Source organism: Apodemus sylvaticus, chromosome 7, assembly GCF_947179515.1.
Source record: "Apodemus sylvaticus chromosome 7, mApoSyl1.1, whole genome shotgun sequence".
NCBI classification, from domain to species: Eukaryota; Metazoa; Chordata; class Mammalia; order Rodentia; family Muridae; genus Apodemus; species Apodemus sylvaticus.
The window spans coordinates 63,361,438-63,414,192 of record NC_067478.1 but is presented as its reverse complement, the minus strand read 5'-3'; the positions used below and the strand labels follow the sequence as shown (position 1 = coordinate 63,414,192).

The 52,755-nt window shown below is 47.1% G+C and overlaps 1 protein-coding gene and 1 pseudogene across 3 annotated transcripts; both read left to right on the top strand.

Moving 5' to 3' along the window:
• Nucleotides 1–14,963: 14,963 nt before the first annotated feature.
• LOC127690032 (single-stranded DNA-binding protein, mitochondrial-like) lies at nucleotides 14,964–15,411 on the top strand (annotated as a pseudogene).
• Nucleotides 15,412–18,798: 3,387 nt separating this feature from the next.
• Rbpms2 (RNA binding protein, mRNA processing factor 2) lies at nucleotides 18,799–46,133 on the top strand. 3 transcript variants are annotated; one of them, XM_052188000.1, is made up of 8 exons: nucleotides 18,799–19,147; nucleotides 33,506–33,583; nucleotides 34,131–34,169; nucleotides 34,964–35,026; nucleotides 35,268–35,418; nucleotides 35,878–36,029; nucleotides 44,799–44,869; nucleotides 45,220–46,133. In XM_052188000.1, the coding sequence occupies exons 1-7, from the start codon at nucleotides 19,067–19,069 to the stop codon at nucleotides 44,820–44,822; spliced, it is 588 nt and encodes a 195-aa protein (XP_052043960.1). In that variant the 5' UTR covers nucleotides 18,799–19,066; the 3' UTR covers nucleotides 44,823–44,869; nucleotides 45,220–46,133. The 3 variants fall into 3 exon arrangements, with proteins under 3 accessions (XP_052043960.1, XP_052043959.1, XP_052043961.1); XM_052187999.1 differs by having other exon boundaries at nucleotides 45,068–46,133; XM_052188001.1 differs by lacking the exon at nucleotides 34,131–34,169 and having other exon boundaries at nucleotides 45,068–46,133.
• The last annotated feature ends 6,622 nt before the right edge of the window (nucleotides 46,134–52,755 follow it).

The following is a 52,755-nucleotide window of genomic DNA, read 5'->3' as shown; positions in this document are numbered from 1 at the left end:
GTTCCAGGACAGCCAGGGCTACACAGAGAAACCCTGTCTCGAAAAACAAAACAAAACAAAACAACAAAAAAAGAGAAGAGAGGCCCTGAGAGCCTTGGCCGTGGAAAGTAACGCTATCCTGACGTCCACCATGTAAATAAACACGGGAATATAAGTCACCTAGGCTTCCGGCACACATGCGCCTTCCCACCGTGTAAATAAAGAATTTCATCATAAATAAGCAGAAATTAGTAGCCAGAGCTCTTGGGGTGTTTTGCAATGTTACGGAGTGAACCCAGGGTATTAGCCCATGGTAGGCAAACACCCTACTACTGCTCTGGACAACTGCTGGAGTGGAGGAGTGTTGGGAAGTCAGACTAACAGGCGGTTAGCTAGGGGGGGTCAGAAGATAAGGATAACAACACAAAATCTCAAGCACAGCGCTGAAACACTCTAACATGTGCTATCTTATAGAGAGCTGCTTCTTCCTCTGTCAAAAGTTAGGAGTTTGAGACATATATTTCCTGGGTCCTCTCTAATTTACTGAGAATTGTTTTTAAAAAAAAAGCTTAAAGTAATACTTTTCCCTTTATCAAAGGACTTCTACCTTGTTCTGTGTATATTCTAATAGTTGTTTTGTTTTTGGTCCTGAAGACTGAACTCTGGCCTGGTCTATTCTAACAGTTGTTAACAGTCACACATGGATTTGGATCTAGAACATGGAAAGATGCTGCATCTTTCTTTGTTTCATTTGTTTTGTGATGGTCTCACTTCACAACAGAACCTAGCTGGCTTGAGCTCACTAGATAGAATAAGCTGGCATGAATTTTTCAGTGATGCTCCTGCTCTGCCTCTCCAGTGCTGGGATTAGAGGCCTGTACCACCATGTCTGGCTGCTAAGACTCCCTTGAATGCCAGGCAACACTGAGAAGGGGGGGAGGATGTGCCTCTTGAAGGCAGTGACATCATGGAAGCTTAGCTCTGGCTTCAGCCCAGCATCCGGTTCTGTGGAACTATGAGGCCCAAGGCTTGGGTCTGGAACTTGTCAGCCTCACCTGTCAGACCTCCTCAGGCCAGTATGCGCCAGTATGCAGGGGTCTGCTGTTATCCATCACTAGAAGACAGCAGGGCTGAAGGAGAGTCAGATGTGGTGAGAGTCTAGAGGCGTGCTTCTATAAGCCAAGCATCCCCAGTTTGTCCCCTATGTGACAAGCACTGGGAAGAATTCAGACTCATTCTTTCATTCACGTATGCATTCATCTTAATATTATAAATATTCAGCAGCTGGGCACGATGGTGCACATTTGTAATCCCAGTATTCAGAGAAGGTGGAGGCAGGACAATTAGGGGTCCAAAGTTTACATAGTAAGTTCCAGGCTCAGGCAGTTTGCAAGTTTGAGGCTACCCTGGGCTTTAAAAAAACAAAACAAAACCAGTAGCAATAACAGTAAAAAGAAAGCAGAAGGTCTGGAGAGATGGCTCAGTGGCTAAGCACTGACTGCTCTTCCAGAGGTCCTGAGTTCAATTTCCAGCAACCACATGCTGGCTTACAACCATCTATAGTGGGTACTTGTATAAATAAAATAAATATTTATTTATTATTTTTTAAAGATTTATTTATTTATTATATGTAAGTACACTGTAGCTGTCTTCAGACACTCCAGAAGAGGGTGTCAGATCTCATTAACGATGGTTGTGAGCCACCATGTGGTTGCTGAGATTTGAATTCAGGACCTTTGGAAGAGCAGTCAGTGCTCTTAACCGCTGAGCCATCTCTCCAGCCCTATTTATCTATTATTATATGTAAGTACACTGTAACTGTCTTCATACATCCCAGAATCGGGCAACAGATGTCATTACAGATGGTTGTGAGCCACCATGTGTGGCTCTGTGAACTGTGAAACTGTTCAGGAACTGTGAAAAAGCAGTCATGATGCTTAGTCAGATGAACTAAGCCATCTCTCCAGCCCAGGAAAGGGTTTATATAAAGCTCTGATAGGAAAGCTTTGGATGTCTGCAGATTCTTAAGACCAGTGTGAAATGGTCACATGGCAAACTCCCTCCTAATAAGCAATGCCAGTTGAGAAAAAAAAAACAAAGCAACGATCATAGCTGAGCATGGTGGCACAACATCTATAATCAATCACAGCGCTCAGAGACTGAGGCAGGAAAGTCCCAAGTTCAAGGCTAGCCTGAACATACAGCGAGACAATTTCTGTAAACAACCAAAACAGCAAATAAAAATGACAAGCCTACAAACACCTATTTCTGTCTAGATACCTTATATTTCTACATAAGACACACAAAGTACTGTTTCTACCTAGAATATTTAAGAAACAAGGATTCTCTAGACACTGAAAGCCAGACAAGGAAAAACAGCAACTGCTCAGTAGGAAACAAGACATTCTATGAATGTCCCACCATGTTGCCTAAACAGTTTCCAGAGCTCAGCCTAGGGGAGGCACTCTGGGGCAGTCTAGCAAGCCCTGTTCATCAAGAGATAAATAAAAAGGAAGAATATGTACACAGCTGTACATATTCTATATTTTTAAAAAATGGAGCGTAGGGGTAGAGCACTGTATAATACACAAAGCCTCATTTTTGACCGCAGCACAGAAAAATAACACAAATCACTTAAATGGAAACTACAGACATAAAGCACAGCATCCAAATAAAGATCCTACTGGGTGGCCTCACACATGGAGACTGTGGCATGCACCCAGTACCACAGCACGAGGCAGGTAGAGGCAGGAGGATCAAGAGTTCCAGGTCATCTTAACTTCTTAGTCAGTTCAAGACCAGCCTGGGCTATATGAGATTGTATTTTAAAAAGGTGTGTGTGTGTGTGCATGTGAGCCAGGCAGTGGTGACACACCTTTAATCCCAGAATTTGGGAGGCAGAGGCAGGCGGATTTCTGAGTTCTGAGTTCGAGGCCAGCTTGGTCTACAAAGTGAGTTCCAGGACAGCCAGGGCTACACAGAGAAACCCTGTCTTGAAAAACAAAAAACAAAACAAAACAAAAGGTGTTTGTGTGTGTGTGTGTGTGTCTGTGTGTACACAGTGGCACATGCCTGTAATCTCATCTCTTAAGAGGATGAGGTCATAGGATTGTTATAAATCCAAGGCTAGCCTGATCTCTCTCTATATATATATAGAACTCCATTTTAGCCAGGGTTAAAAAATAAAAAAGAAAGAAAACTATGGTATAATAAGATATCTCTAAATAACATAGATACAAACATTAAAAACAATTTCCCCCTTCATATTTTATGTGTTTAGGGTTTTGTTTTTGCTTGCATGTGTCTGTGTACAACATGCATGTAGTGCCTGCTGAGGCTAGGAGAGGGCATTGACCCCCCTGGGGTTAGAGTTACAGATGTTTATGAGCCACTATGTTGGTGTTGGAAATTAAACAAGTGGACTTCCCTGCAGGGCCATGTCTCTAGTCCCTAGTCTTCAGGCTGTCACACTTGTTTTCTAGCTGGTGCGATGGTACAAACCTTTGATCTCAGCACTCAGGAGGCCTACAGATTTCGGTGAGTACAAAACCAGCTTGATCTATATAATGAGTTCCAGGATAGCCAGGGCTACATAGAAAGGCCCCGTTTCTTGCCTCAAAGACAACAAAAACAAACAAGAAAATGCTCCATTCTCCAGATGAACCCCATGTCTGTTTGTGGAGGGTTCTGGAGAAGGCGTGATAAAATACCACCTAACTCTCTCTTTTTAAAAAATTATTAGTAGTATTTATTTTATGTATGAGAATACACTGTAGCTGTCTTCAGATGCACCAGAAGAGGGCTTTGGATTCCATTACAGATGGTTGTGAGCCACCATGTGGTTGCTGGGAATTGAACTCTGGAGCTCTGGAAGAGCTTTTAACTGTTGAGCCATCTCTCCATCCCTACACTGAACACTCTCGTGTCACCAGCGCATGTTGACCAGCGGCCTGGTGGTAAGCTTTACTGGGACATGGCCATGACCACTTGTTTTCTGATTACACATGGTTGCTTCCAACTCTAGTTACAAGGCTGACTGTAGTAGCTGTAACATATATGTAGACATAGTTTTGTGGCCCACAGAGTCCTGTGAAATGAGCTCTCCATGGCAATAATTATACCCAAGTGTCCTAGCTGGTTCTTGTCAAGTTGACACAAACCCAGACATATCTGGGAACAGGGAATCTTAGAGAAGGTGCTTCCTTAAGACTGGCCTGTCAGCTGGGCAGTGCTGGCACACACCTTTAATCCCAGCACTTGGGAGGCAGAGGCAGGCAGAGTTCTGAGTTCGAGGCCAACCTGGTCTACAGAGTGAGTTCTAGGACTGCCAGGGCTATACAGAGAAACCCTGACTCAAAAAACAAAACAAAACAAAAGCAAACAAAAAACAAACAAAAGATTGGCCTGTCTTCAAACCTGTGGGGCATTCTCTTGATTGGTGGTTGCTGTGAGAGGGTCCAGCCCCCTGTGGGTAGTGCCACCCCCAGGCAGGTGGTCCTGGTTGAACAAGAAGGCTGAACAAGCCAGTAAGCAGTGCTCCACCATGACCTCCGCTTCCGTCCCTGCCCCTAGGTTCCTGTCTCAGGGATGAGCCACCTGTTCCTGGGAGTGTAAGATGAAATAAACGCTTCCCTCCCCAAGCTGTTTTTGACCATCCTGTTCTTTCACAGCAAGAAAAATCCAAAATAAAACAAGATGCATTCAAGCCCAGCATGGTGGTACATTAGTTCTAGCTCTTGGGAAGTAGGGGCAGGTGGATCTCTGAGTTCAAGGTCAACCTGGTAAAAGGGGTAAGTTCCAGGATAGCAAGGGCCACACAGAGAAACCCTGTCTTGAAAAAAATCAAATGAAAATAAACATGCAAACACCACCCCCAAAAGAAAAAAATGTGATGAGAGATGCCTAAATTTTTCACTGTGATATTCTGTTTGATTTAACTTTTCTTATTTTTTTTCCCCTGGGTGTAGTAATGCACTTTTAATCCCACTCTCAGGAAGTAGAGGCAGGCAGATCTTGGTAAGTTTGAGGCCAGCCTAGTGTTCCACACAGTAAGTTCCAGGACAACCAGTGCTACATAAACAAACAAACAAACGAAACCAAATAAACAGATGAGACATGCCTTTGGTGTACCACAGAACACACAGGGAGGTCTGAGACAACTATGAAAGCTGACCAGTCAGGGCTACATGCAGGCCATGTCTCAAAATAAATAAATAAAATAGGATGGCCATTCAATATGCCACAGCACGTATATGGGAGGGTAAGGACAAATTGTGGGAGCTAGTCCTCACTTCCATCATGAGAGTATGGAAATCCAACTGTGTCCCCCCAGGCGGCTTGCTACAAGTACTATTATCTACTGAGTCATCTTGTAGACCCAAGAGTTGTTTTGAAAATACTTGCTAGAACCAGCTGTTGCTGGGTCTGGTTGTAGGGTCATTATGTGCATGTATACACATGCATACAAATATCATGTGTGGTTTTTTGCAGTTGCTATGTTTTTTTGAAGATAGGGTCTCACTATATAGCAGGAACCAGGCTCCAACTTGCAATCCTCCTGCCTCACACCCTGTCATATGTGACTATAAACTTCAGTCCCCGCTCTGGTCCTGGGAACAAACAGAAGACTGGGGGAAAGCCCTTTTGTTTCTTTGAGTCAGGGTTTCTCTGTGTACCCTTGGCTATTGAGACTGGCCTCAAATTCCTTTTGGTGTTTTCTTCTCTCTCTCTCTCTCTCTCTCTCCCTCTCTCTCTCTTTCTCTCTCTCCTTTCCCAACCCTTTGCTGAGGATTGACCTCAGTGTCACACACACACACACACACACACACACACACACACACACACACACACACACTGCCAGCGCTCTGCTGCTCTTTACTAAGGCAAGGGCTCTGCCAGTGAGCTACATACCCTCCAACCCCCTCCAGTTCTGCCTCAGGGTCTGTGTAGCTGCAAAGTTAGCGGCTGTTTGTTGTACACATTTCAAAGAACTCTGAAGTTCGTAGGCAAAAAGCAAGACAATCATACTGCAGTCCCATTCCTCAGAGTTGGATGCTTCCTCCTGACCTGTAACACAGACACTTCCCAAAGCCTTTCCTGTCAGCACAACAACCCTATTCCTGATTCCTGGTGTTCTTTCCTCCTGTCTCACCCCATCCCCATTCTTTCCCTCTTCTTTTTTTCTTTCTGGTTTTTCGAGACAGGGTTTCTCTGTATAGCCCTGGCTGTCCTGGAACTCATTCTGTAGACCAGGCTGGCCTGGAACTCAGAAATCTGCCTGCCTCTGCCTGCCAAGTGCTGGGATTACAGTCCTTTCCCTCTTCTTTTAGAGACTTCTTCACTGGGCAGTGGTGGTGCATGCCTTTAATCCCAGCACTTGGCAGGCACAGGTAGGCAGATGCCCGAGAACATGGCCAGCCTGGTCTATACACCAAGTTCCATGCCAGCTAGGCTACAAAAACAAAAACCTATGGGGTTAGTGAGATGGCACAGTGGTTAAGGACACTTGCTGCCCCTCTAGCAGCCACATGGTGCCTCACAACCACCCAGTTTCAGGAGACCTATGACCTTTGTCTGACCTCCTTGGGTATCAGACACACACACAGACCAAGACACACATAAAACAAAAATAAAAAATAATTTAAAAAAATAGCAAATTGGGGGAAACAACTAAATGTCAACAGGACAAACTAGATGATAAAACAGAAAACTTCCATTGAATGGAAGTTGAATGAATATAGCATTATGGCCAGTGCAAATTCCAGATGCCAATGCACCTCCAATGTCTGCTGAGGAAAAGAAACAAGATACAATGTATGCAAGCCACTACCATTTCCATCAAAACTATACATACACATGTCTGTACATGTTTCCAGAGTCCCAGAAACCTGTAAGTACTACTAGAGGACAAGACTAGGGACTGGAAGATTTAATGTTTAGTGGATTCCATTTTTGGGGTCAGACCAAGTAAAATTCAATTGGCAGATAATTAATCTTTTTTCTTCTTAAAATTTCATTTTATTATTATTATATGTATGGCTACAGGTATGCACATGCCATGCAGTGCCTGTAGAGGAAACTCAAATGAGTGTGTTATCTCCTTCCATCTTGTGGGTCCAGGAGAGTGAACGTGGGTCATCAGGCTAAACAGCAAGTGCCTTTACACACTGGTCATCCTGATGGCCCTAGGTTAATTACGTTAAACTGTAGAGTCTCAGGATGAGCACTGGTGTTTATCTTTGGTCTTCCTGCAGCCGACTGTCATTACACGAGAATAAACCCTACACCAATCGCTCCTAGCTCCCATGTCCTTAGCTCTCAATAAATCCTAACATGCATCTTGCCTTTCTGGATATTCTTTAAAAAAAAAAAAAAAAGGTTTATTGTTTATTTATTTACTATACGTGAGTACACTGTAGCTGTCTTTGGACACACCAGAAGAGGGCATTAGATCTCATTACAGATGGTTGTGAGCCACCATGTGGTTGCTGGGATTTGAACTCAACGACCTTCGGAAGAGCAGTCAGTGTTCTTAACCACTGAGCCATCTCTCCAGCCACCTGGATATTCTTTTTTTTCTTTTTTCTTTTCAAGACAGGGTTTCTCTGTGTAGTCCTGGCTGTCCTGGAACTCACTCTGTAGACCAGGCTAGCCTCAAACTCAGAAATCTGCCTGCCAAGTGTTGGGATTAAAGGTTTAAGGCGTGTGCCACCACCGCCTGGCTCTGGATATTCTTTACAAATAAAATCATACAATGTGACCTTTTGACTCTGGCTTTTTTCACTTTCCATATTTTTTCAGAGTGTTCACATTGATCATTTTGTTGACAAGTTTGCTAAGTGGCAAACATTGGGTTGTTTCACTAATATGAATACTCACATATGGGATTTTTGTTTGAAGAGAAACTGTTTATCAATTATTTGAAACATATGCTAGCATTGGAATTATTGGATCATATATAGTTTATTTTGCTTTGTTGGCATTGGGAATTAAGTCCAGGGTCTTGCACATGTTAGGCAAGTGCTCTTATCACTGAACTACTATGTCATCAGTATATGGTTACACGTAAGCATATATTTAAGTCTTTGTGATGGTCTTATACATATATTCTGGCTAGCCTCAAACTTGTAATCCTCCTACCTTAGCTTTGGGCTACTGGCATTAGAGGAGTATGCCATTGTAGTCAGCTCAAATGGTTTTCAAAGTTTTTTCTGTGCAGTTTTCACTTGTTGGAACTGGTTTGGTATTTTGTTTTTGAGACCAGTTTCGTGTAGCCCAAGCAGGCCATCCCTAAACTACACATAGGTGTTATTAAAATGGAAACACTGGCTTTTCATGATAGAAAAAAGAAGGCATATATTCACAGAAGGCAATTATAAAGAAGAAGATTGTTGTCCTAAGACAAGAAATTAACAAGTCTTTCTCTGGATGACTCCTGGGGGAAGACTACAAGTTGGACTCCAGACTCCTCAGTTCAGATTAAGTTCCCTCTGTGCACTTTGGCTTCAGGGCTGTGTACATGATATCCTGGGTTCAAGACCCAGTTCTGACAGTGGTAGCTGTGCATCCTTGTATAGGTTGTGGGACCTCTCTGTACCTCAAATGCAAAATAAAAACATCATCTCACAGAGCAGCAACAAGGAGTAGGTGGGCTCAGAGATGAGAGCCCAGCTCCCAGCTGGATGCCCGTGTTGGTGGCCCTCTACCAGCAGGGCATAGGAGCCGTCTTTTCTCCGGAAAGCATCGTTGTCTGCAAGCTATTACAGCTCCTCTGATGCCTACACTCTCAACTACACTCTCAAGGAACAGGCAGAATCCTCCTCCTAAAATATTTCTCCCCTTTATTATGAATTCAAAAGAGTAAACAGTTATGCTTTAGGGTGACAGAGATCATGGTTAGATGTTTGGAAATTGGCTTGAGGCCCATTTCACAAATAAAGAAACTGAGGCTGAGCTGCTAAGTCTTTTGCCTAAAGTCCCAGAAACAAATATTAAGTATGAGAAGTACAGGTCCATCTCTGTGTTGAACTCAGAAGTGTAACTACTACGTTAAGTATTTCATGGTCAGGTGGTAATGGCACATGCCTTAAATCCCAGCACTCGAGGCAGTGGCAGATTAGATCTTTTAAGATCTTTTAAGCGGCAGACAGCCTGGTCTACAGAACAAGTTTTAGGACAGCCAGGGCCATACAAAGAACCCCTGTCTCAAACAAAACAAAACAAAGTAAAACAAAAAACATCAATGGGGGGCTGGAGAGATGGCTCAGTGGGTAAGAGCACCGACTGCTCTTCCGAAGGTCATGAGTTCAAATCCCAGCACCCACATGGTGGCTCACAACCATCTGTAAAGAGATCTGACACCCTCTTCTGGTGTCTGAAGACAGCTACAGTGTACTTACATATAATAAATAAATAAATCTAAAAAAAAAAAAAACAAAAAAAAAACATCAATGGACAGCTGGGCATAGTGGCTCCTTTAATCCTAGCACACTGGGGAGGCAGGAGGGTCTCCGTAAGTTCCGGTCTACAAATCTGATTCCAGGACAGCCAGGGCTGTTAAATATCCCTCACCCCCACACCAAAGCAAAGTCAACGGAGAAGTATGCTAGTATCTCTAAGTGTCATCTGGAAAGTTTGCTGTAATCGTGGCTGAAGGTATAGCAGTGTGAGAGACTTGGTGAGCAAACTGTGAACTCCCAATTTCTAACTGACACTTGGTAGGAATTTAAGCATTTGGTACAAATAGATCTAGGTAGGTCCTGGGGTTCTGGTTGTTGGGGTACTAGGTGTTGGTACCGAGACCTGCAAGGCCTGTGAAGTCATATAGGCAACAATTAGAACTATAGGCCTGTTGCCAAGGCAACAGCTGCCATATACCTAGAATTCAATGGCCCACCTTTACCTGTAATTTACGTCATCACCCGTATATAACTGGGCAGCATTTCTCTCTCTTTTTCTTTCTTTCCTTCCTTCTTCCCGCCTGCTACCCCTTTCCCCATCTTAAATAAAGTCCCACGTGGAACTGTTTGGCCTGGTGTATCTCACTGTGGCCCACATCTCCACCGAATCTCCGCGGCCCACGCAGTGGGCAGACAGGTGACCTGTGCTGCAGAGTAGGCAGGTGGACCTGCATAGAAAAACCAACAAGTGTATTCTTGGATGTGTCCCAGGAATTGGCCCATTTTCAAAAGCTAATTCTGGGGGTTGGAGATATGGGCTCAGTGGTTAAGAGGGCTTGCTGCTTTTCCAGTGGACCCCAGTTCAGTTTACAGCACCCGTATCAGGTGGTTGATAACCACCTGTAACTCCAGCTCCAGGGGAGACATATACACATACTTTTTTTTTCTGATCTGAGGGTAAAAATGGGGTCAGCTGGCCCTAGATTTTATCTATGGTCCCTCTGACACAGATTCTATGATCTGTACTTCTCTGTAACCACCACTGAGGAGATGTCTAGGTTAGAGTACAGGTCTCTCCCCAGTTGCCTTTAAGTCCTTAAGAGAGAATGAGTGTACCTTCCCTTCCCTTCATGGGCAGTAAAGGTGAAAGGCATAGGAACCACGTTCAGAGGTAAGGGAGGTGTGCTCCCTTGTCCTTGCCTTGGGACCCAAAAGACTTGCCACTTGGCACACTGGACACTGGTCTAGTCCTTTGGCCTTTCTTGGAAACTTGGGCCAGTAGGCCAGCCTACCATACCTGGTGAACAATCTATGATTTGTCTGGCTGAGAGGGTGCCCTCTCCCAGGCTCTGGGAGGCAGGAAGGAAGGCAGGCCAGAGAGGTGCTCTCAGTGACCTTTGGTTCCCTGGGAAGTATTCAACGGCCAGTAAAAGTTTACCAAGTGCTGCTTAATGGATGCCAGAACTTAAAACCCATTTCAAACAAAAACAAAACCAGAGAGTTTTTGAACAAACATTTTCATAGGAAAAGATCTTTGATTAATTTTTATTTTTTCCTAGAAAGAAAGTTTTTCTTTTCTTTTTGTTGTTTTTTAAGACAGGGCTTCTAGCCGGGCGGTGGTAGCACATGCCTGTAATCCCAGCACTCTGGGTGGCAGAGGCAGACAGATTTCTGAGTTTGGGGCCAGCCTGGTCTACAGAGTGAGTTCCAGAACAGCCAGGGCTATACAGAGAAACCCTGTCTTGAAAAAAACCAAATCCAAAAAACAAAAAAAAACAACCAACCAACCAACCAACCAACCAACCAACAAGACAGGGTTTCTCTGTGTTATAGCCCTGGCTATCTTGGAACCCCACTTTGTAGATCAGGCTAGCTTCAAACTCACAGAGATCCACCTGCCTTTGTCTCCTAAGTGCTGGGACTTAAGTTGTGCACCACTACACCCAGTTGGAAATTTCTTTTTTAGCCCAAACTCAAGATCCTTCTGTTTCACCTATTGAGGAAAAAAAAATCTATCACTTTCATTGTTTTTCCAGTTACCCTTTTAGTCCACTGTGTGTTGCTGTAATGAAATACCCTAGGCTGGACAATTTACAAAGAATGGAGGTTTACTTTGCTCATGGATCTAGAGACCAGAAGTCCAGGAACTTGGCATCAATATCTGTTCAGCATCTGGGGAATGCCTAGGGCTGCATTACCTACAAGTAACATGAATTTGTAGAGTACGTTTCCAATGTATGAATTTGGGAATGGGGCACTTTAAAATCATAGTACTTACTATCCACTCTTGACATTAGATAGAAAGGAAACAGAGACAAGGAGATGGATGCGCCAACCTGGGCTACACAGGAAGATCCTGACAAAAAACTCTAGATGTCCCATCCTAAAACCCACGTAAAAAGCCATGTGTGTTGTCACATGCTTATAGTCTCATGGCTGGGAGGCTGACGGGAGTCCCCTGGCCAGACAGCCTAGGCCAACAACAACAAAAGCAACCAAGATAAACAGCTCATGAGGGGTAACATCAGAATTGACTTTTGAAAAAAAAAAATTGTTGCTGCTGTTTTTGTTTCTGTTGAGGTAACAGAAACATAAAATGGTAGTCATAGCTTGTATGCAAACCAAAACTACTGATGTCAACCATGAACCTCTCTCTCTATTTGCCTATCTACAAGACCACTGTGGTTATACAGGATTCAGCGAATGATGTGGGGAGGGAGGGAGGGAAAGTAAAAGTAAAAACATCTTTTGGTGTGTAGCAGGGAGGAGACAATGAGACAATATTGTCTTTCTAGGAGTCTGGGGTGAGTTTCCTAGTACCCTCTTCCTACCTCATAATCATACCTATTGCCATGACTCTGTGACCATCAAAGAACTGTCAGGGTTCCATTTGTAGGAAGGGCAGAGTGATTCTCTTGATAGCCTGAAAGGTAGCTCTAGCTTTACTTTAGGAAAGCAAAGTCCTGCCAGAGGCACATAGTTGTTGTCAGGTCACCCGGCTGCAGACCCAGGCCTGTGATAAGGCTACTCTGGTAGTAGATTTGTTTCTGATTAGAACCTGACATCTAGGTTCACAAAGTAGCTCAGAAAAAAAGATGAAGAGAAAAAAAAAAAAAAGAAGAAGACATCTCAGAGATTCTGAGACAAATGACCTGGGTCTAATTTGACCTACAAATACTGCAAGCTCTTACTGGCATTCTTATAAGTGAGCACTATTGCTTCAATTTTATAGCTTATTTATTGATACTTGGCTAGTGACTTGCTCAACATTCTGAAACCAGAACCCTCACAACCTCTCTGGTGTTTTGAGACTCATTCTTACCATGTACATATCCTTGGCTGACTTAGAGCTTGCTATGTAGACCATACTGGCCTTGAAGTCACTAAGATCTACCTGCTTCTGCTGGGACTAAAGTGTGCACGAACATTTCCTTAAATAGTGCACCTTGTTTTTAGAGTGGCTCCCTGGGACTTGAGCTGGCTGATAAAGTTAGGCTGGCCAGTGGGCCCCAGGAATCCTCCTATCTCTTCCTCTTCCTATTGGGATTACCAAGGAGCTCTTTATGTGCCGAAGAATGAAACTCAAGTCCTTTTCCTGACATCTAATGATATTTACTAAGGGATAGGAGAGCCCCTCCAATTGTTCTAAGCTGCCGTTTTCTAATATGTAACTAGAGATTGCAGGAACAACGGGGGGAGGGGGGATATTAACAGTCAGAGCGGTATCATGTCCTCCCCTCCCCTCCCCCATCCCCTGACCTCCTGCACCTGAAAGTCTGGAACTTAAACCTTGCTGGCAACCAAGAAAATAAGCCTCAGAAACACCCATCCTCTGAGTTTCAAGATCCTCGACCTATGCTATTATTACCCAGGATATCTTGTGGTGAGGTTGAAGTCAGAATTCCTAAGATCTGCTTGGGAGTGCCCAAACACACCAGGGGGGCGTGTTTCCCAGGAGTGAGGTTATCTGATTTTTTTTTTTCTACTTCTTAAGAATGAACTGGTGTGGTGGCCCATGTCTTTAGAGGCAGAAGACAGATTCCTATAGGTTCAAAGCCAGAGTGATCTACAAAGCTACTTCCTTTATAGCCAAGGCTTCTCAGAGAAACCCTTCCTTGAAAAACAAAACATAGGGCTGGAGAGATGGCTCAGCAGTTAAGAGTATTGACTGCTCTTCCACAGGTCCTGAGTTCAAATCCTAGCAACCACATGGTGGCTCACAACCATCTGTAAAAAAGATCTGACGCCCTCATCTGGTGTGTTTAAAGACAGCTACAGTGTACTCAAATATAATAATAAATAAATCTTAAAAAAAAAAAAAAAGAAGGAAGGAAAGAAAGAAAAACAAAACACGCAGGGCAGTGGTAGCCTTTAATCCCAGCACTTGGGAGGCAGGCGGATTTCTGAGTTCCAGGCCAGCCTGGCCTACAGAGTGAGTTCCAGGACAACCAGAAAAGAAAGAAAAACAAAACACAAAAAGAAAGAGATATTGTGGCTAGGAGTGGAGTTACACAACTTTAATCCCAGCACTTGTGGGGAGAGGCAAGAGGATCTCTGAGTTTGAGGACAGCTTGGTCTATATAGCAGGCTCCAGGTGAGTGTGACCCTGTCTTAAACTAAACTGAGTACATAGATAAACAAGAAATATATGTACAGAAAAGCAAAGAAAGGGGCTCAGGCACCAGACAACCCTGAAGCCTCCTACAGAAGCAGCCCAATATTATTCAATGAAAGTTTGCTGAAGATATTTTTTTTTTTTTTTGGTTTTTTGGATTTGGTGTTTTGGAGACAGGGTTTCTCTGTATAGCCCTGGCTGTCCTGGAACTCACTCTGTAGACCAGGCTGGCCTCGAACTCAGAAATTGCCTGCCTCTGCCTTGCAGAGTGCTGGGATTACAGGCGTGCACCAACACTGCCGGGCTACTGAAGATCTCTTAATGAAAAAAATCACTGCTCAAGCTCTTTACTGAAGGCACAAGTATCCTCTGTAGGATACTTGTTAGAATTAGGGAAGATTCCAAAACAAGGTATTCCCAGGCTTAAAAGAAAGAAGGCAGCACTGTGAGCATATGAAAAGGAGAGTGGAAACTGAGGAAGGCAAGCTGGAGTAGGAGAGACTGCAGGGACAGAAGTGTGAGCTCAGAGGTGACACTGGAGGAGAGACTGCATAGAGAGAAAGCTCCCATTCTCTAGGCAGGAAGCCAACCCTGTGCTACCACAAGTCCTCTTTCTAGCCATCTGAGGACTGATCCTATAGGCAGTATCAAAAAACCTAATGACACACAGGGAAAAGTGGACTGGGCAGAGCCTTCAGATCTCCTGGACCTCCAAATCTCTTCAGGGTTGGAGATACACTGTCAGGGGTTGTGGGGCACAGGAAAAAAATCAGACAGTTGCCTCTGAAGTACTTAGGAGGTGTCAGACATGCAGGAAGCTTTTCTGACACATTAACGATCTTTATGGTTGGCATGTCAGGTGAAGGGGGAGAGAAAGCTGAGACAAAGTTGTATGTCTAGAGTGCACCAGCGTGTGCGGCCCTTTGGAGGAGGAAAAGCCTAAAGATTAGGTTGAAAGAAAAACAGAAGCCATGTTTTGAAGACCTGTGTTACAGGTATTTCATTGGTTTATAAGACATGAGTCTGAAGTAGCCAGCAGTTTGGTTCTTGAGCGATCTCTGAATCCTGTTCAGTTACTTGGGCGAGTAGGTCAGGACCCTGTCACGAGACAGGTGGAAGGAAAAACCCAGTCACGATATTTTCTCTAACAACAAACGAGATGTGGCGATTGGGGGACAGTGAAGTATACCAAATGGGCGCTGTCAGTCAAAAAGACGACACGGCACAGAATATCAATGTTTTGACCAGGCAGGCCTCAGAGATGTGGCGTGTCAGTATGTGAAAAAGGGGGCTCTGTATTTGTGGAGGGGAAAGTGGACTATGATGAATACATGGATAAAAACAATGTGTGGCAGCAAGTAACAATAATCATAGCTGATAACATTATATCAGAGTGACCAGACAAAGGAAAAGGCATAAAATGGATGATTATTCTTTGACCATTGTTTGGTACAGTCTCCTTTGCAAATCATGTACAGTCTATAGTTTAAAGAAATATATATATATATATAATCTTTATGGTTCTGGGGAAGTGGCTCAGTGGCTCAGAGCCTTGCTCTATAAGTTCAAATCCTCAGCATGTATGTAAAACAGGCAATGGCTAGCTTTCGGAACAGACAGGCAGATTCTGGTCCATTAGCCTAGCAGAAACAGCAGAGCTTCCCTCTGAAACATGGCAACAGGAGGCTAAGTGGGAAAGACTGGATGTGTTGCTCTGGCCTCCACATGTACACAGGCAGGCACGTCACCTACTCCCTCCCTCCACATGCATATGAATCCTCATAAAACTGTTACTTATTTATGGGTCTAAGAGAGATGGCTCAGCAGTTAAGAACAGCTGTTGTTCTCCCAAAGACTCTTGATGTCTTACCACCTCTGTGAGGACATACATGCAGGTGGTACACTATACACACTCACACACATATACTACATAAAATAAAAGGAGAGGTTTGTTTTTTAGTTGAGACCAGGTTACTCTATGAAGCTCAGGCTGTCCTAGAGTTCCCTCTGTAGATCGGGCTGGCCTTGAACTCACAGACATCTGCTTGCCTCTGCCTTCAGAGCATTGGGATTAAAAATGTACACCACCACTGCCTAGGTTAAAGTGTTTCTTATGAAAGCAAATAAACAAGAAAAATGAAAATAACATCTAACAAGAAACAGTAATATTAAAGGCAATACAATAACAGCAGCTAAGCAATTATCCCCTCCCCCCAGTGGGAGAGATTGTACCTAGGACTTCGTGCATGCCAGGCTGGTACTGTTTTTCCAGCTCTGTTCTGTAGCAACTGAGGGAAGAGGGACCAACCTCTGCAGGTAAAGGTACCTACCACCAAGGCTGAAGTCTGATTCCTGGGACTCACCTGGAGGAAAGATAGAACCAACTTCTTTTAAGTTGTCCTCTGACCTGTGTGCCTCAACCCCACAAGTAATTTCAGGGAAGTGAGTGGCTCACTGTAGGCTTGCATACAATCCTAGATCTTGAGAGTTGGAGGTAGGAGGATTAAGAGTTTAAACTGTTCAGCAAACAGACCCTGTATTAAAAAAACAAAACAAAACAAAAAAAAAAAAAAAAAAACCGGGGAGGTGGACACCAAAAACTGAGTGAAGAACTTGTTATAAGAAAAGTTAAAGTATATGTTCAGAACTAATTTTGGTTTTTAAAGTATGCATAGAAAAAGGACTAGAAGGATTTAATAATCTTGTGCATCAGACAACTGTACTGTTCTCCATTTTAGTATTTTTCAGTATTTACAAAGTATTAGCATTAGAAAAGAAGCATTACTTTTTAAAAGTATCACCAGTTTCCTAAGTGAGAAATGCAGCGATGGGAGCCCAAGGAGGCCCCTCCCTCATCTGTCACTCACTTCTTTGGGCCTCAGCTTCCTCATCTGTAAGATGGAGCCGTTAACTACAAGATGCCTCTCTGTATTAGAAAAGCTCAAACCAGCCCTATAGGGGATACCTAAGTTTACTGACTGGGTTTCTCCTCTGGAAAAATCCTGAGCTGTTACAGCAGAATTCTATAGAGGATCCTGAAGGGAGGGAGGGAGAAAGGGGAATTCCTCTTCGCAAAGGAAGGAGGTTCAAGAGACTTATAGAAAGATTTGCAGGAAGGGAACGTGTGGCAGAGGTATCTGAGGACGCACACAATTGATACCACCTGGAGATGCCGGAAGCAGGAAGAACCTTGAAAACCCTGGGAAATTGTAGCACCTACCTCGGATTGTCAGTGCCTGATTCTTGCAGAATGCAGGGCCTGACCCGAGCATTGGCACGAGTGTAGAGGCAATTCTGTGTCACCAATAAAAATAGTCGAGTACTCCCCAGGCCCAGGCCACAGTAGGGGTTCAACAATTACTTCCCAAATGAGTGAAAAGATACTGGCAAAAATCCTCAATTTACTTAGCCGTGAGATGACAAGTTGTCAAGGGAGCCACAGCCCAGCTCTCACGCATGATGGAGCTAACTCTATTTGGCAGGTCCGCACAGGGAAGTTCCCAGGGACTAAGCCACTTCCCAAGGTCAAGGTTCCTAACTGGTACTAGGGCTGCAAACCAAGGCTTTCCACGTGGAACGCCTCTGAGCGCGGCCTCATGCCCCAAACCCCGCTACTTAAGTTTCATGCTTTAAATCGGGGCAGTAGATCCCACCGGGAGACACCTGAGCCGAGACCCATCCGCTCACCTCTCAGCTATGGCTGCTCAAGGATTGTCGGGGACTGTGGCTGGATGTCTCAGTCCACATAAAGAACTCATGGGCAGGGGCGCAAGGAAGAACCCGGCGGCTCCGCAGGGCAGTCGGGGCCGCCACTCTTCCAGTGCGAGCCCAGGTAGGTGCGGGTGTTTTACAGGCTGCTGGCAGGAGACGTCCCGGTCAGCTTTTATTCGGCAGGGGGAAAATCCGGCCCTAAGGCCGCGCCCCCGCCACCACTGGGTGGGAGTCTAAGCGACCCCGCCCCAGGCGTCAGCCGGCTCTTTCCTCCCCCACCCTGGGCTTCGGAATTGGAGCGGAAAAAGAGCGAGCCGTGAGAAGTCTTAAAAGCGGGGTGGAGGTAACGAACGGAACCTTCTAGGTCAGTCGAGGTACGCCTTCCTGATGTTGGAGACGACTAGGTTCCCTTCACCTCCTCTTTGAGGTGACGGAGGTTGGAGAGGGTGAGGGAAGAGTTTGTATTCTAATTCCCACCGACTGGGCTGGAATCCTCCAGCCAGATAGGGAGTGATTTCCTCAAGGTCACTCAGCAAAACCACTCGGTGCCACGCTCCAGATCAGGTGTTTGCCGCCCTCCCCCTTCCCCGCCTTCACCCCCAGAACCCGGTCCCCAGCCGCTACGCGCGAAGAGAACCGCTGGCCGGGACCCGGCAGGAATTTGGGGCGAACGGTGTGCTCGCCAACAGCCTACACCGCCACATCTGGGCATGAAACCCGGGAGCCGCGCCGCCGCCGCCGCCGCCCTGGCTGGGGATGCAACGTGCGGGTCACCTCAAGCGCCACCTAAACCCGCGCGGCTCCTTTAAGAAAAGTTCTCTGAAAGAGTTCATCAAAGTTTGAAAACTTGTCTCGGAGGAGGGAATGGTGGGGTGCAGAGAGCGGAGCCCGGGAGGGAAAGGGAGACGGGAAGAAGCCCGAGCTGAGGAAGGCGAGGAGAGGCCGGAGCTCCGCGGCCGGGGCCGGGGCGAGCCCGCAGTGGGCTGCGGGGATTGGCTGCGCGTTCCCCCGGAGACCGCGGGGCGGGGGAGGGGCGGGCCGGGCCCCAGCTGAGGCCGGTTCCGGCGCCCGCCCCCTCCTCCGGCGCCCGCCCCCCGCCGCCGCGAGCGCACTCGCGGGCCGCAGTGAAAAGCCGGAGGCGGCGGCCGCACGGGTTCCGCTCGGGTTCCCGGTGCCTTGCCCCTCCGGCCGCCTCCCGCACCCGCCAAACTTAATGTGACCCCCCCCTTCCTTTCTCCTCAGCCTGACGCGGCGGCAGCCGCTCTCCTCACGAGCCCGCACTCTCCTCGGGGGCGCACGGCTCGCCGTGCCCCTGCTCGGCACGGGACCCGCCGTCCCGCTCCCCTCTCCGCGCCCCCTCACCATGAGCAACCTGAAGCCGGACGTCGAGCACTGCACGGGCGCGGGCACCGGCACGGGCCCCAGCTGCCCGCTGGAGGAGGAGGTGGGTGTGCGGCCGCGGGACCCGGCGCGCGTGAGGTGCACGCGGGGCCGCGGGCGGCGCGAGGTCCTGCGGGCCAGCGCTCCCGGCGCCTTCCCGCGGCTGCCCTTCGCCCTGGGGAGGAGCAGCCCATGTCCAGCGGGCGGGGGCGTGCGGCCTGGACTGGCCCGGCCGGGACGGCATTGTCTCCCCGCCCTCCGGGGCTCGAGGCCGGGGCGCGTCGGCCTCCATCCGCGTGCCCCCCATGGTGGGCTTGCGGCGCCGCGGAGGTCCCGCGCCCGCTGCCCTCGTTCCCCCAGCCGGGTCCGGCTTGCGCTTCGCCTGAGGCGCGCCTCCTGGGTGGCCTGGACCCCCGCCCCGGCTGGAAGGAGCTGAGAGGGATTACCCCGGTGGGCATGCGGGAGGCTTGCTCACCCTCCAGTCTTCCCACCCCGACCCCTCCCCGTGACCTTGGAGGCCTGACCAGCTGCCCGGCGCCTAGGTTAGAGCTGAGGTCTCAGTGGGCAGGCGGGCTTTCCTCCCTGTCTGAGAACTTGGGCTTCTGCAGAGAGTTGAGCCGGCAATTTAATTCAAGTCGGAAAAGAGAGAAATTAGAAACTTTGAGTAGTCCCTGTTCTCGCCCTTTGACCTAGTGCCAAGCCCGTACCCCACACCGGCCCGGGTGGGATCTTCCAAGGAGAGGTGTCATATAATCTTGTCTAACTGCCCTATGCTGAAAAAGGGGTTCTGAGACCGCGGCAAGGAATCACCAGTGTCTGTGGTTTCATCGCCTGGTGAGGATGGCGCACATGTGGGAGATAAAACACCTTACAGGTAGCAGCGAGTGGAAGCTAGGCAGGCAGGCTGGCCGAACTAGGGTTCTAGTCTCCTAGGGAGCTCTTTGACGTATGCTGTGTCACTCCAGGGCTGAGAGACCCTTCCTGCCCCGCCCTGGCATACTTTACCCAGGAAACCAAGGGTCAGTTATCCAGCCCTAGCGCCCTTCCCCTTGGTCTGGGGTAGAAACCGCAGAGGCTCTGATGTTTTTTACTGGTTGTGCTAACGAGTTGATGTAGAATGACCCACCACTGTTGGGCTGGGCCAGCAAGATGCCTGCTACGGGCTTCAGTGCACCAGTGGCATGACATCTTGATACTTGGATCCTGGAACAAGGAGGGAGGGAATTATTTGCCATAATTCACTCAAACGATGGGAAGTGGGGGGGGGGGGCGCTCCTGACGTCTCTACTAGTAGCTCCGGAGTAGCTGGTCTTGGTTTCTGTTGGCTTTGTCCTTTTTGAACCTTTGGGGCCCTTTGCCCCCTCCTGATCTACCTGATTATTAGAGTCTCCACTGAGAGTTGGAGTGAGGAATGTGTTGTTTGCTATTGTGTCTGTTATCTCTGCTTGTTTCCCAACCCCCTTGTGCTGAAATTGGGGGAGGGCAAGTGCTTCCTCCAGGACCCCCAAATTCTGTGACTATTAAAAAGGTTGGCCCTCAGCAGGGACTTCACACTTAATGAAAGGCTGACCAGATCCTCAGACCCTGTTCTGGGGGAGGGAACTAGCCATATGGCCACACAGAAGAGTTGGAAAAAGTGTATGAGGCCTTGGCTACTTTTAAAAATTGTCTTTCTGGGAGAGAGGGCAGGGTATTCAAAAAGTAGAGCCACTGCTCTTTCCCTAGGGGACTGGTGGTAGGCCTTGGTGGTTCAGAGAGTCCTGAGTGGTACTTCCCAGAGGGACATGGGCTTGAATTTAGTATTTAACAAAGTTCTAAGCAGTTGGTCCTTATTTGGGTAGCATGCACACTAAAATAAGACTACAAGATAGATTAGTCTGGGCTCTGTTAAAGGTGTCACAAAAACTTGTGAAGCATTTCATATTCTAAGATAAAATGGGGGCTGGAGAGATGGCTCAGCAGTTAAGAGCACTCTGACTGCTCTTCCGAAGGTCCTGAGTTCAAATCCCAGCAACCACGTGTTGGCTTACAACCATCCATAAAGAGACACTTCTTCTGGGATGTCTAGAGACAGCTACAGTGTACTTATATATAATAAATAAATAAAATGGAACTGGTAAGATGGCTAACTGGGTGTTTGCTACCAAGCTGATCTGTGCAATCCACATGGTGGAGAGAGAGAGAGAGAGAGAGAGAGAGAGAGAGAGAGAGAGAAAGAACACTAATTCTTGGAAGTTGTCCTCTAGTCCTCACAGTGCACCCTGGCACTCATTTCCCACCACGACCACATAAAAACAAATTAAAATGTAATTGAAAGTAGAAAACTGAGGGCGTGAGGATCTCTCCCCCATGTCTCTTCTTGTCTGGTGAGAATAAAAGTCACTTCCCTCAACAGTGTTTTGGTCAGTAGCCCAAGAACCCTCAGCTCCATCTCTTTCTGGTTGCTTGGCTGGAGCCTGTCTTCGTTAGTGTAGGTGGTCTCAATTAGTCAGCTTTCCAATCCCTAAGCACTGTCATCCAGAAAATACTGTTAGCATTGGTGATTTACTGCTCTGACTGAAAATGGTTCTTCCCAATCATCTATTGATTAGCTATAACAAGCCTAGAGAAGTAAAGGCTACAGTCTACCTTTAACACCTCATTTCCTGAGGATACCAGGTTGCAGGAAAAAGATGTGTTTTCTTGGTTCTAGGAGAAACCTAGAACCTGGCTCAACTTAACTGCTTTGTATAGTTAGGTTTCCCTGCTTGTCCCCTGCTCTACCCGGGAGGGTTCATCTGTATTGTGAACCTCAGGTCCTTCTCTGGAATATAGACGAAAGAAAGGATTGCAGGCAGGGGTGGGAGTGAGGAATTGCGGGGCAGTGGTGGTGTGTCTACCACAGTGACACTAGGAAGTTAGAGGTTAGCTCTCCCTGAGATGAGGGTGAGGAGAGTAGGAAGTTGTTAGTGTGGAAGTCCAAAATGTATGGCATGCATTGCAGGGTGACTCCCAAGATAGAGGCAGGAGAATCCTAGTTTCAAGCGAGCTTGGCTCTATAGAGTGAGGCCTTGTTTCAAAGGAAGTAGGGTTGTTGTGGATTGTGGGATCTCGTGGTTTATTTGGATAGCTACTAGTAGTTCTGCTATGTGGAGAAGTAACAAAAGCCAAAGCCATATTATGAAAAGCCTGAGAGCATGTGAAGTAGGGAGGAAATTGATGTTTTCTTGCACTTGAGGAGATGTGTTAAAAGCTTTGATACCCTCTGAAGTGGGAATTAAGGGAAAAGCCGAAGTTCCTATTTAGTTGAAGGCTATCCCCTGCTCCAGGTGGGTCTTGATCGAGCACCAGATGTTGTTACATAGACCCTGAAAATCCTGCTTAGATTCTAGTGGTTCTCCTAGGTGGGGAGGTAGTATCTCTGGAGAGCAATGTGTGTGGTGTTTATTTATTGAGAGCGTATTGCTACATGGCATAGGCTGGCTTGGTTTGCTATCCTGTTCTGAAACTATGTAGCATGGAAACTATGTTACCATGACCTCAAATTCTTGATCCTCCTGCCTTCTGAACGCTGGATTTACTGTGTAACTAGGATTACAGATGTGTGCTACTATTCAATGCTACTTAAAGCTACTTTATTGCTGTATGATTGACACTGATAAAGCTACATTGTTTAAACATGTAAATTGATGAGTTTAGACACTTGGCTATAGTTACTTTTTGTATTTGTTTTGTTTTTGATGTTAAGGTTTAATCCCCAAGCCATCACTGATGCTAAACTAAGCAATCCAGTGGTCTGACACTTGAGCTGAATCCCAGTCCCTACAGTAATTTTCTTTTTAGAGCTCTAGCTGGCCTAGAACTTGGCCAGCCTCTGCCTCCCAGGTGCTGGGATTAACCTACAGTAATTTTTAATTAGGAAGCATCCTTAGGTCATTGAAGTGTGGTATTTGGATTCCTGAGGTAAAGGTATGAGTTTCTAAGACTGAAAGAAGCTAGCTAGTTAGTTTTTAAGACAGGGTCTCACTACCTAGCCCTGAAACTTAACAGAGTTCCTCTTCCTTCTGCAGTGGTCATGCATGCCTTTAATCCCAGCGCTTGGGAGTCAGAGGCAGGTGAATTTCTGAGTTCTGAGGCCAGCCTGGTCTACAAAGTGAGTTCCAGGACAGCCAGGGAGGACTTCACAGAGAAACCCTGTCTCGGAAAAACAAAAAGAAACAAACAAACAGCAACAGCAAAAGCCTGTCTTAATACCCACATCAAAACCAACCAACCGAAGCTGGATGTGGTGTTGAATGGCTCAAATCCCAGCATTTGGGAAGGAGCAGGAGGGATGGGAGTTCAAGGTCATTAGCTATATTGTAAGTCTTGTTGTGAAGAGACACCATGACCAAGAAAGCATTTTAATCAGGGGCTTGTTTACAGTTGCAGAGGTTTAGTTATGATAGTGGGAAGCATGGCAGCAGGCATGGTGCTAGAAAAATAATTGAGAGCTACATCCTAGAGATGCAGATAGACACTAAGCTTGGGGTGGGCTTTTGAAACCCCAGGACCCACCCCCAGTGACACACTTCCTCCTACAAGGTGACATCTCCTAATCCTTTCAAATGTGCCACTTCCTGGTGACTAAGCAGTCAAATGTATGAGCCCATAGGAACCATTCTTATTCAAACCACCACAGCTGGATTACCTAGGGCTACCTGAAGAGACCTTTTCTCTTCAAAAAGGCTAGGCATAATTTTGCTGCTTGTCTTTAATCCCAGCATTTGGGAGGCAGAGGCTGGCAGTCTAGTTTACCTAGTGAATTCCAGGCCAGCCAGGGCTAAATAGAGAAAAAAGAAGAAAAAGAAAAAACAAACCATAGAAAAACATAATAAAACAGCCATTCTACCCCCAACCTCCAACATAAACCTACACACATTTGAAAGACCATGGACATCTTGGTGCTTATCAGCAACCTTTTCATTATGAGGGAAGGAAGTCTTACATCTTTCTAGCAACTTACTGGAAGCATGGCCCAGGCAAATGGATCCAGGAGGATTCTGTGAAGAAGTCAGTGTCCTCTACTCTCTAGGGGTTGTTATGGATGTGTCTTTCTTCTCTGCTCAGATGAAGAGGCCAGATTGCTAGTAGTAAGTAAACCTATCTGTAGTGTATGTTTTGGGCATTGTGCTGAGTATCCCTCCATCTTAATTCCTCCTTTGATAGCAGCACTGCAGAGTCCTTACATTAAACAGACCAGAGGCCTGCTTCCACAGTACTTAACCACATACTGCATGCACCTCTCTGTTTTACATTAGGGTTGGTGAAATATGCTAGTGTGGAGAAGAAAAAAAATGTCTGTAATCAGTTGCTGGTTTACCTGGTACCGATGGTCAAACCTGCTTTGTGCTTGCTATTCAAATATTCTAGGTCCCAGGTTCTACACTTGCAGCCAAAGAAAAGGAATATGATTTTGTTTTGAGATAGAACTTGCTAAGTAGACTAGGTTAGACCAGGTCAGCCTCAAACTCACAGAGATGTGCCTGCAAATGTCTAAGTGCTGGGCTTAAAGTGGTAAGTGTTATTACCAGCTGCAACCAGAATATTTGCAGGTTGACTTCTGGGTCCCCAGAGTAGAGGAACCTAGTGGTTAAATCTGTTTTAGCCTGGTGGCAACCTAAGAACTGGCAGTAGATGATGAGTAATCACCTCTAGCCAAAAGCTTTATTTTATCATACATTTTAAAAATTGCCATTGTCTGGGAATTTCAAAAATTACTGTTATATTTTAAGTTCTTTACAGGAGTCATAACCCTTAGTCCTCTATAAATGGGGCCGATTGTTTTCATATGCCATTGCCACAGACTACTGTGAGCATCTTAATTAAAGAAATGAACAGTCATGCTCTCAAGTGACTACTGCCATTCTAGAGACATTTTCTTGGCTCTCTTTATCTCTTCCTTCTCTATATGTAGGCACCTTGGCTGGTTTGCTCCATAGAGAGTCAGCTGTTAAATCACATTCAGTGTTTGGACATGCTGGATCACCACCCTCCCATCTTCTGGATTGGTATTGCTAAATTCCTTATTAGGGCCATAGCAGGGGCTGAGGGTGCTGCCTTTTCCTTGTTTTAAGCCATTTATCCCATTGGGTCCTGGACAGATAGAGAAGAGGAAGAATCCTTCCCTGGTTCGGGGCTGTCCAGAACTGAGCTAAATTGCTGTGTGGTGGCATGACCTGTCTGTGTTTTGTTAGTCGTATATAGGCAGTAGCCACACTGAGCTCTATGATCCGACTGTGCCTACCTCTTGCCATATGAATGCTTAGTCACCAGGGAGTAGAACTCTTTGATTGGATTAAAAAGGTTAGGAGATACATGATCTTACTGGAGGGTGTGTCACTGTGGGTGGGCTTTGAGGTTTTCAAAAGCCCACATCCAGCCCAGAGTTTGTCTTTTGTAACCTGTGGATCAGGAAGAAGCGCTCAGGTACTGCCCCAGTGCTATGCCTGTTGCCATGCTCCTGCCATGGTGGAGCAGACCTCTGAAACTGTAAGCAAGCTCCCTGTGAACTGTTTTGTAAGAATTCCTTTTGTCATGGTGTCTCTTCACAGAAATAGAATATGACTAAGACACCAGACATGAATGAAGGCAAGTGATAGATCATGATAGCCCATCACAGCAGCAAGGAGAATGGGGTGGGGTGTGGAGCAGGTAGACTTCTGAGACTTCTTTAATACTGGGAATGCCCAGGAGGCTCTGCCTCTGGGTGTGGCCTCTGATTTTGCCTGGAGCCACATGGCCCTCACATCTGTCTCCTGCATCCTGCTGTAGCACCAACGTTGCATAGCATGGCACTTCTTGTCAGCTTTAGTTTTCTAAATGAGGCATAGGTCAGTGCACATGACAGGCTTTGGCTGATTGTGTTCATAAAACATGAAGCCTGAAGCCTTACCCAGTACTTTATATATGGCCAATTTTGTTTCTCCCCTTAGATAACTTGCTATCACCCTAGCATGTGATAGTTCTCAGTCTCTGTTCTTCCCACTCCTATGCATAGTCAATACTTTAGGGTATATTTTACAGCTTAGAGGGTAAGAGCCCCAAACTTTCCAAGCATCATGAACTTTGCCCCCTGCTCTTGTCTACAGGCTATCTAATCCCAGAGCTGGCTTGTTTGTAAAAATGGGAGCCCATACCTGTTTCACCTGCTACATCAAAAGAAGTGTCAAGCATACGAGCCAGTGATTGGTTCATATGAATGACTGTAACTACAAAGTGTGATTTAGAATACAACCTCACAGTCAACCTCTGATGACATGTAACTGGGGGCTGGGGTTTGCTGGGCAGTCACAATGATGGGACAGACACTGAAGTCTGGGACTTTCTACCCAGTCTGATTTAGTGATAGTGATCAAAAGCTTTGGGGTAGGGGCTGGAGAGACGGCTTAGCAATTAAGAGCACTAACTGCTCTTCCAGAAGTCCTGAGTTCAATTCCCAGCAACCACATGGTGGTTCACAAGCATCTGTAATGAGATCTTCTGGCTTATCTGAAGAAAGCTACAGTGTGCTCGTATAAAAAATAAATAAAAGGGAAAAAAAGCTTTGGGATAAGGTGTCCTAAGAACTACCTAGAAAATCATATGGTTGGTGTGTTAGGGAGCCACTGACCACTCCTGAGCTCCATAGAAAGCAGAGGAAACGTGTCCTCAGAGCGCTGGGCTCCAGGGAGCCCGCACTGCTTACCACAGTCTTGCTTGCTCTTTCCCTGTGCCCTCGATTAGTGCCTTATAAGTCCTGGGTCTGCAGGCCATGTTGCTAACATTCCATCCACCCCGCGTCAAGTGGCCCTATGCAGAGCCTTCTTTCCCTGGGAGGGGTGAGAGGTAACTTGCTGTGCCAAACCCAAGCAGAATCCTTCTTCAAAGAAAAAAGTGGCCACTGAGATCAGACTGGCTGCCCTGAGGTTTCTACCTGGCAGCCTCAGCATTGGTTCAGCAGTGACCTACCCCCTCATAGCCCTGGGCTCAAGGTGGCCTAGCTTTTTTGGGGGGGAGGGGCCTTACAGTTTTGTCTGTTCCTTTAAATGCTACCCTTTGCTTTCTTGTGGGCACTGAGGCTCTCAGGAGAGAGATAAAGAACATTGTTCACATCTTATCCCGAGTAGTTTGTGTTTTGAGACAGAGTCTCAGTGTAACCCCAGCTGTTCTGTACTGGGATTAAAGGTGTGTGCCACACCTGGCCTTTACTCTGAGTCTAAATTACCTTTGCTTCTCCTTTTACAGGAGGAGTCCAGGCAAGTGGGTCTTTTTTTATGGCTACACTTACTGCTCTTTTTGCAGTACATATACAAAGAAAGTCTAGTAACATGAGTTCGGTAGTACATATCTGTCATCCTAGTTACTTTGAGAGGAGAGAATTACTTAGGTAGCTAGGTTCAGTGCCTTCCTGGGACAGATGGTGACAGACCATCTAGAAAGGAGGAAGGAAAGGAAAAGTTTGTGTGTTTAGAATGTTGGAGTGTGAGGGAGCTGTTCTTTATTATAGCCGAGACAGGAGGGAAGACCTACAGCCAGCCGCTTGTCCCAGTTAGTGATAGGATCTGAGACTTCACCCTAGGCCTCCTGATAACTGTTTAACGCTTTTTCTTGCATTTCTCCAAGTCTTGTTGGCAGTTGCCTTCTGATTAGGAGGAGAAGCCTGAATCCAGTTTCTTGCTTCAGTGGAGTTTTCCTTGTGGTGATCACTTCATGTTCTAGGATTATAGCATCTCTATAGGATGTTGAGTATTTTTGTGTCAGGAAAACCTTATATGTAGACTGAAGGGGTGTGCATGTGTTCCATCAGTTGACTAACACCTATCTAGAAACAGTGAAGACAGTGCTACTCACACAGAGGACGGAGATGACAATTTTACCTCCCACCTGATCTGTGAGACAGAGTGTGACTATGTGAGTCTGTCTGGCTTAGAACCTGCTATGTACTCCAGGTTGGCCTACCTGTAACTCTGCCTCCCCCCTGCTGGGATCAAAGGTTTTATCAGGCCCAGCTTTGGACTGTCTTAGAACTCCCAGTCCAGTCTCAAATTCTCATGACTATTCTCCTGCCTCAGCTTCCAGTGTGTTGGTATTAACAGGTGTGAGCCACCATGGCTTGCTGGTTCCTTTCACCTCTTTAAAACCAGTGCTGTTTAGGACTAACCATAGCATCACCCTTGCCCACCCTAGGGTTCTTGAAAGCATCTTGTCCCTGGGTACCTAAGTCTGCTTCACACTGGAGTCTATAAACAGACTGGCATAGTAAGATCACGGTCTGGAAAGGGACATCGACTTATGAGCCAAGCACTTGGGGACCTTAAAGCTACTTTTTACTTGTGCAATGGCTGCTAGCAGCTCATTGGGCCCCTGGGTCCTGGTTTTCTCATCTAAAAATACAGTATCCTCCAGCTCAAAAATTCTTTATTTAGGCTACTACTGAGAACTCAGAGTGGGGGAGGGACGTGGGAAGGGCTTACAGGAGTCTTGTTTTCCCCAGTTTGGATTTCCCTCCTCTCCCCTCCCCCTCCTAAGTAGTGTTTTCCATCCAGATGACTCCGGGAGCCCTAGCTCCAGCCGTGAGTAGGCGAGACTTGAGTGAGAGTTTCTTGAACATTGATGGAATGGATGGTCAGGCAGCTTGAATTCTTAACTTTAAGAGATGCTAAAAGACTTCTGGAGGTAGCTCAGTAGGGGAGAACTTGGCTAGCTTGGACAAAGCCTTGGGTTCAATCTCTAAGACTGCAAATAGACTACACCAAACAAAAACAACAAATTTACAGAATTACTTTTCTTTTTTTTTCTCCTTTTTCCCTTTTCAAAAACTCTTCCAGTTTTACTTATTTGTGTGTGTGTGGGGGGGGGCCACAATGTGTGAGACAACCGAGAGCCACTTACCTTTCCTTTGTTGAGGGAAGATTTGATTTCTATTGTTTCTATGTCCCATCTCCAGGCCCGTTACCCCACAAGCTTTAGGGCCGTTTTCCTGTCCCAGGATGTACAGCACTGGATTTTGGAGGTTGAATTTAGATGACTAAGCATGCGCACTAGCACTTTTAGCCATGGAGTCTGTCTTCCAGACCCTCTTGTTTTGGATCCTCTGCCTCAAGTACTGAGATTCCCAGTGTAGTGGTGCATGCCTACTAGCCTCTTTTCTTTCTTGATTTTATCTCTGTTGTAGGATATTTTTATTGCCAAAAGTCAAAGTTTTCCTGTGCACACCTTCTCCCCAAGTCCCATCCTGTTGGCAAGGATTTATGGCGGGGCAGACTACCACCTCGAGCAGGTCGGTGGGGATTCTGAGGTCCTCAGCAGCCCTGGGACGCGGTCTCTATGTAGAGATCCCTTGAGTCCCAGGTCCTGCTTTGGCTCCTCCATGGCTGGAGTTTGAGGAAGGCTGTGGCTGTCCTTCAGAGTTAAAGGGTAAGAGGGTTTAATGGCCGTGGGTGTCATGCTGTTGTTGAAAGCAGCGTTTACCCTTTCCGTCGATAATAAAGTCTGGCATTTATGGAGCCCGTCCTCTTAGCCACAGCAATTGAGCAGCAAGTGTTAGCGCTTGGTATGAAGGAGGTCTTTATGGGTGTAAAACGTTGTGTAGAGTAGAAACTGAACATAGTGGTACAGTTGGGAGATGGAAGCGGGAGATCAGGAGTTCAAGGTCATCCTCAGCCACTTGGGAAGGTGGGGCCCAGTTTGAAGTCCATGAGACCCCACTTAGTTGGTGATGCACACCTTTTAACCCAGCACTCGAGAGGCAGAGGCAGGTGATCTCTGAGTTCAAGGCCAGTGTGGTCTATCTACATATAGAGTCCCTGACAGCCAGAGTACACAGAGAAACCCTGTCTCAAAAAAACAAAAACAAATAATTATAACAAAAAAGAAAACTAGGAACAAGTTATTGCTCCTTTCTCATCTTTTTTGTTTGTTTGGTTTTTTCGAGACAGGGTTTCTCTGTGTAGCCCTGGCTGTCCTGGAACTCACTCTGTAGACCAGGCTGGCCTCGAACTCAGAAATCCGCCTGCCTCTGCCTCCCAGAGTGCTGGGATTACAGGCGTGCTGTGCCACCACTGCTGGTGATCCTTTCTCATCTTACTGCCTCTCTCATAACAAGGGAGATAAAAGGATGTAATTGGTTGGGGTAGAGTGTTTGTTCAGGACAGACTTCCCGTGACTTAGTCTCTTACACTGGCTTGTAGGTGGGACCTGCTTTGTTTCTGTCAGGGTAGTCGGGGACATGCAGGGAACCATGCTGTAGCCTTTGAGGAGGTTTAGAACATAGACAGTGGACACCAGAGGGAGCAGCAGGCCAGAGAAGCTTGGAGATGAGGAAAGATCCTGAACTCACACCCACTCCCACACCAAGCAGGAAACTTTGTGCTGAGAACTTACTATTTAAGGGGCCTCTGGGGAGGTCTGGCCAAAAAGCCGTTTGAGGGAGGGATTAAAATTAGCCTGAGTTGAGATAGGCATGCTCTGGAGAGGGCTGAGGCGGAAGTTTCTGTGGGGCTGCTCTAGGGAAGAAGACAAGATGACTTGTGGTCCCTTCAGTAGTCAGCTTATACTTGAAGTCCCATCTGCTGGGACAGACCCTGACTGCACTGAGGTCCTATCTTTCCTGGTGCCCCAAAGCCAGGCTTTGTAGCAGAGAGGCTTGGATTTTGAGTCAGTGGTCCTCTATGTGACTTGTGCCTGGGGATTTACTTGTTCCTTTTTTCCCCTAGGTTTTTCAAGACAGGATTTCTCTATGTAGCCCTGGCTGTCCTGGAGGTCTCTGTAGGACCGGGCTGGCCTTGAACTCAGAGACCCTTCTGCCTCTGCCTCTAGAGTGCTGAGATTAAAGGCATGCACCACCACCACTTGGCTATCATGTTTGTTTTAAATAATATTTTATATGTATTTTATATGTCTATGTGTTTGTATTTATGAGTTATACATTTATGTGTATGGTGTCCTTAAAGCCAGAAGAGGGTATTAGGTCCTCTGGCATTGGGCTGCAGAAGGTTGTAAGCACTCAGGTGGGTGCTGGGAACCATGCCCAAATCATCTACAAAATAACAAGTGCTCCTAACTGTTGAGCCTGACAATGTATCCTCGCATACATACACACACAGGTGCTCTTTAGGGGTGGTCAGAGGACAACTTCTGGCTATCAGATCTTTGTAGACTCCAGAGATCAAACATAAAATAAATTTAAAAGCTATAGACAGGAAATGGTGACTCACACCTTTACTCTCTGAGTTCAAGTCCAGCTTGGTCTATAAAGCATGTTCCAGGATAGCTAAGGCTACACTGAGAAGCCCAATCTTGAAAAGAACTAAACAAAACCTGTAATAAACTAGAGGACCTTCTTTTCCCCACCACAGCCCCCAAGTGCTGTGCCTACTTAAACACCAGGTACCAGCATCATTAGCATAGCAGAGGCCCCTGTGACGCATCAGTCTCAATGCCTGGGAGACAGAGATGAAAGTTTTAAGGTTTGCCTAAGCTGTTTAGCAAGATGCTGTCTCAAAAAGATTTTTTTTTTTTAAAGGTAGCAATTGGCAAATGCCTTAAATTTGAGCATCAGTTGTATCTCTTAAGTTCAGGGTCAGCCTGGTCTACATAGAGAGTTCCAGGACAGCCAGGGCTCTGAATGCCTGCCTGGCATGTACAGGGTTCTAGTACCATACAAACAGATAAAACAAAAATAGAAGTTAGGCAAGGTAAACAGTTCTGCTGATACTCTACCTGTGGTTCCAGAGGCCAGGAGTCATAGGATAAAACCTGGTGTTTGGATCTGACTTCATTACCAACTGTGGTGACCACAAGGAAGGTGCTCATTACAACATCAACCTTCTTGTGGGAGCCTGGCAAGATTTTACTTTTCAAAACTCAACATATGGGGCTGTGGAGGCAGCAGGCAAAACACTTGCCCTGCATTCTCGACTGAAGTTAAGATCCACTTAAAAAGCCCCGTTGGGGGTTGGAGAAATATCACAGTGGTTAAGAGCACTGGCTACTCTTCCAGAGGTCCTGAGTTCAATTCTCAGTACCACATAGTGGCTCAAAAACTTCTGTGTTTCTAGTTACAGAGGATGCAAAACCCTATTTTGGGCTCCAAGAGTACCAGGCATGCATGTGGTACATATTCATATATGCATGCAAAACACCCACACACAATATACTTTTTTAAAATCCAGGTGAAAACCAGGTGGTGCTGTGTGAGTTTGAGACTAGTCTAGTCTATATAGCAAGTTCCAGGACAGCCAGGTCTACAGAGACCTTCTCAAAACAAACCAACAAACAAAGCCAGATGGACACAGTGGCTGGCCTTTAATCCATTGCAATAATTGGTTTATTTCCAGCTTGTCACCAGTCTCCATATCCAGTAAACTTGTAGCTGAGATTGGCCCAAGGTCATTGTAGCCAAGGGATGACTTTGAACTCCTGACCCTACTGCTTCTGCCTTTCCAGCATTGCGATTACATGTGAGTGCCAGCATACCCAGTTCCGTAAAATTGATTTGGTTTTTGTTTTTTTGAGAGGAGGCTTTCTCTGTGTAGCCCAGACTGTCCTCAGACTTAGATCCGCACCTATCTCTGTACCCCTAGTGTTGAGATTAAAGGTATGTGCCTCCACACCCAGCTAAGCTTAGTAACTTTTTAATAGCATTTGTTAAGTGCTATCTAAGTTTAAAGATAAAATTATAACTCATTCCCAGCTACTGTGGAGTGGAGTGGAGTATAGAAAACATAGCAGCCCCTGCCCCTCCCCCCAACCCTGTCTGCAGAGCACAATAAAAACTCCTCATGTGTCTTTGTCTCTCCAGACCAGAGCTTTACCACCAAGGGTTTATGAGTTAGTTATCTTCTGGCAAAATAGAGCTTTTTTTAAAAAAAAAGATTTATTTGTGTGTGAGTGTGCATCTGTGTGTGCGTGTGTCTGTCTTTCTTGTATCCATGAGGCGAGGAGTGGTCAGAAGAGGGTGAGGGTGTTAGTGTCTTCCTCTGTCACTCCACTCATTTCCTGAACCTAGGCTGGAAGCAGCTCCAGTGTATCCTCCTGTCTCCATCTTTCTCAGCTGTGGTGACAAGTGTTTGTGGGATGGCCAGCTTATTATGTGGGTACTCAAATCCAAACTCGTACTTATGACTGTAGCAAGTGCAAAACTCGCATCACATTTTTATGTGCTCATTTACAGAGTGGGGTGCTCTCACTCTCTCAGGTGCGATGGTGGTCTTTGCTGGGTCTGGAAAAGGATGGTACATTTACACACAGGGCTCCTCCACCTTGTGTCTGTGGCCTGGAGATGTCCTCAGGTGTTATGTGAAACCTAAAGGAAGATTTGAAGCTATAAACTGCATGTATACAGGAGACCCGGGATACTCAGTTTCTCTGTAAGCCCTACCTCATGAATGAATAACCCTGACCACTGGGTCTCTGTCTCTAGGTCCGGACACTGTTTGTCAGTGGCCTCCCTGTGGATATTAAACCTAGAGAACTCTACCTGCTCTTCCGGCCATTCAAGGTGAGTCAGGATCCAGGATCCCCCAGAGCCCAAGATCAGGGCTGAGCAGCGAGAATGCATCTCTGCCATGGATTGAACTGCAGAGAGGTGTTTCAGAAACGGGTCACAGATCTGACTCTATGATAGTTCTGCTGACTCTCATCTTGTGCTGGTTTCTTGGCCCTGCCGAACCTCTGTTTACCCGTCTGTAAAGTGGAGATGGCAAAGAGTCTTAACAGACTTTGACATGTGAGGAATTCTTGAGATTCAGTGTAGCCTTGGTTTTTTTTGTTTTTGTTTTCTAAGCTGAGGAAACTGGATTAGAGACTTGCTCTGGAATAACAAGTTAGTGGAGCCCTGGGAACCTGGGAATGCCCTGGGCACTGCTGTACCATGTGGTTCAGAACACTAAGGCAGCAGGAACTCAGCACCAGTGTGAGGGCTGCCTTTGGAGGATTACAGAACGATTCAGCGATCACTGAGGAAAGACAAGGCTGATGGGGGAGACAGTGCTGGGTTAGCACAGCAACAGCTTCTGACCCCCTGAAATGGCCACCTCTCTCCACAGGGCTATGAAGGGTCCCTGATCAAGCTCACCTCAAGACAGGTAATTTCTCTCCTAGGTTTTCTGCTGGCATAGAACTGAAACTTTCGTCCTACTGTTTGAAGGCATCTGAAGGTGGAGGCCCACTCCTTGCTATCTTGCTTCTGCCCTGACAGAAGGACAGCCGCCTCAGCTCTCTCCGCTTTTGCAGCCAGCTGGGCCTTGTCAGCCTCTCTCCTTTCTTCTGTCTGGCTCTGGCATTCTGGAACACAGACTGCCTGGCCCCAGTGGCTGAAGACAGTAGAGATGAGAAGATAGCTGGGCTGTGGCTGTGGCCACTAGGAGTGTGAAGTCAGAAGCTTTCCACCTTATCTGCATGTATTTACAATGGCTTCTGGGGTTGTGGTTACAGCTTGGTGATAGAGTACTTGCCTAGCGTATGCCAGATCTTGCTTTAGTCCTTGGTGCTGTTTTAAATTCAAAACAACAAAAACAAACAAAAACTTACAGAAAAGGTGATGTTTAATATGGGCCATGGGCCAGTGCTGTTTTGGAATCATTTAATAGTGTGGTACTTAGAAGACACACCTTAGGGAGGGTATGTGCAAGAGCTTTGTTTCTTCTGTATTCTGTATTCGCTAACCAATTCGCTAACCAGCAAGTCAAATAGTGTTTTCACATAGGTGTTGGTTTTTCTTCCTCCTGTTGTTGTTGTTGTTGGTGTTGTGTTCTTATGTTTGTGGTATTGCAGAGGGTCAAGCCCAAGGTCTTGGACATGCTAGGTAAGTGCTGGACCTGTGGTGCTGATGTAAGGCAGGGAGAGATGCAAGACTGTTCTCTCTTTTTCTTCCTACTAGCCTGTTGGTTTTGTGATCTTTGACAGCCGGGCAGGAGCGGAAGCAGCCAAAAATGCATTGAATGTGAGTAGACAGAGGGCATGCCTTGCTCTGAGGAGGTGATTGGCCCTGTTCTGCCCAGTGCAGATCTTCCCCTACTGCACACCAATAAACTCGTGGGTTTTTATTTCCCACCCGTCCCTGGGGAGAATCTACCTGGTTTGTGAAAGTGTCATTACCCCACAACTCAGCATTGTGATTGCTCCTGGGGCCCTCTGTATGGATGATAGTTGACTGTATAGGTCTCTCTTTTCTTCCCATTTAGGGTATTCGCTTTGATCCGGAGAACCCACAGACCCTGAGGCTAGAGTTTGCCAAAGCCAACACCAAGATGGCCAAGAGCAAACTAATAGCAACACCAAATCCCACCAGTGTCCACCCTGCCCTTGGAGCACACTTGATTGCTCGGGACCCTTGTGAGTGGGTCTCTGACCTTCCTTCTCCTTCCTGCCCTCTGGCTCAGCCTAGGCTGGCAGGCTCTTGTTACCCTGCACATATTCAGATCCTGAGATCAGTCATGTCTCCTTTTCTGGGACTTTCTTTCACCCATAGTCACTAAGCAACCCACTTCTTCCTCTGCAGCCTTTTCTAGACTCAAGAAGGCTGGGCTCTAAGGCTATCAGGGCTGTGAGAGTTCCTTGAAGCCTTTTTGTGATTTCTCCTATTTACTATAGGCTGTCTATGGCATGCTTGAGATCTTCAGGAAATAGGGTATTCATTATGCCAAGCAAGTTCACAGAGCATCTTTTCCCTGATCTTGAGGAAGGGGAACTATGGTTCATTTATAGTACTGGGTCATTTTCTGTTTTGAAAGGGGTGTTGGGCTGGGAGACCAGCGTACTACTGACTATGGAGGCTGTTGTCTCCTGTTATAGATGACCTGATGGGGGCTGCTCTGATTCCTGCGTCCCCAGAGGCCTGGGCCCCTTACCCTCTCTACACCACAGAGCTGACCCCAGCCATTTCACATACCACGTTCACCTACCCAGCTGCCACTGCTGCTGCTGCCGCTGCCCTACATGCTCAGGTAAGCCATTTGGGTGAAGTAGAATGCTCAAGACAGACAAGTTGGGTCTGCCTATTTGGCATAGACTGCTCCTGTCTCTGGGCTACAGCAACAGAACTGTTATCTTTTCTCAGGATTTGTAGCTGTGTCTGTAATCTTAGTATTTAGGAAAATGATTGCTAGGAATTTTTTTTTTTTTTTTTGAGACAGAGCTTCTCTGTGTAGCCCTGACTGTCCTGGAACTCACTCTGTAGACCAGGCTGGCCTCGAACTCAGAAATCTGCCTGTCTCTGCCTCCTAATTGCTGGGATTAAAGGCGTGCACCACCACCACCACCACCACCACCACCACCACCACCACCACCACCCAGTTTGGGATTTTTTTTTTTTTAAAGACTTCATGTATGTGAGTACATTGTAGCTGTCTTGAGATACACCATAGGAGGGAATTGATTACATTACAGATGGTTGTGAGCCACCATGTGGTTGCTGGGAATTGAACTCCGGATGTCTGAAAGAGCAGTTGGTGCTCTTAACCACCGAGTCATCTCTCCATCCGATTGCTGGAATTTTTTTTTTTTAATGATTTATTTATATATGTAAGTACACTGTAGCTGTACTTCAGACACACCAGAAGAGGCCATTGGATCTCTTTACGGATAGCTGTGAGCCACCATGTGGTTGCTGGGAATTGAACTCAGGACCTCTGGAAGAGCAGTCAGTACTCTTACCAGCTGAGCCATCTCTCCAGCCCCAATTGCTGGAATTTTTAAGACAGCCTGAGCTAAAATGTGAGACATAGTGTCCCTCCCCCCCCCCCAAAAAAAATCCCACAACTGTTATCTTCCAAGATTATTTGGAATCAGTGTCCCTAGGGATCTGAATGTTAATAGTAGAAACCAGGGCCATGCAGGCGGGGTCTGCTCGGCCTTCCTGTCTTTATGAACTTTATCAAGCTTTTAAAGGTTTCCATGCCTCAGTTATTACTGTGGAGAACTAGGATAATACGCTGTGCCTTTGGATTGTTTAGAGTTGGATAGTAGTAACACAATGAAGGCCAGAACTTTGCCTGGATAGTTTAGGGCTCCCGTTTAATTACATTTATACGTGTCTCATATGTGTGGGGATTATAAGACAGCATTTAGAAATCAGTTCTCTACCATGTGGGCCAAACCATCTTGTCAGCCCTGTTTTTTGGTAGGTTTTATTGGTTTAATTATTTTGCTTTGTTGGTAGATTTATTTAGGTTTTTAAAAGGGGGAGGTGGGGGAACTTATATGTGTGACCCAGGCTGGCCTTGAGCTCCTGATACTCTTGCCTCTACCTCCCAAATGCTGGGATTACAAGCGTACAACACAACGCCTGTCCTTGTTTTTTAATTTTTTCGAGACAGGGTTTCTCTGTGTAGCCCTGGCTGTCCTGGAACTCTGTAGACCAGGCTAGCCTCCAACTCAGAGATCCACCTGCCTGCCTCCCAAGTGCTGGGATTACAGGAGGGTGCCACCACTTGTCTGGCTTGTGCTTGTTTTTTTTGCATGTGTTTGTTTTTTGTTTAGTTCTGTTTTTCTGAGACAGTGTTGCTCTGTAGGTCATGGTGGCCTTGAACTGTTGTTAGTTCCCCAGCTCAGCCTCTCAGGTGCTAAGATTACATGTTTGGGGATTGGGCACTGGGGGCAGAAAAAAGAGTAGCTATCTATAGGGGACCAGGCCAAGCAGCCACAGCAGGGAAATCAAGGGTAGTCTTGAGTCTATCTAAACCTCTACTCAGACAAGTCACCAAAAAGTGAGCCTTGTAGTGGCCATCCGGCATGGAGTGTCCTATACCGTCAACAAAGGAACCCTTGACCATGGCTATTTATTTGGGCCTGACCTGGGCAGTAGAAAGGGAATAGGGAGAAAGGACAGGAAAAGCTTGGGAGGGAGAACCCCCAGGAAGCAGAACTTTACCTAGGGTCTCGCTGGCCTTGAGCTCCTGATACTCTTGCCTCTACCTCCCAAATGCTGGGATTACAAGCGTACAACACAACGCCTGTCCTTGTTTTTTAATTTTTTCGAGACAGGGTTTCTCTGTGTAGCCCTGGCTGTCCTGGAACTCTGTAGACCAGGCTAGCCTCCAACTCAGAGATCCACCTGCCTGCCTCCCAAGTGCTGGGATTACAGGAGGGTGCCACCACTTGTCTGGCTTGTGCTTGTTTTTTTGCATGTGTTTGTTTTTTGTTTAGTTCTGTTTTTCTGAGACAGTGTTGCTCTGTAGGTCATGGTGGCCTTGAACTGTTGTTAGTTCCCCAGCTCAGCCTCTCAGGTGCTAAGATTACATGTTTGGGGATTGGGCACTGGGGGCAGAAAAAAGAGTAGCTATCTATAGGGGACCAGGCCAAGCAGCCACAGCAGGGAAATCAAGGGCAGTCTTGAGTCTATCTAAACCTCTACTCAGACAAGTCACCAAAAAGTGAGCCTTGTAGTGGCCATCCGGCATGGAGTGTCCTATACCGTCAACAAAGGAACCCTTGACCATGGCTATTTATTTGGGCCTGACCTGGGCAGTAGAAAGGGAATAGGGAGAAAGGACAGGAAAAGCTTGGGAGGGAGAACCCCCAGGAAGCAGAACTTTACCTAGGGTCTCGCGTGCATGTCCATTTCTAAGTCTCTTGAGGGGCTTTGGGATTCAGAGTTTGCCCCAGTCTCCATGAGGAAAATCCAAGCCAGGTGCCGCTATCATGGCAGGTGTACCCCAGCAGGAAAGTCTCTGGGGCAGGTTTTGATTGTGGGCCAAAATGCCGTTAAATTGGTGTTTTCTCCAGCTAAGCACTCTGGCTGAGCATCTGGAAAATTTATCTAAGGTAGCTGATGTCTTCCAGAGGGGAAGGTTTGAGTATTAAGGCCTATTTTGTGTGTGTGTGTGTGTGTGTGTGTGTGTGTGTGTGTGTGTGTGAGAGAGAGAGAGAGAGAGAGAGAGAGAGAGAGAGAGAGAGAGAGAGAGAGAGAGAGAGAGAGAGAGAGAGAGAATGTGTGTGTGTGTGAGTATGTGTGCACCCTCTCTGAGAAGGTCTGGGTATTCTAGGCTAAGCAAGCTGGTAGCTTTAAATGCAGGAACAGTGCATGGCACTGTGATCCCAGCTCTGCTACTAATTAGCTACATGATCTTCACCTTTGGGCCTATGTGTGCTCATTTGTAAAATGAGAAGGCTGGGCTGGGTCAGGTGTGTGGAGCCAGCAACAGTGGGTTTCTCAAGTGAACCCAGGAGAGGCTCCTGCTGTGCTAGCTGGGGGTTGTGTCCTGCTACTGGTCCCTGGACTCTGTAGCCACTCTGCAGTCCTCTTCCCAGCTTCTTTCCACGCTCTACTGCTTTCTAACTGTAGTATAGATTCTGACCCCCGTTACTTAACCTTGTGACCTTTGACAAGTTGCTTAACTTTAAACTTCACTGTTTCCTTGTTAAATAGTGACAATAGTAGTTACTTGAAGGTGGGCACCACCACAACCTCAATTTTGTTTGTTTATAAAGCTTTGATTTTATAGCCAAGGTCTCTTGTATTTCAGATTAATGGTTTGTTTTTTCAAGACAGAATTTCTCTGTGTAGCCCTGGCTGTCCTGGAACTCACTCTGTAGACCAGGCTGGCCTTGAACTCAGAAATCTGCCTGCCTCTGCCTCCTAAATGCTGGGATTAAAGATGAGTGCCACCACTGTCGACTCCCTGCTAATTTCTAATTGCAGTGTGTAGCCAAGAGTCAGGCTGGCCTTCAGCCTCTCGTCCACCTATCTCCACCTCCAGAGTACTGAGATCACAGGCTGGCATCACCTTGGTTTCCTTGGTACTCAGGATGGATACTAAGCAAGTACTGTCAACTGAGCTGTCTCAAGGGTCCTGTGCCCAGTCCCCTACCCCCCCAAAAAGATTATTTTATGTATGAGTTATTTTATGTACACCTACATGCCAGAAGAGGGCATCTGATCCCATTACAGATGGTTGTGAGCGACCATGTAGTTGCTGGGGATTGAACTCAGGACCTCTGGAAGAGCAGTCAGTGATCTTAACCACTGAGTCCTCTCCAGCCCCATCCTCACCCCGCTTTTTAAAAGATGGCCTTTCTGTGTAACCCTGGCTGTTCTAGAACTCCGTGTAGACCAGGCTGGCCTTGAATTAGACCAGGCTGGCCTTGAATTCAGAGTTCCACTTGCCTCTGCCTCTGCCTCTGCCTCTACCTCTGCCTCTGCCTTCCAAGTGCTGGGCTTTGTGCTTTTTGAGGCTGGGTCTCATGAATCCTAGGGTGACCTCGATCTCCTGATCTGCCCCATCTTAGAACACTAGAGTAACTTGTGTTCTGCCACACTCGGTTTTGATACCGCTGTCAGGGTAAATGAAGTGCTGTCAACATGCCGGAGTTTATGATTGCTAAGGCAGGTGGATTGTTAACTGGCTGGCTGGATGTCTGAGGCCTGTGTCTGCCTGAGATGCTGCCTTCCTGGGAACAGGCAGGAGGCCACCCTAAAGCACACTGGTGTATCTCGGAGGGAGACTAATGACGAAACAGTCTTTGGTTCTGATCCTGTTTTTCTTTTCTTTTTTTTTTTTAAGATTTATTTATTTATTATAAATAAGTACACTGTAGCTGTCTTCAGAAGAGGGCACCAGATCTCATTGCAGATGGTTGTGAGCCACCATGTGGTTGCTGGGATTTGAACTCAGGAAGAGTAATCAGTGCTTTTACCCACTGAGCCATCTCTCCAGCCCCCCTGATCCTGTTTTTCAAACTCACTGGACACCCACAGTAGAAGGTGCCATAGGACCAGATGTGGTTAAAAGGCATACAGCATATTCCATGTAGTGATATCTTTCGAGAACCTTTTCCCACTTTGCTCCATGACAGTACTGCACCAGAAGTAGGGGCTGGAAGTATCTAAATAAGGAATCGAACAGGAGTCTAAGTAAGAAGTCCTGACCCAGAGAACCAGCAGAAATATGAAGGGCAAAGAGGTGACCTTGAGAAATGGTAGCAGGTAAAAAATGGAAGGGGAGAAAGTTTGAGATCTAATATCCACTATTGCTCTCCTGTCGGGTGCATCTCAGTCTCCATAGCCGGGTGGCTGCCAGAGCACACCTGCAGGAGGGCCCTGCAGAGAAGTCTGGCGCTCTTGTTTTAACATAACAGACTTCTCCTGAGGCAGGCATGGTGGCCTCTGCCTCCTCCCCACTTAGGGAAGTAGAAACAGGAAGTTCAGCCCAGCCTCTACTCAGAGCAGATCTGAAGTCAACGGGTGCTTCACTGAAACTGTCTCATCGGTAAAATTTGCCCTGTAAGCAGGAAGGTGTGAAGACAGGTGTGGCCACAAGGGTACAAACTCCCTCGAATGTTTTCCTGCATGTGTAGTGGGACTCCAGGCACTTTAAGTGAAATTCGTGAGTGAAACTCATGCACAGCATGAGCACCTCAGAAGCCCGTAAGTGTCTACTGACAGCGTCTAGGGAGAACTCGAGACAAAATGAGCTGCTCTTAACTCTGGTAATCTTGTGGAAGTCCTCCTGCCTCAGCTTCAGTCTTGGAATACCAGACATGTTCTTTCATGCCTAATGATGGCTGCCTCTTTTAAAAATTCTTTTTTAGGTCCTGGTAAGATGGCCCAGGAGGGTTAAGATGCTTGTAGCCAAGCATGGTGACCAGAGTTTGATCCCTGAAACTTCCAGAAAGGTGAAAGGTGCACACTGTCACACATGCCCACACGCAAACATGACAGTAAATGCATAAATGGATTATTGTATTCGGGAGTGGGTATATAAGTAAATGCATAGGTGCAAGTCCTTTATAAAATTTTCTATACAAAGTTATTAATATGGTTTGTTTGTTTGTTTTGGCTTTTTAAGACAAAAGTTTCACCCAAAGGCCAGCCTGGCACTCCTCATTCTCTTACCTCTACCTGAGTTCTAGCATTAGGAGTGTAACCACCATGCCTTGCTGGAACTGGATCTTAGGACAGTTAGTTTTCCGTGTCAGTTACAAGATTTATGCCCCGGGTGCCTGTCTGGCACAGCACTGTATATATGTGCCAGCTCCTGGCAGGTGTCAAAGAAGTTGCTGAAAGTTCCTTCCTGCTGGCAAGATCTAGTGAGGTGGGTCCCCTTGCCACACATTTGTGGGCACTTGGCCTGATGGGTTTTCTTTATGGCAAATTCCTGGACCTATTACAAAGTCATGGTGCAAACATATAGTCTTGTCAGGTAAAGAGTGAAGTTTGTTGATGCTGTGATCATTTAAAACATTTATTTCTTATTCTCCTCTTCATCACCGTCATCATCATCTATGATGCTTATGTGGGCACAAGTGCCATGATGTATGTATGTATGTATGTATGTATGTATGTATGTCAGAGGGCAAGAAGAGAAGGCACACACAGAAAGGGACAGGGATGCTTTTTGAGGGACCCAGGCCACAGGCATATGCCTGGCATCTGTGAGATGTTCCACAGCAGTCCCACTAAGTGCATCCATTCAAGTACATTCCTTTGGCATCAGTGGCCTGGCTGCCCCGGGCCCATAAATACACCCACCACCTCAATCTGCCAGGACTGAGGAACTGCTGTAGTTGGGACACCTGAGGAGCAAGTATGGAAGAGACTTTCAAGTAGCCATCTGAGGCCTTGGCTCTCCTGTATGGGAGGCTTTCCTCCAGTTACCCTTTGTCTGGTCCCATGGGCTCCCCGCCAGCCAAGCGCTGAATGTCACCAGCTGCTCCAGCTGGGTAAAGGGTGTTAGGCAGGGCTCATGAGGTTCTGAGCTGGCTGGAGCCCTGAACTTCTGTGGGGGCCAGACTACTACTACTACTACTACTACTACTTATTGTTCATAAAAAGAGAAAGGTTTAGAGAGAATGGTGTATGGCAATGAGAAGGAAAGGGGTGCCCCAGTAGGCATCCCTTCCCCCAAGGGACCAGACACACAGAGATATGGTATAGAATAGAGTTTATTTAGGGCAGAGGATGGGAGTTATTGGGGTAGTGGAGGCAGAGAGGGGGAGAGTAGAGAAGTGGAGGCCGGCCATGACCACGTGGAGAGAGGGGGAGGGGAGTAAGAGGTAAGAAAGAGAGGAGGTGGCCTAGCACCCTCTTTTATAGGCCAGGCCTACCTGGCTGTTGCCAGGTAACTGTAGGGTGGAGCTTAGACAGAATCCAAACACTTATATCCTTGCTTCTTGTGAGTAAGTTGTAGAATCTAGCCTGGTACCCGGCTAAGAAGTTACCTAGCCCAGCAGTAGGCCTGAGGAACTTCTTCCCTTAGGCTATCAGCCAGGAAAGAAAGAGCCTGTCCTGCCAGTGCCAGGTGTTAGGATCATCATCCCCTAACTTCTCATCTCCATCTGTCTGTCCTCAGAGGATGTGATGGTCTAAATGCTAGACTCTACGAGTAGCACCTAGGGTTGGGAGGGACGCAGGAGCAGGTTCCTAGGTCGTCTCCCTCATCCCAGGGGCCTGGCATTGCTCATGTCCTTTCTGCTTGCCCAAGAAGCAGGAATCACACACAGCTAAGTGGCCAACTGGGTCTGCCTGCTATAGCTCCATGTGTGTTGTGTGAATGCCCAGCTTCTAACTCACTCTCCACAGTGCCTCTTAGGTACCACCCCACTCTGTCCTTAGGGGACTCTAGGCTCTCCTCCTGGATGCTCAGACTCTCCTTCCCCCAGACGGTTTGGGTCAGGCTGGGGCTGACATGCTCCTCCCTTGCTGTGCATGGCTGGAGCAGGTTCCTCCCCTTGACACCTTTGGCTGCAGCTCAACTGTTCTTGCTCACAGAGAGGGATGCATATTGTTTTATTGACTAGTCTCTGAGAATCCAGCTTTGGGGCTTTCTGTGACTGTCCTAGTACAGGCAGCTGTTGGCCCTATAGGATAATCTAAAGCTGTCTCCTCCTGCCTGAGGGCTCAGTAGGGCTTTTGATTTGAGTCTCTGAACTTAGGAGCCATGTAAGGTCAAAAATGGCTGCGTTGAAGAATTGCTAGGACTTGTGTGTGGAGACCCCCTCCTTGGAGACCACATCAGCTTTGGTGTCTTAGTGTCTTAGCTGCTGTCTTGCTTGCTCTTTACAGCCATGTTTGTTCTGTAGCTAGATTGAGAAACATATCTAAAGAAACAGCGCGGAATGTGTCAAGCTCATTCTCCTGCTAATAATTTCTCAGGCTAGGCATCACTGTTGGCAGTGTAGGATGCGTGAAGCTCTGGGCTCAATCCCTAGCACCGCACAAAACAAGCACGGCTGCTCACTTCTGTAATCCCAGCACTCAAAAGGGAGAGGCAATAGGATTGGAAATTCAAGGTCATACTTAGTTATATGGTGAGTCAAAGCCACCCTGAGACTCACAGGCTCCTGTCTGGGAACAAACCAAAGAACCCAACCGCCTTCCTGATGGCTCAGCAGGTAAAGACACTTGTCTGTCAAGCCTGATGAACTGAAGTTCATGTGGTGGAAGGAGAGGACCAACTCCCACAAGTTGTGCTATAACTTCATGTATGCCAAAGCATGCATAAATGGTGGACACACACACACACTAAGTATATTTTTAAAAGTGGGCTTTAAATCCTGACATGTCCTCCTCGTGGAACCCTGTCCCACAGAGAAGGTGGGCCAGGTGGCGATTTCCCATTTTTAAGAGGAAGAAGCCAATGATTAGCAGTGAGTAGCTGGCCCAGGCTCTACCAAATGACAGTCTAGATGGCCATAGGCTCTGGGCAGATTCACCTGGCTCCTGTGGGGACTGAGGTAAGTAGCTGGTGAGCAGTTCTGACTGGCTTCTCTTGCAGGTGCGCTGGTACCCCCTCCTCTGACACCACTCAGCAAGGATGGAAGTATCGCCAGTTCTGTTAGCTCCTCAGTAAGTGTCCTCTAGGGTCGGTGTCCTTTGCTGGCTACTCACGTGCTGTGGATCCTCTCCCTGTCCATGGGGCAGCGTCATCCTTCTGTCCTATACTTACCCTGCATCCCCTTTTGCAACCTCCAAAGCCAGTTCCACTCTGCTGATGGCTCTCTCTCCCTCTCTCTCTTTCTCTCTCTCTCTCTCCCCCCCCTTCAGGTCTTGTCACCCTGGAGTTGGTCCTGGGTTGTGTGGGGCCAAAACAGGGCTCTGCCCTCACTGCCACCCGAGGCCTGTGCGGGCTGCTGCTTCCCTCTAGACACTGTGAATCTGAAGCCTGACTCAGTGGACGGCTCTTGTTTCTTTCTCAGTTCTCCAAGGCCTTCAGAAGGATCGGGGGTCTTGGATACCTAGGTCCAGCTTGCAGGCCTCACTGGGACCCAGCACAGCCTGACCGCCTGCTCAGACTTGTATCTGTAGCTCCCCATCTAAGAAAAGGGACGTTTAATTTTGCATGTTTATGAATTGTGACACTTGTGCATATGTGTTTGTTCCCACACTGTCGCTGTAGCAACAGGTCTTGGCACTGGAGGCTAGTCCAGCCTACAGCTTCTCTCCACTCCTGACTCCAGCACCCTGCTTCAGGGGGGCCTGAGCCTGTGGTCACTTCTGCCTTGGGGCCCCCAGCTCCTAACACACACACACACACACACACACACACGGAGAGACTCCGTTCTCATCCAGCAGCAGATCAGCAGCCTCTGATTTCCACTTCAGATCAGTCCTCCTTCTCCAGGCTGACAAGTCTGAGAAGCCAGCCTTGTGCTTGCCTTCCCAGTGTTCCCCACCCTGCCACTGCTCCTCATTCTTCCTGAACTTCAAAACCAACCAAAACGGGAAAAGTATTTTTGTACCCTGTGTAACAAAATATTTATGGATCATAAAGGGTTTTTCATGTGTTTACCATTAATTATTGAAGAGACCTTGTTCAGCCTGTCAGATAAGTTTAACGTTTAGTTTGAAGCATGAAGAAGAAAAGGGTTTCCGTTCTTCAGCAGTCCGCCTTTGTGTCGGGCATTGGTTTAAGAAGAATGAGATGAAGGATAAATTGTGCAATTTTGTTTTATTTTACAAGCATGTCTGTGCTTTACCTTTAAACCTCAGCTCGGATGTCTGGCTGCTTCGGACGATGATGTCTGGAGGTGGCTGTTGTAATTGGTGACCCTGTGAGAATGTGAAACTGGATCATAAATGAAATGCAAAATAAAAACCTGAAGTGACTTTGCTCTGATTTTTTTTTTGCTTCTACGGTCCCTGGGATGCAGGCTGCTAGGCTGGGGGATGACAACAGGGAGGCCAGAAACAGTCCTGGCCTGGTGGCCATCTGGGTGGAGACGCCTCAGAGCTGCTATTGTTGCTTTCTGTAATAAGCTGAGGAACCTGTCCCAAAGTGGGGAGTGACTGCACCTGGGTCTTCAGGTGCCCACCCTCCGCCATCCCATCCTGTATGATGAATTTCCTCCTTGCTCTGGGAGTTCTGAAAGCAGAGAGCCTTCGTCTCTGCACCAGTCAGGAGCCGCGTGTGCCTTCACCCTTCCAACCCTGTGGCCTTCTCAGGCCCCCTAGTGCGGGAAAACTGAAGTTGGCATGCTAAGTTCTCTCTGTAGAGTCTAACTTTGGTGTGCATCTGTTAGCCTGTAGGGTTAGAGGATCCTCAGAACCTTGCCCATGATGGGTTAAACTAACCAGTGCTGTTAGCTGAAGACTGCAGCTGATTCCCCGGAAGAAAGCAGGTCTTTAATCATCCTACCTGGGAGCCTAGGTTAGGATGATAGGATGCCTGTGGCAGCCTTAACTACTGTGACGTGTTTTAGTTTAATATTAGAAGTGGCTTGAAATCCTTCCAGCTCCTCCTAGAGGGAGAAGTTTTCGTTTGTTTCTTTGTCCACCCTGGTCCTGGAGGGCAGGGGCAGTGGACAGAGCCTGCCTCCTGCTGGTTTCCTCTGAGCAAAGCACTGTGGCTGGCTCCAGTTGAACCTTGATGACTAGCACCTCACTTCTCCTCCTGTGTGGCTTGGGTGCACACTGTCAACTGCTCATGTGTCAGGGGTGACATGCATCTAGTTGCTAAGTGGGCTGGGAGAGGGCCCAGGCAAGTACAGGCTTTGGGGTAACTTGGGGCAGATTGCCTGGAACCTAGAGGAAAACTCAAGAGGGGGCATACCTGCACTCATTCTAAGAAAGGAAGGAACTGGCTCTTTCTAGCCTGGTACCCTTCGCTGCTGTGTGATCTCACCATGCAAGCAAGAGCCTTGCCAGCCTGCAGCTCTTTCAAGCATGGAGAAAAGTTGTTAGTTTGACAGCCCCCTCCTGGGGCCAAGGCATGGTCTGACCTACTTCAGCTGTCAGGATCCATTGGGTCTTCCCAAGGTCCTGAATTATTTAGTTGGGGCGGTTGGGTCTTCCTGAGAGGGACAGAGAAAGCTATTCCATAATTTAGAGTCTCCTAAGCCTGTGGCTTCAGGGGAAGAGGGGGACTCTTCACCCTTTACTGAGCAGAGCCTAGGACTTGGTCTGAGAGAGGAAAGGAGGTCCTGTATCCTTTCCAGCTGGAGCTTTGGATCCTGCAGAGGATAGGGCCTCTGCTGAAAGGCCTTGATGGACAATCACACCTGGACTGGTGTTGAGTTCACACACAGAGCCACCCATAATCATTTACTGTGCCCTTGTAGGGGCACAGTAAAGCCGGACTCAGAAGTAGCCTTGTCCACAATGCATGTGGTATGCTGTTCAGGGAAGGCCAGCAGATGTGTCATGGATTCTGTCAACTTGGCACAAGCCATGGTCATCTGGGAAGAGGGAACTGAGAAAAGCTTCCATCATACTGCTCTGTAGACACGTCTGGAACATTTTCTTGATTGATGTGGGAGGGACCAGCACACTGGGCAGTGCCACCCGGACCTGTACCCCCTGGGCTGTACTAGAAAGCGGGCTAAGCACCCCTTCTGAGGCTTCTGCTTCAGTTCCTGTCTCCAGGTTCCTGCCTTGGAACTTGCCATATAGATCAGACTGGCCTCAAGCTCAGAGATAGCCTGTCTGTACCTTCTGAGTCCTGAGATCAAAGCTGTGTGCCACCACCACCTAGCTGGGTTTCAGGATTCTAAGAACAGTCATCCATTCCTGTCCTGGTATCAAGTTTAGCACAGGTACATAGGAGAGACATCATCAAATTCCTTTGAAGCAAGAAACATGTTTTTATCTACTTTTTATAGCTATGGAAACTGAAGGTAAAAGCTCCCATGGGAACCGTCAATAAATGATCTAGCAGGTAAAGGTGTTGGCCACCATGCCTGAGATCCTGAGCTTTCTCTTGGGGTCACATAATAGAAAAGGAGAACCAACTCCTTCAGATCATACCCAGACCTCCATCTGTGCACAGTGCACACATCTTCAGACATCTTAAATGTCTTTTCAGAATCCCACAGAGGGAGATGGCTCAGTGGGCAAAGCACTTGTTTTGCAAGCAAGAAGACCAGAGTTGAGATCCAGAACCTGCACCAAAACTGGTGATCTGACTGTAACCCTAGGACTGAGGAGGGGAAAGGGGGAATCCCAGGTAAGAGGGCTATCAGGAGGAGCTGAACCTGCAGGCTCCAGGTTCCGCAAGAGACCTTGCCTCCTGCTAGTGCAGAAAACCTGGATTCGGTTCTTAGCATCCATACCAGAAGCTTACAGCCACTTGGAACTCCAGACACTCCCCTGACTTCTTGGGCACCTATATGCACAAAGTACACTTATGTACATGTAGGCACACGCAATTTTTTTAAAAAAGTTTTATATGTATTAGTGTTTTGAGAACATGTTTCTGCATATCATGTACCGTGGTGACTAGTACCTGCAGAAGCCAGAAAAGTGTGTCAGAGTCCCTGGAACTCGAGTTGTGAGCCAGCGTGTGGGTGCTGAGTCAAACACAGGTCTGCGTCAAGTACACTTAACCATTGAACTATCTCCATCCCAGGTGCGCGTGTGCTTGCACGCGCGCGCGCATACACACACACACAGCTCCAGTGGAGCCTGCACTTGGTGCAAGGTATAGTTTCCGTTCCTTAGAGTGGTGTATACAGAGACCTGGATGGCTGAGTTATTCAAGTGAGGACTATGGCCGAGCGGTGGTGGCGCACGCCTGTAATCCCAACACTCTGGGAGACAGAGGCAGGCAGATTTCTGAGTTTGAGGCCAGCCTGGTCTACAGGACAGGATTTCTGAGTTTGAGGCCAGTCCTGGTCTCCAGGACAGCCAGGGCTACACAGAGAAACCCTGTCTCGAAAAAAACAAATCCAAAAAATCAAAAAAAAAAAAAAATCAAGTGAGGACTATCCAGGCATGGGAAGAGTTAGGTATGTGGTTGTCATTCTCCCTCCTGGCTTCCCAGGACAGGGTCACTTGAATTAGAGGCATCTCTGGTGGGTCTGTTTCTAATTTAAGATTCACATGCCTAGAATCTGCAACGTGTCTCCTAGAAGTCAGCTCTGCTCAGGGAAGGAAGACTGGAGGAGAGACCCTGCTGGAGGGTCGTGAGGTGCAACAGGTGGAGCCAAGGGCTCCTCTAAGGTTTCCTCAGGACTGCGCTCTCTGCTGTGTGTTTGCATAGACATACTGCTGGCTGCAGTCAGTCCAACCTGGCTTTCGGCCCCTTCAGGTCAGGATTTGGCTGTGTTCACTGCAGATGGCAGTGCCTTCTCCTTAGCAGGAGACTTCAGGGGATCCTGCTCTAGCTGTTCGTGTCTGTGTTTGTAGGCAGGCCATACTCCAGCCCCAGGGAGCTCTATTTAATTTATTAGGGTTTTTGTTGTTGGGTTTTTTTGGTCACGGTTTTTGTTGGAGACAGTTTCATGTAAGCCCAGGACAACCTTGGATTTACTCTGTAGCTGTAGATAATCTTGGCTCCTGATTCTCCTGCACCCTGGTGCTGAGCTTGCAGCCATGCCTAGCTCTTACCGTCCTCCTGCCTCTATCCCATGCCCATGTCTTTGATGCATCCTGCCCCTTGGTCTTGCCCTGGTGGAGGGAAGATGGGGTTTCTCTGTTCACTTTACCTTGCTGGTGATGGCTGAGGCGCCACCCAGAGCATGAGGCTGGGGTGCCCTCTTCTGGTGAAAGATCTCAAAGACATGTGACTGCTTTCCTTTGCATCCTCCAGGACAGACTGACTTAACTTAGACATGTACTATCTGGACCCCTGCTTCAAAGCTCTGAGTTGAGAAATCGCTCACAAACGCGGACCACTTCCTGGATGTGTGCATGCTTTGCCCTCTAGATAAACCAGTGATCCCGGGGACACAACAGTGTGAGGCCCCACGATATCTGACTCATTCAGTAGTCTCCGCTCGGGCGTAGAGGAGCTTCAGCCCTAAAAAGCAGAGAGATATGTCCAAGTCCAAGCGCATTCAGAACTACAGAGCTGATATAAAATTCAGGTGTCGGGGTTTGGAGAGATGGCTTAGCTGTTAAGTCATGATTTTCCAAAGGATCCAGGTTCAATTCTCAGCACCCACATGGCAGCTCACAACTGTTTGTAATTTCAGTTCCAGGGGATCCAATACCTTCACACAGACATACATGCAGGCAAAACACCAATGTACATAAATAAAATACAAAAAAAAAAACAAAAACAAAAAGCTTTAAAAGCTGAACGGTAGTGGAGCACACCTTTAATCCCAGCACTTGGGAGGCAGAGGCAGGTGGATTTCTGAGTTCAAGGCTAGCCTGGTCTACAGAGTGAGTTCCAGGACAGCCAGGGCTATACAGAGAAACCCTGTCTTGAAAAAAATCAAATCCAATAAAATAAAATAAAATAAACAAATCATTTAAAATTCAGGTGTCACAGATCAGGTGGGTGAGATGTGTCAGCTTATGCCTGTAATCCCATCACTTGGGATGTAGGGCATAGGGGTCTTCGCAAGTTCTAGGTTACCCTGGTTGCTATTGTTAGTATCAGGTCATCTGGGTAACATTCTACCTCACTGACATCCTTAGTAATGACTGGTCACATGCCTTCTAGCCATAGCTGATGTTCCCGGAGTTTATATTTCCTTGTTATAGTTGGTAGACTTTTTCCCCACTGGAATGATGGAAGTAGACCCCTCTTGTAACTGAAACTTGGAATGTCCTCTTCCAGCCTCCCCAGTGCCACTTTGCCTTCTATGTAGTGTCACCTCATCACAGTGCCACTAGGTGTTGTTAATTTCATCTTTGCAGACATTCCTGGGTCACTGCCTGGGAGAAGCCAGCACCCTCGGTAGCACCTGACACAGGGCAGCTAACTGGCTGCTTCGCTTCTGAGACATTGTTTAGGCAAGTCTCCTCCCTTGTGTCCTCAGGGGAACCCAGCTTCGCTAGGAGTCCCCACCCTGTGAAAGCAGTGGGAACATTCTGAAGGCACAATGAAATGCCCCGGGGCACTAACGTTCATGTTCCTGACGTTTTCAACCATGAGCTGTCTAATGTTAGAGGAGCGGGTCTGAGCCAAGAGTTGGGTGTCTGGATGTTTCCCAGGGCAGATGTGTGCCACCCTGCTCTTCATGAAATTCTAGGCTTGGCCAAGAGTTGCACACACCGGGCCTGTAGGAGCCGGAGCCGATGGGGTGGGGTGGAGGCAGTGGTAACTGGAGGACAGGACCCATGCTGAGCTGTTCTCAGGCCCTGCTACTCAGGAGGTGGGGCCCATGCAGTTTAATATTTTTCTATAGAAAGACACTCAGAATTTAATATGGAAATTCCTAATTTGTTGGTTACTAACCAAAAAGAAACTAACAAAACAAAAACATGAAAGTAAGCTGGGCAGTGTTGGCGCACACCTTAATCCCAGTACTTGGGAGGCAGAGGCAGGTGAATCTTTGAGATAGAGGCCAGCCTGGTCTATAGAACAAGTTCTAAGACAGCCAGGGCTACACAGAGAAACACCGTAAAAAATAAAAATCTGGAAGACGTTCTGTGGGTTACACTGTGCTTGTTTCCCTGCACCTGCAGCTCAAGGAACTTTTAGTTTTTAGTCTGCAGGGAAGTCTATGGACAAAAATCTGCCTTTACATGTGCAGCTGTTCCCAGTCTGTGTTTGCAGCCCCCAGCCCATCCACAGTAACTACATATGGCAGAGAGCCATGCAGAAAGGCTACCGTAGGCATCTTACCTTTACCCACAGAATAGGGGTTTCTAAGGATGTTTTGGGGTGTCTTCAAGAGACCACAAGAAGGCAGAAGCAGAATGCTGGATATGATTGGTTATTTGTAGTGTATACATATTTGTATGTTTTGTTTTCTGTTTTTAGGGGTTGGGGTGGGGTAGTTGAGATAGGGTCTCACAAGGCCCAGGCTAGCCCTGAACTCACTCTGTAACTGAGGATGACTTTGAACTCCTGCCTCCTGGCTTCATATCTCAGTGCTAGGGTTAGTGGCATGTACCGCCATGCCCTATAAAGAATTGCATTATTGAGCCAAGCTTGATGGCACACACTTTTAACCCAGTGTTTGAAAGGCAGAGACAGATCTGTGAGTTTGAGGCCAGCCTGGTCTACGTGGTGAGTTCCAGGGCAACCAGGGCTCTTTGGAGACACTGTCTCAGGAGGAAAAATTCTATTTCTATCATTATTATTTTTATAAGGCTCTCATATTGTAGTCTATGTTGGCCAGGACCTCAAGGCAATCTTCATTTAGCCTCCTAAGAGCTGGGATTGCAGGTGTGAACCTGCACACGTGGTTAGGATGATGTGAGATTAAATAACACGAAGGGCGCATATAAAGCAAAGGACCCAAAGGCTACAATGGTGAGACTGAGCACGGCTGTGGTGTGTATGCCTGAGAGAAGGGCTACAGGGGACTCGGTAAAGGACAAAGAATAGGCATTCTTCC

Coding starts and splice junctions, on each gene's coding strand:
- Rbpms2 (XM_052188000.1), top strand. CDS start 19,067: ATGAGCAACCTGAAGCCGGACGTCGAGCACTGCACGGGCGCGGGCACC. Junction 19,148..33,505: donor GCTGCCCGCTGGAGGAGGAG/GTGGGTGTGCGG, acceptor CTCTGTCTCTAG/GTCCGGACACTGTTTGTCAG. Junction 34,170..34,963: donor TCAAGCTCACCTCAAGACAG/GTAATTTCTCTC, acceptor TCTTCCTACTAG/CCTGTTGGTTTTGTGATCTT.